The sequence below is a fragment of the Alosa alosa genome, chromosome 5 (genome assembly GCF_017589495.1).
Source record: "Alosa alosa isolate M-15738 ecotype Scorff River chromosome 5, AALO_Geno_1.1, whole genome shotgun sequence".
Lineage (NCBI taxonomy): Eukaryota > Metazoa > Chordata > Actinopteri > Clupeiformes > Clupeidae > Alosa > Alosa alosa.
In genome coordinates this window covers 20,912,702-20,984,790 of record NC_063193.1, presented here as the reverse complement: position 1 = coordinate 20,984,790, position 72,089 = coordinate 20,912,702, and the positions used below count along the sequence as shown (strand labels likewise).

General features: G+C 42.3%; 3 protein-coding genes, 1 long non-coding RNA gene and 1 pseudogene across 4 annotated transcripts in view; 4 read left to right on the top strand and 1 right to left on the bottom strand.

The window, feature by feature from the left end:
* The first annotated feature begins 15,244 nt into the window (after window positions 1-15,244).
* On the top strand, window positions 15,245-23,144 carry LOC125294441. Its single transcript, XM_048243193.1, is given in 6 exon segments — window positions 15,245-16,244; window positions 18,073-18,668; window positions 18,670-18,722; window positions 18,844-18,897; window positions 20,659-21,047; window positions 22,212-23,144. Coding segments are annotated over 6 exon segments (2,163 nt in total). The 5' UTR covers window positions 15,245-15,863; the 3' UTR covers window positions 22,902-23,144.
* Window positions 23,145-26,783: 3,639 nt separating this feature from the next.
* On the bottom strand, window positions 26,784-27,718 carry LOC125294443. The gene is made up of 4 exons (XR_007193526.1): window positions 27,613-27,718; window positions 27,438-27,513; window positions 27,288-27,338; window positions 26,784-27,210 (listed from the first exon to the last, which is right to left on the bottom strand). It is a non-coding gene; the product is annotated as an uncharacterized LOC125294443 (long non-coding RNA).
* Window positions 27,719-45,124: 17,406 nt separating this feature from the next.
* LOC125294442 lies at window positions 45,125-46,916 on the top strand (annotated as a pseudogene).
* A 2,924-nt stretch (window positions 46,917-49,840) lies between these two features.
* Window positions 49,841-52,517, top strand: LOC125294623 (hydroxycarboxylic acid receptor 2-like). The gene is made up of 2 exons (XM_048243505.1): window positions 49,841-50,224; window positions 51,358-52,517. Exons 1-2 carry the CDS (start codon window positions 49,841-49,843, stop codon window positions 52,039-52,041), a joined length of 1,068 nt encoding a protein of 355 aa, XP_048099462.1. The 3' UTR covers window positions 52,042-52,517.
* A 3,920-nt stretch (window positions 52,518-56,437) lies between these two features.
* Window positions 56,438-72,089, top strand: part of si:dkey-40c11.2 (drebrin-like protein A) — a 38,230-nt gene continuing 22,578 nt past the window's right edge. The window contains exon 1 of the mRNA XM_048244606.1: window positions 56,438-56,707. Coding sequence (XP_048100563.1) covers window positions 56,616-56,707 — 92 coding nt within the window. The 5' untranslated portion in view covers window positions 56,438-56,615. The remainder of the gene's footprint in view (window positions 56,708-72,089) is intronic.

Genomic DNA, 72,089 nt, shown 5'->3' with positions numbered 1-72,089 from the left:
CACAAAGTAAACATGCCTTCTAGTATTACTGCAAGATGTGATGTGGCAGTGTTCTGTATGCACATAATTGCCTTGCCTGTGACATTATTTTCTACCAGTAGATGGAGACACATGTCAATGTAAAGACCAACATGGGCCAGGCTATAATTGGGGGCCAAGCAGCGAAGCTGCGAAGGCATCCATTGTGTTTCTACGTTTTCTTATTATTGGGGGCCAAGCAGCGAAGCTGCGAAGGCACCCATTGTGTTTCTATGTTTTCTTCTTATTATTATTATTATTACGCTTCCGTCATTGAAGTCAATGGCAGCCCATAGAACCGTCTGGTGAAAAGTTGTGAAATTTGGCACACTGATTGGGGACAGTCTCATGATTAATTTCACCATGTTTCATACCAGCATCTTGAGCGCTCTAGCGCCACCAATAGGCCAAAGTTGGACGTGCGTTCACGCGCGTAACTTTTGACTAGATGGCCCGATTGTCAAAAATGATGTATTGTTAGAATCCTTGGACCAAGCCGAGTTCAACGCATCCTATGACGTCATTTTCCGCCATGATGGATTTTCCGCCATTTTGGATTTAATCAAAAACACTAAAAAGTTTTCACAGATCACAAATTTTGTCCAATCGACACCAAACCTGACACACATGATCTTCAGACCAAGCCTCACAAAAGATACTCATTTTCGTCTTGAAACTAAAACCGTTCACCCTCAGCAACCCATTAACAGCCAATCAAAATTTCTGGTGACCTTTGACCTCTAGGGGGCGCTGTAATTTAAAACATGCCTTTTGGCCTGTAGCTGCTGTTGTGCTTAGAATTAAAATGCACTAGTGGTGTCGGGTAATACTGTTGGAGGTCCTTAGGCCGACCAAAACAGGAAGTGAGCTCATATCTCAGCAACCCATTGATCTATTATAACCAAACTTTGTACATGGACTCAGGACCCAAACTTTGTACATGGGGACGCTCAAGAAATCTGGTGACCTTTTGACCTCTAGGGGGCGCTGTAATTTAAAAACATGCCTTTTGGCCTGTAGCTGCTGTTGTGCTTAGAATTAAAATGCACTAGTGGTGTCGGGTTCACCCGTAATACTGTTGGAGGTCCTTAGGCCGACCCAAAATCTATTAAACTTGTGATATCATCGTTATTGATTCGGCCGCCATATTGGATTAAATCAAAAACACGTACAAGTTTTCGCAGATCACAAATCCGGATCCTCACCAAAATTGGCAGAGACCATCTTTAGACCATGCCTTATCAGTGTATTTTTTTCTGGAACAATTGATAGAAGCGTTCGCCTGTAACAGCCAATCGAAATTTGCGGCGAAGCCGCCAAACAGGAAGTGAGCTCATATCTCAGCAACGCTTTCATGTATCAAAACCAAACTTAGTACATGGTCCTCAGGACCCATCAGGAGGACGCTCAATAAATTTGGTGACCTTTGACCTCTAGGGGGCTCTGGAATTGGCAAAAATGTATTTTGGCCTGTAGTTGCTGCATTATTCTGCAATGGAGGTCAATGGCAGCCCATAAAACCGTCTGGTTCATCCTGATGATGCACAAATAATTTGTTGACCTTTGACCTCTATGGGGGCATTGAAATCACAGCAAGCATGATCATATCTCAATCGATCTTTTATTTTTGATGTGAAACTGATGACAGCAAGTTCCATCCAGTTCATTCTAATGCGTGCGTGCAAGGGTGGGACGGGGTGGGATGGGCAGGGGCGGTTGCGGCGGTGGGCTGGCTGGGGGAGGGGGCGGCGACACTCAGCCCTGGTTCAGCCCCACAAAATCAGTTATGTTTTGATGTGAAACTTGACCTTGTAACTCAGCCAATCTTGGGTTGTTTGGCATAGAACTTGCTGTGACTGCTTAATGCTATATGCCTGATGCCACAGCATTGAGTTGCATGGCAAATCTGGACTGCTGAACTGCCTGCTTGGCCCCCACATTGCTGCTTGCAGCTATATTATATATAATTCTTATTTTTCTATTACCCGTTACTTGTGAGTTAGAGGTGCTATGCAGCAAAACCCTTACTGTATTGTTAAACAACAGGAAGGAAAGACATGTTGCACAAGCTCTTAGACAACTAATGCTATCCCATACATCAGAAGACTTTGACAAGATTTGGGAAAGATTCCTGAAAGATTAGAATATTTTAATTCTAATCTTTCAGGAATTGAAAGATTAGAATTAAGCTTTACTGAAAATAATACATTCTTTCAGGAATCTTTCCCAAATCTTGTCAAAGTCTTCGGATGTAAGGATTACTTAAGACACAAGACATATTGAAAGCTGTGTGCACAGATTGACAAAGCAAGGGAACAGGTTAAAGGAGCGTTTGGTACTCTTAAACCTACATGTAGTGTCTGTTTTTAGATGTTAACAAGTCAACATTTTTGAGTGGAACAAAACAATGTCAATCAGTGCAGTTTTGAGTAGACTGGAATATGCATTTACAACTAAATATCATATAGTTTAGCCTTGGGGGCAGCTTATGTATATATATTTTTGTTGTTCATTTTTTTAATAGTACTTGTCTGTTACAGACTATACAGGAAATTAGTTGCGCCTGTCTGCCTCAAGCAGCCAAAACCACAAGATGTGACCTCTTTAAGAGAGAGAGAGAGAGAGAGAGAGAGAAGAGAAAGAGAAGGCACAGATAAATGAAAAGATGAAGATAGTTTAATATAATCAGATATACAATCCTGTTTGAAAAATAAGCATATTTTAAAATGTGTGTTGTAAGTATCACTAGACATAATCATGCTTGTGTGCAGTGTATGGAAGGTGTGCAGGTATGGCAGTGTGCAGGCCTGAAGTAGATAACCGCTTCTAGGAGACATTGTGGTTAGAAAGGTGAATGGCAGGTATGGATGATACCACAGGGTCAAAACTGGTTCAAACCAGAATTTTGTGTAGGCCTATTGTTAAACCAAGGTCAGACTACAGTGTCTGTCTCAAAGAAATTTAGCCAATCAGCAATGGGCAAATAGTTACTTACCATATTTAGAAGTAGGGAATAACTATAAAAAGTAAGGTGTGAGACACATCGGGGCTCGGCTCCGTTTTTCACCTGGGTTGTTGTCTGACAACTTTTTGCTGTCATTAGGGTAGAGCTACAGTAGGGACCTTATAGCATTTTATACATTTTTTCCCTGTAATTCTTTTTAGAATATAGTAGAACTAGTAAAAGAAGGAGTTAAAAGACTTTTACCTGGTCAGCCTTGAAAGGGAGAGACCCCCCCGGGCTTGGAATTGCGGTAAGTAGACCTACCTCTCTTTAAAGGTGCTTTTCCCTTCTTTATATGTCGGAAGTGAGAGCACTGACTGCATTGAGGTAAAGACGACTGTTTAGACCTTGTGACATGTTGGCAGAAGAGTAAATATAGACATCTGTATACCTAGTTTCAAGGGTCTTAGATTAACCGTCGTGGTCACACTAAACTTGAAAATAATATAGCCTACGTTGTCTTTCCCATAGCAAATGCTGTTGTTAGTAATTCGAGTATCTTGTAAGATGCGTGAAGCCTAGTCATAAACGTTCTATGGATGAGCCTACAAGTAATTACAGTGCATGAAAATGCACTGTACTGTTCTTCCTAGGCAACTTCTTCTTCTTATTATTATTCCGCTTACCACTTTTTCCGTACGCAATTTCTCTTGAACAGTTTAACTTAGAAACTTCATTCAAACTTTGTAACGTAGGTCTTCAAACAGATCGGGTTGGTATGACTTTTCAACTTTGAAACTTTGATACTTTTTAAACTATTAAAGAAAAACTTTTTAAAAATCCCCATAGACTTAACATTGCCGATTGTGACATCTTATTTCGGCCGTTAAGCAATTAGAATCCTATGGCAGGTGTTCAGGCCACCTGCAGCCTCAGGCTTTAAGCATACAATCTGGGTCAATTGACCGATCCCAAGCCCCTCCTCCCATTGTCAGTCCCATAGTTACTGTTGCTAAGTCGGACAAGTTTGCAGGAAAGTGTGCGAGAACGCGTGTTCAACATGGGGACGCAGCACCCCCATTTAGCCGAGTGCAACAGTGTATGCTGGATTTCTGGGCGTCAAGTAATCTTGATATATTCAAAAAACAGAGGCCAGAAAGGCCTTCAGTATGCAGATGGACACATTCACAATGTCTGCTGTTATCAACGAGGTGGAACACCACAAATTGAGGACAAACAAAATCCGTGTCGTGGATCTTAATGGGATGCATGTTAACTGGGGATAAACAATTAGCACGTTATCACGAGCAGGTAGTTTACCTTATTTGCTGCAGATGTGACTGATTCAATAAACAGGTCTGTGCAAAAATATGGTGTTGACGTGTCCATAACAAAATCTAACCATATTTCGAGGATTAATAGAAGACTGGACCAAGTGCTGCAGATCCAAGTTCCCAATGCAACTTGGGAGAGTGACTAGCCAAGCAGCTCATGTTGGGGAGGTGGAGAGATAGCTTCTCTTGGTAGGCCCGATAGCCTACTTATTATTTTGAATGGCTGCTTTAGAAGGAAGAGTTCAAATAAACATGATACAAGTGTATTGAAAAGAAACCACTCCGAGTTCAAACCCATGCCTATCACGTTTGACATATCTGCAGTTTGCAGACGTGATTTGTCTTGCTCTAGACTTGCCCGCTTATGCTATAATTAATTTAAATGTGGGCAATGTAGTAGCCTAGGTCTAATACCGCATAGTTTTGAATCTGCACATGATTCGATCTTTAGAAGACATTGGCTATCTCTCGTTCAGCCATCAATAATGCATCGCAGTATAGGCTATTATTGCGTTTGTTGAAAAAAAAAAAAAAAGGATCATTAGCTTATTTCTGTGAACAGTCTTCTATCCCAAGTTAAACATGGCAAGGTAGCAAAGCTGAAAGTATTCTTGTTGTGTGTAAGGCGTACGTGATTGAAGGTGTATTCTTTTTGCGTCTTCCAATCGTATGAATATGCGAGTTCAGTTCCTGCAAGGTAAGTGTAATTTTTTGCGCAGGCTTATGTTGTCGTTTCATCAGTGGAAACCAGATTTAGTTATGTTTTTGTGTGTAGCCTAGTTATGAACACAAATAAATGGAACATTTTCGTACACACTCAGATTTCTTTACTGAAAAGTAGCAGCCTATCCTTATGCAAAGTTAGGCCTATGTGTGTTAACGCTTCACACGGTCAGGATATCGGATGTCACTTCTACAAGTATCCCAGGCTTATCTTTGAACCTTTTGAGCTCTTTAGTTATTTAGTTACTTAAGCTACTCAAGCAAAAGAAGCATTATAGCATTCGCATAACTGGCGTATTGTCATACCGAATGGCCACTAGAAAATTCAAAATTGACCGAGGTTGACCGAGGTCCTCCGAAGTCCTCATTGTGACATAGCAAAAGGGGGCGGGGCTTGGGATCGGTCAATTAAGACTACACATCCTATTCAACTGTTTCCTCTGCCCAAAACTGTGTCAAAATAAAAGTCCTCACTACAATAATCCACTGTTAAACAATGTAACCCATTAAACTACTGAACTTTTTACATTCAACTTTTAAACGGTCTACTTTTAAACTATCATTAAACTATCTATATCTATTAAACTAGCTGTCTATCAACAACTTTTAAACTATCTACATTCAACTTTTAAACTTTTAAACTATATACATTCACTAGCTGTCTATCAACAACTTTTAACTTTTAACTTTTAACTTAACAGGGGCGGTGGTAGTGTAGTGGTTAAGGAGCTGGTCTAGCGTGCAGTAGCCTCAAAGTTGTCGGTTCAATTCCCGGCTTCCACCGTTGTGCCCTTGAGCAAGGCACTTAACCCCAAGTTGCTCCGGGGACAATGTGATCCCTTGTAATATACAGTAGCTGAAATATGTAAGTCACTTTGGTCAAGAAGTGTCTGCTAAATGTAATGTAATGTAACTTGTCATCAACTATGTCAATACTTTTCATCAACTATGACTCCTACCCACTGTAGCTAGTTAGCATGGTTAGCAAAGTTAGCATGTTAGCATCGCTAACATTGTTAACATTTTTAACAAAACTGCTAACATGGTTAGCATAGTTAGCATGCTAGCATGTTAGCATGTTAGTTAGCATTTTTAGCAAAACTGCTAAAAATGATTAGCTAGGTTAGCTAAAGTAACATGGTTAACATAGTTAGCATGCTAGCATGTTAGCATGCTAGTTAGCATAGTTAGCTAATCATTTTTAGCAGTTATGCTAAGTTAGCTAAGTAACATGGTTAGCATAGTTAGCATGTTAGCTAGCATTTTTAGCAAAACTGCTAAAAATGATTAGCTCGGTTAGCTAAGTAACATGGTTAGCATAGTTAGCATGCTAACATTGTTAGCATGCTAATTAAAGATAGTTAAAGATAACTACTAACATGATAAGCTTGGTTAGCTAAGTCACATGGTTAACATAGTTAGCATGTTAAGATTGCTAAGCATAGTTAGCATGTTTAGCAAAACTGCTAGAAAATGTTAGTTAAGTTAGCTAAGTAGTATGGTTAGCATGTTAGCATTGCTAGCACTGCTATAAAACATTAGCTAAGTAGCATGGTTAGCAGAATTAAAAATCTTAGCATAACTGCTAGTAAACATTAGAGCCATTCCAACTTTCCGTTATCACCATAAAAAACTATTTGAATATCAACATTCATTAAACTGCTAGAAAACATTAGCTAAGTAGCATGGTTAGCAGGTTAGCATTGCTAGCACTGCTATAAAACATTAGCTAAGTAGCATGGTTAGCATAGTTAAAAATCTTAGCATAACTGCTAGCAAACATTAGAGCCATTCCAACTTTCAGTTATCGTCAAATATCTACCTATACACAGCCATTAAACTATTTGAATATCAACATTCATTCAACTTCCAGTCTGTCAACAACTTTTAAACTATTTACCTTCAACTTTTAAACGGTCTACTTTTAAACTATCATTAAATTTTCTATTAAACTAGCTGTCTATCAACAACTTTTAAACTATCTACTGTCTATCAACAACTTTTAAACTATCTACATTCAGCTTTTAAACAGTCTACTTTTAAACTATCAACTTTTATTAAGCTATGCAACCACCATGTCTATCCTAGCATCACCGTAGTAACCATCTCTGTATTATCTGTTTTAACTATACATGATATTTTACATCACAACTTTAGCATTTTCATACACTGGTAATTCCTTGGAATTGCATTTCTAGTTTACGTTTATTATTCTAAAACCTTTTGGTGAATAATATGCAAACGTTACAATGCTTAGCTACCTGATTTATATACAGTATAAGGTAAGGTAAGGTAAGTAAGGTAACTTTATTTTTTATTTATACCCAAGGATAGTCGATTTGGTTTGCAGTAGAGTGAGTCCGCTGCTTCCACACACACAGACAACACTTCCACACACACAGACAACACTTAGGACAATAAGTGAACATGACAGTGATAACAATGCTTCAGACTGAGAAGCATGGATACAGATATACAAAAAGATAACGGACAGAGTAAAAACCATCATGGCAGACACAGAACTAGGTCAGAACGCTTCTTTTTTTTAAAGTATATTTTTGGGCTTTTTATGCCTTTAATGTGACAGGACAGTAGAACAGGAAGCGAGTGGGAGAGAGAGTTGGGGTATGATCCGGAAAGGACCACGGGGCGGGAATCGAACCTGGGTCACCGGCGAACAGTGCAGGTGCCCCAGCCAGTTGCGCCACAGCTGGGGCCGGTCAGAACGCTTCTTATACAAGTAAGTTTGTGGACCCTTTTGGTGTTATCACACTCAAATAAAGTCAAATAAAATGAAAAAAAAAAAAATGATTTATAGTTTTAGAAAAGGAGGGGATAACTCTGGAAAAACAGCTGAGACACAAAAACTAACTCTTGCAGTTAGTTTTTGAAACTACTAACTCATGTAGTTTGTCTATCGACCTGCACAGCTGGGTTACACTTTACTTGACAGTATTGACATAAGAGTGACATGACACTGTCATGAATGTGTTATAAACAAGTCATAAACGTTTATGACGTAACACTTCTGTTATTAAGTGACATTCGGTTTTTCTCATAACAAGTTAGGGTTAGGATTAGGGTTATGGTTAGCTTTAGGGTTAGGATTAGAGTTAAGGTTAGGGTTAGAGGTCAGGATCAGGGTTAGGGTTCATGTGTCATGACAGTGTCATGTGTTCATGACAGTGTCATGTCACTCATGTCAATACAGTCAAGTAAAGTGTTACCCAAAGCTGAACCATAAGCACATAGCAATTCTAAAACACAATTTTTGACAGAACTGTTTGCTTTTTGCAAGAGATGTACAATGTTTAGCTTGTTTGGTGTAACATTTTGTGGTTATTGCATGGAATTTTAGATAGTGCCAAAGCAATCTAAAGCAAACGCCCACTGTGAATTGAGCTGTTGAATATGATAGTTAAAAACAGACTGCGACCACATCTTTTTTAATCTGGGTCTAGTCACAGCATCTCATTAACATCATAACCAATGCCCTCGTTTGGAACTGGGGCATGTCTCGCATTTTGAATGGCAATGCCTTAATTTAAAAAGGCACACAAGTGTTCAGTGTCTGTTGAAATAGCAAGCTGGGTACGATCATATAGTCTCTACTTATGTATCATATGTAACTGTAAGTGTAATTTTGATTTGTTTTATATTTTGTTCTTACAGTCTACTATAAAACATTCTATATAACGTGTTTCCTTACTCAAAAAAATTAGAAATACTGCTTTGGTCACCTTTTCCTCTGTAAAAGTCTCTATCATTTGAATTTCAGCACTCTAAATGACCTTGCCTTTATGCTTGAGTTTCAGCAGTAATGGCAATTAGTGCGCTAAGCACATATAGCACATACTGTAATAGCACATACATGCTACAGGTGCTCAGAAACAAGTCAGTGAGTCATACAGTAGATAGTGTGTTTATAGCCTACTCAAAGTGTGATCTCGGTAATGTGTGTAAGTGTTCTAGTAATGCTCCTGAGGTTGACAAAGACTGCTTTTTTTGTCAGGTTGACTTGAGGTCCGCCTGAGTGAAGTGCGTCATTTCCAGGAGGGACACTTGGGGGACTTTCCTTGTGACCATACAGATCCCCCTTCAGCTCATTCTTATTTAACCAGCAAAGCCCAAATGTTTAACTTCTATTAAAATAATCTTCTATTAAATATTCTACTTTGGTAAAAGCAATGTTATGTCACCATGTTATGTCAAACATTTCTACGCCTACTGATGAATCTTAACATCTCAACTTGTACAGTGTACAGGATACCCTAATCATTCATCATTAATTATCTTATGAATTAGAATTATGTCCCTTCTTCCTTCCATCAATCTCAATCAAGTGTATTTTATATTATTTATGTGTCATTTTATAAAAAGCCAGGTCAATAATCTTTGTACCCTGGTGGTATACAGCATCAATGGAAGTTTGAACAAAAGCTAACTTTTTTAATTTGACTAATCTTTTTCAATCCATTTACTTGTGAATAATATGTGTGTGTGTGTGAAGTTGGCACACCATAAGATGAAAATATGAATATAAGTATTTTGATTTGTTTGTGTCCATTTGTGCAGGCAAAATAAACATTTGTGCACAAACTGTCTTAAAGATATTAAACTTTAACTTGTTTAGTGACCTGGAGTCACCGATTAACACCCAAATGGCTCTAAAATAGCTGGAATCTTACAAACGATGCACAAACGATTCCAACTATTTTGGAGTCATTTTGGCGTTGATGGGGTGCTGGGCCAGGTCATGAAACAATTCAATGTTAAATATCTTTAGGATGGTTTTAGCACATGTTTATTTTATCTGCACAGAACGATTCAACCATTTTCAAGTCATTTATTATTATATGACTTTTAATGTTATTTAATGTTATTAATGGGGTACACAAAAATTTATCCAACTCTTGTTTCTCCAACTATTTTGGAGTCAGTTTTGGAATGAATCAATGAGTGAATGAATATTAATATTTTGTATCTCTTAAAAAAGCATGAATAATGTTTCTTTCACAAACTAAGATAATAATTAAGGGTTAATAATGGCTGGAGTATATCTTCAAATAAATGCATGAGACAATCCATGCAGTCTTACAGTAAACTACAGTGAAGGCAGGAGAGCCACAGAATGCAGGCTTAAAGCGACACCAGGCAACGTTTTCGTGTTAATTAATCATCTTCGTAAGTCGGTATATGGCTAAATGACTCATTACAGGGCAAATGAAGACTCTCTCGCCCGCCCCTACTGTACTTCTGTAGGAAGAATATCCAGCTTGCAAGTTCAGTGTATCCTACCCAGGACCTTCAGTCTCACAAAGTCTCAGACATCGCGAGAAGCACTTCCCAGTTGTATTTGTAGTCTTTTGTCATTTTGCCCTACACCCATTCCTCAAACACGCCCCTCCTACAGTCTCCAACTTCACAAACTAAACTGGGGAAATCTGCCTTTCCATTCTTTGCACTACATGCTTGGAATGAACTATATCATTTAGTATAATTTGTATTTTAGTATATTCTTAATCTTCTGCTGTCCTTTTTGCTTATTTGTGTTTTTTATATTATATTTACTTTTAATTACTTTTTTCTGTTGTTAGTGAATGTGTGTGTGATGTCTGTATGCTACTGAGACCTTGAATTTCCCCTTAGGGATCAATAAAGTATCTATTTATCTATCTATCTATCTATCTATCTATATCTATCTATCAACATACACTCAACATGGACTCCTTACCCTCCTTAAATGTTTTTAAAAGTATTTTAAAGCTGGCTTACACTGAACAGTTTCACTGTTTCTAGTGTTCTATTTTATTCTAATGTATATTAGCTCTCCATAGTCTTTGTTGTCTCTGACTCTGTGTCCTCTGTGTTAGTGTGCTATTGATGTCTTTGCTCTGTACCAATGTCCCATGTTGTATTTTCTTTGTCTTTTTTAATTTAAATAATTGCTGCCATCTTGACCAGGGGCCTCATGTACAAAGGCTTGTGTGGATTTCATACTAAAACATTGCGTACGTGCAAACCTGAAAGGTAGCGTACGCACAAAAAAAAATCCTGATGTATGAAACTGTGCGTACGCAGCATTCCACGCAGCTTTTCTTTGTACATCCCAAGTAATGCACGAGCATTACACTCCACCCTCCTCCCTCAATCACACACATTGTAATATGCTAACTAGAAGCCACTCGAGAACGCAGACCTCCGCGAAGACAAAATGGCCTATCTCGCACTAATAATAACAATTAAAACTTATTTGTGGATCCATCCATACTCGAACCTGCTCCAAAGTTTAATAATTTAAATAAAATTAATAACAAGTTTATTTCCAGCGAATGCGAGGTAGAAGTGCTCATATCCGACGAAATGACAAGAATCGTACGTCTTTATCATCTGTAATTAATAACAAACAAAAAAACAGGCTAGTGGCAGAACGTGGCAGTGGCTACTAGAGTCAGAGACGTGGCAAATTCATTGGTCAGTCTGCAAGTAGGGGGGTTCGCAGAACTGGGTTTGAGGCATTTGTACTATTACAACACAACTGCATTAATTTAAAAATCATTAAATCAATCGTGTCCAAGTACCACGCATTGCGCATTCAAAGTTTCAAGAGTGGGGAATGGAGTAAAATATGGAGACACAGTGTGATTTATTTTCGCGGAACGGATGTACAGGACTGAGCGGCGGTCATATTTTGTACCGCTATGCGGTACATCTAGTTTAAACCTGCATGGTAAACTTTAGGCGCCAGGGTTAAGAAAACAACACCATTGGATTTTGACATCAAAATTTCAAAAGGTTTGAAAGTGGTCAGAGATAAAGTCCTAATGTAAATATAAAAATCTATATAAACAAAAGTTTATGAAGGGGTAAATTAACCCATCTAATTTGCCACTGGATAGCAAGCACCTCAAATTAGGCACCTTTCAGTAAATACTGGATGTTGAACATATTTGAGCAGGTTTACTTTCTTTTTTGTCATATTACCCATATAACAAATTAACAGAAAAACAGTAGGCCTAAGATGTAAACCAACAATAGTAAACTATTACTAGCCCATAACCACAAACCGTTATTATCGGCCTACAATAATGTACCCTGGTCAAATCAGTTCCTATCGTGGGTGACTTTGTAGTTCTTCAGAGCCCTATTTTTACTACCCCTGCTGTCTGTACCACGTCCATTACGGACACTATCATCACGATTACCACTGCCACCTCCAGCTATGTTGAGCAAAGGGTCGAAATAAGCATGGTATGCTTAGTGGACACCGTCGTATACACGCAAAGACGCACCTCCATTCACAGACGCACCGTGACTATCACTGTCAATAGTCGATCATAATCTCCATAATTCTCCTTCAGAATCAGAATAGGTGAATAACATAACCTTCCCAAGACTTCATCACACGTGAACGTTTTTTCAACATTTGGTGTCGGCCTATTTCTGCTTCAATTTGTGCAAAATTACGGCCTGCATCGCCGCGTCATTACAAACAAATGCACGTCTTCGTGTTTCTCGCGTGTAACACAAAATTTCCTGAAAACTTTGTGCAGCGAATTTGGGCTTGAATCGAATCTGGATGTCTAGGAACTTGTGGAGGAGAGGGATTTGTCACCGTACTTGGATCTATCGTCTATTTTAACCAGTGTTGTTGTTTGTCACAATCAAAAATACCCTCAAGGGCCAAATTACATATTATTTTGACATTAGGTCGCGGGCCAGAGTTTGAGACCCCTGCTATAGACTGTCATAATAGGGCCCTCAGCCTCTAAAAAGCACAATATGAAGTGGACTGAATAAAAACATGATGTTGGGATAAACACCGACAGTAGCCGATACAGGTCATCGCCCTTCACACATTTGGCATGCCCTTGCTGTTATAGTCTACGATTATGTGGAACATGGGCTTTAACTAAAGGGAAATGCACCTCCGTTCAGTGTCACCAAAAGTGTTTTTTTTTTTTGTCCTTGTGCAAAACAGACTGTTGCCTCATTATTGAATGACAAAGAATGAGTTGCATTGTCTAGGCTACTTGTCGAGACGTTTGCTACAACAATTACCACATATTCGCAATAGCTCTAACCCTAGGTCCATACACATCTTGGTGATACTGTGCACCAACCTGATCAAATTGTAGGCTTTGTACAGTAGGCTAGGCCTATGTGCAATGTCTGTTAGTCTTACAAAGACCTTTTTTGCAAACACCACGCTCTCCCATTTGTTTTCTGTGGTTGCGTGATCCAGGAAACTTAAAGGTGCTCTAAGCGATGCCATGCGTTTTTTAGGCTAAAACATTTTATGTCACTTACTGAAAACATCACCTAACCAACTAATGTGTAAGACACTGTCGCTATACCTGTCACTAGCTTGACTCAAGGGGAGACAGTCTTCATTAACTTGCTTGGCCCTACACAACTACGCCGGCCCTGGGTGTCATAATGACACCTCCAATTTCGTGCAGTTTTGACCATGTCAGCTAGGGCTGCACGATATATCTAAAATCTATCGTTATCGCGATATCAATGCTTGCGATAGACATATCGCTAAGATTACTTAATTTTCGATATATTTTGATACATTTTCTACTTTTTTGAATGTAAACATATTTTACCAAACCGATGCTGTCATGCTGCCCGAGAAGCCCGTTGATCCCCTACCAGTTTAGGTGCGCGGTGTTTTAGGTGTTGGTGGGAGCTAAGTCGTGATGGCTGAAGATAGTGAGCAAGGTAGGTTACACTTGGGTGAAGTAGAGGGATTGGTGACTGAAAGGAAATATTTTGGTTTTATGAAGGATGACGTGTTACAAACACAGCGCCAAATGCGTCCTTCTCCACCGTGTTAAAATAAACAATTTCTTTCATTATCGTTATAGGATCAGAAGATATGTCTTTCACTGTAAGGCTTGTATTTCATGATTTGCATTTAGCAAAAGCCCCAGACACCAGCAGAGAGGTAATCAGGATTCATTATTTGTAAAAGTTGTTTAGCCTACTTCGTTGGACTGTGCGATCGCAGCCCCTTACTTTCACTTTCTGCTGCCCTCATAGTCTAGCGTGGGATGCGCAGCGTATGAGGTTACAGACTGGGCTACTTAAGATTTTAGATGAGTGACCGCCGCAATATAGCTTAAGTAGCTTTTTTTCTAGGCCCAGCGAAGGCTGGCAATGTGGAATATTCCGCTGGTTGGTGCACAAGTGTTCAGATTGGCTGTCTATCCGATTTTCCACACAACTTCGATAGCCTAGTCAGTAGGTCTCTTAGCTGTCCACTTTCATCAGGCCATGTATAGCCTAGGCTACATAATATTTTATATTTTTTATGTAGAAAATTATACATTTATTTCTGTAATTATACACAGGTTTCTCGTTTACCAAAAACTAGATGCACGTGCAGCCATGGGGCAGAAGACGCTTGGTGGCCGTCCACAACGTTATAAACTTAACCTAAATAGTCGGCTGCTGTAAGCTATAATCGGAATTTTTTGTATACCCCTGTTGTCTCAATGATATACCATTTCATTTCAGGCTATATTTCAGAGTTTGTCGTTCATTTTCTTTGTTAATATAACATTGTATTTTGTCATTTTTGGTGAAGACATGCATTCCGTTAGGGATATTGAACATATTGAACATTCTCTAACCATCGTGATTTCGAATTGGTGCAGTTTTCAGTATAACAACTCATTTTATTCTTTTCAAGGAGAGCACTGCTCTATGCTGTTCTATGGTGCTTTCTGCCTCTTAGTTTATCCCCCCCCAACCCTACAGTCTATGCTAGCAGCAAGTAGAATGGAGATTTTTTTTTTTTAATTAAATATCGTAAGTTATATCGTTATCGCAGGACTCAATAATGTTATCGCATATCGCATGTTTTCCTAATATCGTGCAGCCCTAATGTCAGCCAGAGATACCTGCGAATACAACACCTCATTTTTGCTTTTTCATTTTTAACTAGGTGGGGCTATACATCAAATGAGTGGTTATGGGATGGGTTAACATGGCCCCTTAAGACATGTCAAAAAATGTGGTCCTCCTTGGGCCCTACAGTTCACGAGATATTCACAGAAAACTATGTCCACCCTACCCTACTTTCTGGGGGTCCAGTCCGGCAGGTAAAAACTAAAAACAATGGTTCTGTGTCATCCTTGTGGGGCTACATGCCCACCAAGTTTCGTGCCCCCACGGTCTTTCAGTGTCCCGGGAATCATTGACACAAAATTACTGAAGAAAAAAAAAATCTGGAAGAAAAAAAAACTCGACTAAACCTATATGCCGCTTCGCTGTGCGGCAGTCATAATAACGGCTTCAAACTCATGATACACTGACAGAGAATGAAGTCTTTGACATCAGTGAAGTCTGTCAATGCATGCCCAGAATGATATTGCACTGTGTAAAGCTGTTGGTAAGACCATTTTAGCTGGTTTTTAACTAGGTTGGTACTGTGTAACTGCTAAATGGGTTATATTGACACCAACGGGCATAGGCTATACATGGATGATACATGAGGCAACTTTTTGAGCAATGTTGAAGGGAACCACATTCCCTTAAGTTTTTAGGTTACATGTTTCTGTTCCTGATATGTACCTCAAGATATTACAACATTGGACACAATCTGACAAGTTTTTACATCAAAGGAAGAAGGTGAGAAGAGGAAGTGACAACATTAGACACAATCTAACAAGTTTTTACATCAAATGAAGAAGGTGAGAAGAGGAAGTGACACTGTCACTTTGGTCATGTATACTCCCCTCACTCCTATTTAAAAGAGTGATGTGGAGTGCTATTAACAACCCTGACTGCTATTAATAATCCTGACTATACTTCTGTCATTTTCATTTCCAAAAATGCTCTCAGAGCCAAACCTCACAACTCCAATTCCTGATGGTGATGGTGGTGGCTGTCCACCAGTCGGTGTTCAACTGAAAGGCGTGATCTTAACATTCTTCACCACTGATTTCATACTGGGGTTGTTTGGAAACACACTCGCCCTGTGGATCTTCTGCTTTAAACTGAAGGCTTGGAACCCCAACAACTTGTTCCTCTTCAACCTGGTCATTGCAGACTTCCTGGTTCTAGTGAGTCTGCCATTGAGTATCGACACCTTTCTTAGGGGCTATTGGATATTTGGAGATGGCTTGTGCCGGATCCATTTCTTCCTGATGTTTTCCAGTCGTTCGGCCAGCATTGCATTGATGACTCTGGTGGCCATTAACCGGTACTTTAAGGTGAGGAAACTATTATTATGTCATGTCCACACTGAGCTCTCAACATGTCAAACATATTTATCACAGGATACAGGATAAAACCAAACAACTGATCAGTGTTCTAGAAATGTTGAAGCAGTGATTTTCAACCAGGAGTAACTTACTGGTACTTTGACCCAAGAAGCTAGCTATGTTCAGTGTTTCCCCTAGAATTTCCAGCAGCGGTGCTGTTGATCGTAGGAAGCCCCCCCCAAAAAAAAAAAAAATAAAAAAAAAATGGACAGATTGAGTTACAAATTGATGACAGCCATCAACACAAGCATGATTATTGCAGTACTTGAACAGGATTATTCATGTTTTTCTTTCACCTTTTTCATTTACATTATTAGTATTAGCCACTGTACAACTGTACACTGTAGGCCACTGTACAAACTATTACTATTTAGAATATACAGTGCTGTGCATAAGTCAAGACATTTATATATAATGTATTTATTTACGATACATGATGCATTAAAAAATAAATTGATTTTTTAATTAAGGCATTAAGACAAAAGGCAAAATATGTTTTTTATTCCTCCCTTTCAGCATGGGTCTTAACTTTTGCACAGCACTGTATAAACTATATAGACTTCTCTTTTATGCCATTACACTGTATTGGTGCTGTGCAAGTCGAATTGAGTGCCTGTCACTTTAATGCCGTGACGGCCCATGAGGCTGGCTTGATTCTCACGGTTTTAAGCTAACTTAGTAGCGTTGTTGTGCATGGTGCATAAGAATATGTGGATGAAATGAATTATGTTTCCCATGTCATTTGGTAAAATAAATGGTCAAAATTCGAAGAAAATCTGTCTTGGATTATAGCAGATAAGTGTCTTGTATCATATCTATAATTTTGGTGAGCTCTACAGGAATTACAAACTATCTCAGATGTAATGCTTGCGTATCCTATTACTCAAATTCAATTAAACCCACCAATAGGCTAGCTAGACCTTAGTTTCACAGCCTAGGTATGTTAGCAACACAGGGCTTGAAAGCATTGCCTGTATCACAAACAAAAACTAAACAATGCGTGGATTTATCTGGGAATAGGGTACTGAAGGTAGGGGCGAGCTATCTCGCTGGCGTATTTAATTTGGTTCCTTGGTTAACATAATGTAGGCTACGTTTTTTTGCACAAAATTGCGTCTGCTAATAAACTTAAACATAAACACAAACAAGCGTGATCTCCTGTGGAATCCCTGACTGCGCCTTCAACGTTAGCCTACTATTATTTGTTGACATGAAACCTGAACGAACGCAGCTGTTCCTGAAGTTCACTTGCATCTATTTTTTTTTTTTAATTAGGCAACTTTTTGTGCAGTGACGCTTGAATTCCAGGAGCGGCGCTGCGCCGCTGATGAATACATTGTAGGGGAAACACTGATGTTAATTATAATTGAGAGACAAAATCGTTTGCTAAATAAATCTAATGATAAATGGTTGTAATTGCTTGCTAAATAGTTGCCATAGCAATCAATTATTGATACATAAGATAGTTAATTATATTATAACTACAGTATAATAACTGTAGTAATAATGACTTTTTTGTCAATCCAGAGAGTGTGTGTGACTTTTAAAAATGGCATGATTACAAATGTTCTCTGAATGTGAATAGGTGTCACCTTATGGGATATCCCCTTGGGCATGTGTCTTCCACTGAATCCTGCAATATAGAGCTTAAGGGCCCAGACAATCAGTAGATCATGCTAATTTATTTTTTACTAATTCTAAAACATAATCTGATTGAAGAAGAAGACAGGACTGTGACTTTATCAAACGTTTTCTCATCACAGTCCTCTTCCTCCAGGTGGTCCATCCTCACCACTACTTTAACCGCATGACCAAGCAGCAGGCTGCATTTGTTTTGCTGTTTGTCTGGCTCCTGGTGATCAGCACTAAGGTTCCCATGCTGACATTCAACCATATCAAGAACATCCGCAACAACACCCAGTGCTTATTCTTCCTTTCATACAAGGAGGACGGTTCCACAATCCTGGTGGGTACATACCATATCCTGGCAGTCCTCGAGTTCATCCTCCCACTGGCCATGCTGCTCTTCTGTTCCATCCAGATCTCCAGCTCCTTGAAGAAGCGACAGATGGGAAAACTGGCCAAGGTGCGCAAGGCGATGAGAGTGTGTGTCGTTATTGTCATGGTGTTCATGGTTTGCTTCCTGCCCACCACAGTGACGACCATCGGGGTGTTGGGCATCCACTTGTATCGCCCATGGGACTGTAACGCCTTCTACACCTTCACCCAGATCAACATTGTGTCCTTTGGGTTGAACTTCCTGAACTCTGCCCTGGACCCCATCATCTACGTCTTCTCCAGCACCATGTTTAGGAGGGCGCTGTTGGGTGCTCTGCCCCGTGCCCTGCGCTGCGGACAGGACACAGAGGAGAGCAACTCAGTCCACCATCCAGCAAGAGCTGAAGTCCATGAGAGCTGACAGCTGGAGTGAGTAGATTCACTGAAAGTCCAAATAAAGTCAACTCTGTTGAAGTCTTTATTCTAAGTAGGCTATTATTTTTTTCTTCAGTTTACTGACATTCTCCCTCTTCTCATTATACCCCTGCAGGGCCATACAGCCCGTGGGCTGGACCCAGTGTTCCAGTTGTGAGCATGTTGACTGGTGAGATTTGCTCATCGCTGATATTATCATTCTGTAAATGTGAGTCAGAGGAAACTTGAAACTTCAGAAAAATGGATCACAGAACTCGTGTCATTGTAGCAAAAAAATCCAGCATCAGACAAAAAAAGAAATATACAGCATATGTACGTAAAAACAATGATCCTGATTCATAACTCCTTGATATCTGGCACAGTGAATCCATTACAGATTTCAATAGGTGATCTAACCTTTATTTTCAGTCTAGCCTATTAATTGTGACATTACCTACTTTATTAGTTGTTAATATGGTTATACTGTTATTTTAGTGTTTTATAAATTGTTTGTATTTTCATTATATCTGTGAAGCAACCTTGGTTGCCATTCAAGGGCATTTTAAATCGGATGAATCATCATCATTTTATTGCCATTATCATTCTGTGATTGTGAGTCAGAGGAAACTTGAAAATGGATCACTGAACTCTTGTCACTGTAGCAAAAAAGTCCAACATCAGATAAGAAAAGACAATTTGGTCATGGTAATCCTGTGATTTCGAAACTTCCTCAATCATTTGTACATTTGTCCCCACAAAAGAACCACATTTCGAAATGCCTGTGCCATTCACAGTTTGTCCTGCTGTTTGTTGTCCTGTTTGTCCTGTCAAACTATTTTTACTATTGGTCAAAATGTAAACAACATGTAACAGTTTTGAAGTAGAATTTTCTGTATTTGTAATAGCAATGTGACAAAAAGTTTTAGACGTCATCTGTTATTCTTTTATATTGATTATACTGTGTTCATATTAAGTTGTTGAAAAATGGTTTATGATGACTAAAGAATTCAGCATCATACAGCAACATTTATTTCATTAAGTCTAGCTAAGTTTACTAATATCCTAATATTATTGTAAACACGTATTTATTAATAACAAATTATTGGTATTTCATCATTTAACTTTAGCTGCCTGATGGCAACTAATAAATACTAAAGGATAAGGTTTGAAGTTACCAGAAAGGGTTGACGTGGTTAGTAATCAAGGGTCTATGATGTTGTTAGCATGACCAAAGTTAGCAGCTAATATTACTGAAATGTAAAATCTTAGCTAAAACATCCTACTGAAACACCACCTGTCTATACGTTGTATATCACATTGCATTTTTCTGCTTTTTTTGCACTTCTGATTAGACGCAAACTGCATTTTGTTGTCTTTGTACTTGTACTCTGCACAATGACAATAAAGTTGAATCTAATCTAATCTAGCTAAATAAATATTTAGAGAAGGTTTAATTAAGGTTCATGATTTATTTAACAGTGTTGTCTGTATGTTTCATTTAATAAGTGAATGCTATTTACATGATTAATTTTTGCATTAATTTCATCACATGCATTTATATAATTTTAATACAATTTCTTGTTAGACATAAGAAATAAATATCCAGGTTCAAATTATTCAGGATTCTCCCCTTATTTGCTTGTTTTTAGTTTACATGTTTCTGTTCCTGATATGCGCCTCAGGATATTAAAACATTAGACACAGTCTGACACGTTTTGTACTACAATACTGCATTTGACCTTCGACTGATTTGTTTGCAAACACTGTGTTTTTGACATGATTGCTTGCCACAGAAAAAAGGAAGAAGGTGAGAAGAGAGGAAGTTGCAAATGTCCTAAATGTCTCTTACTGTGGTCATACCCCCTCATTCCTATTTATGTGGAGTGCTAACAATCCTGACTAATAATCCTGACTATACTTCTGTCATTTTCATTTCCAAAAATGCTCTCAGAGCCAAACCTCACAACTCCAATTCCTGGTGGTGGTGGTGGTGGTGGTGGTGGCAGTGGCTGTCCACCAGTCGGTATTCAACTGGAAGGCGTGATCTTACCGCCAGTCCTCACCATTGATGTCATACTGGGGTTGCTGGGAAACATACTCGCTCTGTGGATCTTCTGGTTTAAACTGAAGGCTTGGAACCCCAACAACTTGTTCCTCTTCAACCTGGTTATTGCGGATTTCCTGGCTCTGGTGAGTCTGCCACTGAGGATTGATGCCTTGCTCAGGGGCCACTGGGTGTTTGGAGATATCTTGTGCCGGATGAACCTCTTCCTGATGTTTTCCAATCGCTCAGCAAGCATCGCACTTATGACTGTGGTGGCCATTTACCGCTACTTTAAGGTGAGGAAAATAAAACTGACCATGTTATGTAAACATTTCCACGCCTACTGATGAATCTTAATCCTCTTAGATGCTGGGTAACGTCACTTCTGTTTACGTTCAAACAAAACAGAAAGCTAGCTCGCTACTTTCTCCCCCTCCCTCTTGGCAATTGAGACTCTCCTAAACGCGCATCTCAAACAGTTTGTTATGTTTTTATGGGCAAGGTTTGCCCAAGTTGTTTTGTGGCTGGTTTTGGAGCCTGGGTTGTCCACAGAGATCTCATTTTTTTAAAGTGTATTCAGGACACAGGCAACTAGCAGATGGTGAGGTGATGTTTGCTGTAAGTGACAAAGCTTAGAGCACCATAACATCTCAAATTGTACAGTGTACAGGATACCCTAATCATTCATCATTAATTCTCTTTGTTCCATGAGAATATAGAATTATGTCCCTTCTTCCTTCCATCAATCTCAATCAAGTGTATTTTATATTATTTATGTGTCATTTTATAAAAAGCCAGGTCAATAATCTTTGTACCCTGGTGGTATACAGCATCAATGGAAGTTTGAACAAAAGTTAACTTTTTTAATTTGATTAATAATTTTCAATTAATACGTTTTTTGATTTGTTTGTGCCCATTTGTGCAGGCAAAATAAACATTTGTGCACAAACTGTTTTAAACTGTATTAAACTTTAAACTTGTTTAGTGACCTGGGGTCACTCAGCACCCCATTAACACCCAAATGACTCCAAAATAGTTGGAATCGATGCAAAAACGATTCCAACTATTTTGGAGTCATTTGGCCGTTGATGGGGTGCTGGGCAAGGTCATGAAACAATTTAATGTTGAATTCTTTAAGATGGTTTGAGCGCATATGTTTACCTGCACAACGTGAACAAACGATTCAACCATTTTCGAGTCATTTGGATGTTAATGATGCGCTGAGTGACATCACTTGCCAAGCAAATAACACTTAACATAACAGACAATGGTGCACAAATGGATCTGAATGATTATGAATATTTTGTATTTCTTAAAAAACACAAATAATGTTTCTTTCACAAACTAAGATCAGATTTAAGGGTTAATAATGGCTGGAGTATATCTTCAAATAAATGCATGAGACAATCCATTGTCAGGTTTAAACTACAGTAAAACAAAAACATGTTCTTATGTTTCAGGTGTGCCACTCTCACCACCGCTTCAACCGCATGACCAAGCGGCAGGCTGCCTTCGTGTCGGTGTTCGTCTGGCTGTTGGTGATCAGCCCTCGGGTTCCCATGCTGGCTTACAGCCACATCAAGGGCAGCGGTGACAAGACCCAGTGTTTCTTCTTCACTTCTTACAAAGAGGCGTCCCGTGGCATCCTCATCTTGGTCGGCATGCACCGCATCCTGACAGTGCTGGAGTTCATCCTCCCATTGGCCATGCTGATGTTCTGTTCCATCCGAATCTCCAGATTCCTAAAGAAGCGAACAATGGGAAAACCTGGCAAGGTGCGCAAGGCGATGAGAGTGTGCGTCGTTATCGTCACGGTGTTCATGGTTTGCTTCCTGCCCACCACGGTGACGACTATCGGGGTGTGGGTCATCCGCTCGTATCGCCCATGGGACTGTAACGCCTTCTACACCTTCACCCAGATCACCATTGTGTCCTTTGGGTTGAACTTCCTGAACTCTGCCCTGGACCCCATCATCTACGTCTTCTCCAGCACCATGTTTAGAAGGGCGCTGTTGGGTGCTCTGCCCCGTGCCCTGCGCTGTGGACAGGACACAGAGGAGAGCACAGTGTCCTCAGCAAGAACTCAATCCACCACCCAGCAAGAGCTGAAGTCCATGAGAGCGGTCAGTGGGAGTGAGGCCATATCATAAGTCTCACCCTCAGGCTTCCAGTTCTTGGGACTAAGAAAAATATGAATGGGTGTCAAAGTGACAGAGATAAATAATTGTTTGGTCTCGTTTGAATTGCGGCATAAATTTCACTAGCCTGGTTAACACCAGGACATTGAAATTGAGAGTGGGTTTGGAAAGGCTTCATTGACTTATGACTTCCAGGGGCATAAGCAGTAGTGAAATTAAACTTAAATTGGTGCATTAAACTCTTACCTAATCTTTTCAGAAGTGCAGCAATCAAATATTTCTTGTAAACAAAGGTTTTACAGTTTTCTTCCAATTGCTAAAACACAATGTTGCAAAATTTTGTGGTTTTATCAAAATACTTAACACAATTCACAAAACCACACACCCAAACCTCATATACCCTGCTAAATTAATCTTTTCATAGTGCTTACTTCCTGATTGAAGTGGTAACAATTAACCATTGAGGTGTTTGGCCAGTTGGCACATATGTTGGTCAATTAGCTCATGTAGTGTCATTTTGAACGGCAGTGTTTTGAAATGGCAAACATGTGACTTTGTCATTGTTGTGTCTTTTGCATTGTTGTATCTTTTGCAGAGAACCGTGTTCACTGCATTTGAAAAGTGCCATTTTGAATTGCAAAATGTGGGTAAAGCAAAAAATGTGTGTAGAGTTTTGAAGACGAGGTTTTGCTCTCTGTGTGTCAGTTTAAATAATTGTGCTTTGCATGTCATTTCAGTGTGTTAGCAATTGGAAAAAAATCGGTAAATGGTTTTCAAATGTATTTTCAATTAAAATATAAAACCCCTAATTTTAAGTGTATGAAAATGAACTACAACTGTACAACTACAGTAGCAGCACAATGTATCAAAATAAAATACTGTAATTTTGAAAATACAAAAAAAATAGACTTCTCTTTGAAGGGAGCATGAAATCACTTTGTAAACCTTCCATATCTAATCTATTCCTTCATCACTGCACTTACTCCGTAGATAAAGTGGGCAGTGTTTGAGTGCAACAGCTTTTCACCGCCAATGAGAAATACCCTAAATCTGCAAACAGTCAACAGATTATGCTGACCTGCCTGTAACATCTCATAGCCTACCTACTGTATCAGAGATGTATTCAAGAAGTCACAACTGAACCTGTCAAGTGGTACAAACTAACCACCAAATCTGAGAGCCACAGAATGCGGGCTTAAAGGGACACCAGGCAACGTTTTCGTGTTAACTCATCTTCGTAAGTCGGTATATGGCTAAATGACTCATTACAGGGCGAATGAAGACTCTCGTCCACCCCTACTGCCTGTAGGAAGAATATCCCGCTTGCAAGTTCGGTGTATCCTACCCAGGACCTTCAGTCTCAGAAAGTCTGACATCGGTAGAAGCACTTCCCAGTTGTATTTGTCCTTTTGCCCTTCTACATACACCTGTTCCTCAAACACACCCCTCCTACAGTCTCCAACTTCACAAACTAAACTGGGGAAATCTGCCTTTTCATTCTTTGCACTACATGCTTGGAATGAACTATATAATTTAGTATAATTTGTATTTTAGTATTCTTTATCTTCTGCTGTCCTTATTGCTTAGTTGTGTTTTTATATTATATATACTTTTAATTATTTTTTTTCTGCTGTTAGTGAATGTGTGTGTGATGTCTGTATGCTACTGAGACCTTGAATTTCCCCTTAGGGATCAATAAAGTATCTATCATACACTCAACGTGGACTCCTTACCCTCCTTAAATGTTTTTAAAAGTATTTTAAAGCTGGCTTACACTGAACAGTGTCACTGTTTCTAGTGTTCTCTCTTATTCTAATGTATATTAGCTCTCCATAGTCTTTGTTGTCTCTGACTCTGTCCTCTGTGTTAGTGTGCTATTGATGTCTTTGCTCTGTACCAATGTCCCATGTTGCATTTTCTTTGTCTTTTTTAATTTAAATAATTGCTGCCATCTTGACCAGGGGCCTCATGTACAAAGGCTTGCGTGGATTTCATACTAAAACATTGCTTACTTGCAAACCTGAAAAGTACAAAACCTGAAATACAAAAAAATCCTTATGTATAAAACTGTGCATACGCAGCATTCCACGCAGCTTTTCTTTGTACATCCCAAGTAATGCACGAGCATTACACTACACTCCACATGCACGAGCATTACACTCCACCCTCCTCCCTCAATCACACACATTGTAATATGCTAACTAGAAGGCCGCTCGAGAACGCAGACCTCCGCGAAGACAAAATGGCCTCTCGCACTAATAATAACAATTAAAACTCATTTGTGGATCCATCCATACTGGACCTGCTCCAAAGTTTAATAATTTAAATCAAATTAATAACAAGTTTTTTTCCAGCGAATGCGAGGTAGAAGTGCTCATATCTGACGAAATGACAAGAATCGTATGTCTTTATCATCTGTAATTAATAACAAACAAAAAAAACAGGCTAGTGGCAGAGCGTGGCAGTGGCTACTAGAGTCAGAGACGTGGCAGATTCATTGGTCAGTCTGCAAGTAGGTGACAGGGTTCGCAGAACTGGGTTTGAGACATTTGTACTATTATAACACAACTGCATTAATTTAAAAATCATTAAATCAATCGTGTCCAAGTACCACGCATCGCGCACTCAAAGTGGAATAAACAAAGTTGATCCAGCCACATCGCCACAACATTAGGCCTACAATTTCTGGATCATATCCCTATATTTGCACACAAGTGCGACAACAATAATGTGAATGCTTAGGCTACTCGAGGAAAGTCAAGTAGGCCATCCTATGCAGTCAATCACACTAAGGTAAATAGCTTATATTCGCGCTTATTAGTCAGGCTATAGCTGGATGATCCGGCAAATGTTAAGGCATATGCAAATGCGTGAAGCCGACCCCATTTATCACAGGTTTTGTGGAAAGCTCTTCAGTCAGTCATCAACACTCGTGTAACCAAATATCGCGCTGTGGATTTTCCGTTTAACCAACAAAACTAGATGCGCGCGCAGCCGTGAGGCAGAATATGCTTGGTGGCCGTCCACAACGTTATAAACTTAACCTAAATAGTCGAATGCTGTAAGTGTGGCAGAGCTGAGGAGTTATTGATTCTAGACGACTACGCCATCTAGGGGATTGCGCCCCAAGAAGTTTAGTTTTAAAGGGTGGTTACTCTCAACCAATGACACAGGGTCGCATACATCAAGAGACTGAAGACGTGATTTACAAAAAAATACAAAGTCTTTTTATTAAGAGATTGACAAAGTACTAACAGAGTGATCACTCCTTAAAACACAAGCAAATACGAGCAGTTATAATATGTTATAAGATGTGTGGACCATGGGGGCGCAGGGCCCGGAGAGACTACTCAGCTGGATAGTGTGGGAAGAAACAGGGCTGTAGCTTACCACGGCAGGGGTAGACTGAAGAGGAGGGGGACGGGTCCAAAACCACACGTGAACACAGCAAGATCAAAATACAAAAGAAAAGAAAGCAAAACCCTGGAGGAAAGGGCTCCACCACCGACCCACTGCTCGAGGTCAAACAGCTCCTGTCTTCCACACACACCAAGGGAGAGAGAAAGAGAAGGGCAACAATGTTTAGTGAGGGCAGGGAGGTCAAAATGGCTAGTTGGACATAGCATACAATAATGTGTAGGACACTTAGCTTTTATGCACACAGAGCCCTGGGCCTTCCACTTAGTACTAGGCGGGAGGTCCCTGCATACTGCCCCAATGGTCCACTGCAAGACACAACCACAAGATTCCAAGGCCCACGCACACACACACACATGCACCCTAAACCGCAGACGAACACACACAAGCATGCACCTCAACCACAGACACACACACTCACAAGCACATGCACCCCAACCACAAACACACGCGCACACACACAAGCACATGCACCCCAACCACAAACACACGCACGCACACACGCACACACACACACACACACACACACACACACGCACATACAGTCAACTCTCCTATTTAGGAGTGTGAAATGACAAAAAGAAAATAAAACAAAAAACACACAGCATGAAGACAATGGACACAAAAGTAGCCTAAACCATATAGCAACAGGCGGTGGTGATAGAGGCGAGTACAGTCTAGCCCAGTGTCATTTGGACACGTTAGAACATGCAGTAATAACACAGAGTACACAGTACTGTACGGCAAGCGGCTTCCCAGGTGGCACGGCCAGGGGGGAAGCTACCTGACTGGACAGCATAGGTTAGCCTACGGTAGAATTTACGTGGAAACAAAGCAGCAGCGGCGAGGCCTATGTGCAGCCACAATCTGGAGCACCGCACAGGCTTCAGCTAAACTTCACTGTCTGAAATCACAGAGGAGAATTAATACAAGCCAAATACCTCTAAATGCAGAAACTGAAATTAAGAGTAGGCTACATACCTGGAAGCACAGCTAATCCAAGAACATGACAGGAAGGGCTACCGAACAGTGCTAAAACCAGACAACAGGCAAACAAAGCAGATTAAACCCCCCGGAGATAATCAACGAGGTATAAAAAGCGTCCGACATAAATTAGGAAAATCGGAATACCTTAATAGCACGATTCCAGTGAATAAACGCTCCAGGCTGGACGTGCAAACAGTCCACTGCCAAGCGAAGATGCGCTCTAAAGCAAGGAAGCATAAACTAATGATGCGGTCGCACAAAAGCATGAACAGGGGTCACGACCGCATCAAACCCTGTGTGAATTTCAGAGAAAGCTTACTTTGTAGTAGAACGATGCAAGAGACCCAAGCAGTAAACCTAGCTCCAGCAAGGCCAAACCAAACTGCCCGCAAGCCACCCAAACACGGAAGCAAGCTCCTCCAGCGACAATGGGAGAACGGAAGACGCACTGTCAGCTGATACCTAGCCGTATAAATATACTCAATGTAGGGGCCGCCCCCTTCATTAACGTACCCACCTCCAATCTGGCAGCTGCCAGAGGGAAACAGGGAAAGCACAAGCTACTCTGCTACATAAGCTACAATCGGATTTTATTGTATACCCCTGTTGTCTCAATGATAATAACATATAATTTCAGACTATATTTCAAAGTTTGCCGTTCATTTGCATTATTAATATAACATCGTATTTTGTCATTTTTGGCGAAGACATGCATTCCGTTAGGGATATTGTACATTAGTGCTGTCAGTTAAACGCGTTATTAACGGCGTTAACGTAAACCAATTTTACCGGCGTCAATTTTTTTAACTCGAGATTAACGTTCTTTTTGGTGTAACAAACTTTGTAGTTTTTTCACATGCTGTTGCAACAACTAGTAACGTTAGAACAACTACAAAACCACACCGGATCTAGCTAGACCGGAAACAATATGCACTGACGAATTGAATGGAACGTTGTATGTGCTGCACGTACACGCCCCCTTTTAGGTGAAAGATGACTGATATAAAGGAAATCTATGCTGCTGCATCAAAGTGGGGAGCGAAAAGGGCTTATAGTTAATTTACTACATCTTGAAACAAACATGAATAAAAGGCACAAAATAAGGTTGGTGTAAGAGTTATCTGTGTGTTTATGGGATTAATGTGACCATGTTCCTATGTTTTGCTCTTTCCAGTTTTCTAACAGGAGTGTTATGAATGTATTGATAGGCACAGTCAAACTGCCCGTGGCTGACTATAATTAAGTTCAGCAAGCTTAACTTTATATGTCATAACATCAACTAAACATAAGTCACACATTCATTCTATCACTTGTAATATGAACGTAGCCCGTTTCCTACAACTAGGTGAGATAATTGGCTATGTTATACTGAAGTTCCACAGTTAGCTAGCTAGCAAGCTAAACCGTTTTGCATGGGATATTATTGTAAGTGTAGCTACATGCTAAATTTGTACAATACATGGGGACGAATTAGGTTGGTAATGTACATCATTTCGACATGAGTAAGTACCATAAACATAATTCTTCATAACTGCCGTGTTAGTAAAATGATTGAATGTCCTGTGAATTAATAACTATTGTAACAATCTTGCAAAGTTGTCTTAGAAAGGTCTTTATTGGTTACGCACCAAAACACACAAACACATAATGTTGGGCCAGACCTGGCCCTTATGCTCCAGCACTAAACATCTATGTGAGGCTGTATCTACAACACACACTAGTTAGACCTGGTTATGAACACTGTAATCAACTATAAACATAAACACGACCAGTCAGGGCCTTTAACATTGGTAACTTGCATGGTTAACATTAACATTCAACATAACACATCACCGAACAGCATCATGGGAGCACAGTCATCAACAGCTAGGCTCAGATCATTACACCAGTGTTTCTCAAACTTTTTCAGACCAAGGACCACTTAACCAGTAAAAAAAACCTCACGGACCACCTAGCTAATAGACACAATAGGCCTACCACTGAACCACCTTGCTTATTGTCTTTTCACTTTTGCTTATTGTGTCAGAGGATTCATATGATTTAAATTGGCATATCTTTTACATAGGCAGTGTTGCAGAACTGTTTAGATTTACATGGGTTCAATATTGCTAACAACTCATCTATACTATTTTTACCACGCCTGCTCGCCGGACCTTGGGATATCTTTGGACGTGGTCCCCGGACCACACTTTGAGAAACACTGTTGACTTAGTCCATGTCCCCTTGGTCTTACCCTCACGAGTCCAGGCCTGGCTGGGACGCTGACAGCTGGCGTTGACCGTCCTTGGCGATTGACTTCGGTGAAGGCTGCACGGTGACCGTGTTAGAGCCACAGCCCATTGTCACCAAGTTCCACAGAGTCAGGGTGTCAAAGTCTCCATGACCTCAGCTGAGGCCAGGGTCAATACGGGCCAGTCGATCACGGTGGAGAGCCACAACTCTCCGACGCTTAATCAGTCTCACACGACAGACCACATCAGACAGCTTTCTAAGACATTGCACGGTCCGACCCACTGGCTAGTGAGTTTCGGGAAATGCCTTTTCTTTCTATCCGGCAGTACACCCAAACTTTATCGCTGGTTGAACTCCTGGCCGCTGACAATAGCCGTGATCGTAAGCTCGCTTTTGACGTATTCCAGCTTCACTCATAGCCTGCCTGGCCAACCTGTGGTACTCCTTTCAGTTCTCGCGTAGCTGCTTATAGTATTCCAGCCCTGGCTTACCTCCCCTCCACTTCGAGGCGAACTGAACACCAAGTCCACTGGCGTATGTAGCTCTCGCCCGAACATCAGAGCTGCCGGTGTGCATTTTGTTGACTTGCACTGCTGTGCGATATGTCCAGAGCACCAGGGGCAAGTGTAAGTCCCAGTCCTTTTTGTCGGTCGGCCAATATGGCCAGCTGCACTGCTAGAGTCCGATTAAAACCGTTCCACCAGCCCGCCTGCTTTATGGATGCAGAGGTGTCGTTCTCGTTTTCCCGATGCCCATGCGCTGGCAAACCTCAGCAAACACCTCTGCCTGAAATTCCTCGGTCGCCTGGGAGTTTCCTTCCGGTGCCCCGGAACCGCAGAACATCTCAGTGGACCAGTCTGTCCGCTAATCGTTTGGTGCTTTGATCTGCACTGCGATACGCCTGCGCCACTTAGTGAAATAGTCCATGGCCACGAGCACGTAGCGATTTCCCCCTGCTCTGTGACTGGCAGTGGGCCCATGACATCGACGGCTACCGGCTCCATGGGAGTCTCCCGACTGGTGTATTGCTGCAGCGGGAGCGTGCGAGTGGGCGTAGCCCTTCGCTGTGCAGGCGTCACAGCAGTGAACATGCAGTTCAACGCCCAGCCTGCATCCCGGCCAATAGAAGTGGCCTCTTAGCCAGACGAAGAGTCTTTGCAGTGCGAAATGAGCCGCCCCCACTGCCCCATGCACATGTTCCAGCACACAGGCTCGTAATCCAGCAGGAACCAGCAACTGGAAATGTCCAGATTGCCTATCGGGAGCTCGCCAGTGTCTATACAACAGTCCTTGACGTGCTACTATTCCCCGCCACTGTGAATAAATCGCTTTGATCTCTGGATCGAGTGCTGATTCGTCAGTCCATGGCGGTCGCTGACCGGCTTCGATCCATGACCACAATCGGCCGAGCGTGGCGTCTTCCGATTGTGCCTTCCGGATCTCCTCCTCGACATCACGTCCACCGGCGACTGTAAGCGTCCGTGGCCCCAGCTGCCGCCTGCAGTGCTGCGTTGTGGCGTTGGCTGGTGGTGCGTTGTGTCCGGTCTCTCGATCACTGTAGCTGGTAGCTCTCGCTGGCGTGAAGCTGGCGAGCGGTGGCTCTCTTGATGGCGCGGCGCTGGCGAGCGTTGAGTCTCTCGCTGGCGTGCTGCTGACGAGCGTTGGCTCCCTCAATGGCGTGCTGTTGGTTGGCCCTGACCTTCTGTTGGCGCGACGCTGGCTAGCATTGAAAACAGCGACTCTCTCTCTCTGCCGGGCGGTGATGCAGCCTGTAGTCGACGAGCGGGTCTCCGCCGAGCCGCGGCCAGGCTCCTCTCCTCCCTCCGGTGGCAGCGTTGGCACTGGTCTGCTGCACACGCGTTGCCGTGAAGGCGACCCGCCCGGTGTCGAATCTCCATGTCGTAGTCCTGAGCGCCTCAAACCAGCCGAGCCAGCTGGGTCCTCTGGTTCTTTGAAGTTCAGCAGCCAGGTGAGCGACGCATGGTCCGCTCTCAGCAGGAACCGCTTGCCGTGAGGTAGGTTCGAAATGGCGACTGCCACCACCACAGCCAACAGTTCTCTGCGTGTCACGCAGTAATTCTTCTCCACTCGGTCCAGTGAGCGGCTGAAGCATGTGACCACTTGCTCGCCCTGCCCGCCCGTTTCAGGAGAGGGATATCGGCGCCGACGCCCACGTCGCTGGCGTCGGTGTCCAGGATAAACGGCAGTCGAGGGTCAGGAAGGCGCGAGCACCGGGGAAGCTCCAGGAAGTTCGCCGGTGCTCAGGGCACCATCGCGTGGAACAGGCCGTCGCCTCACCGTCTCCACCTTAGCTGGGTCGGTGGCCACCCGGCAGCCCCACGACATGGCCCAGGAACCCGGTTTGCCTCCGAACAGGTGGCACCTTTTTCGGGTGCAGTTTGAGCCCAGCACCTCGTATGGCGCGAACACCTTCTCCAGATGTCCCATGGCACCGGTGAAGTCTGTTGCATGACACAGGATGTCGTCCAGGTAAACCACGCACGCATGTTCATGGAATGCCCGCCAGACACGCCCATCAGTTGCTCAAAGTTCGCTGGCCTGCTTCGTATAGGCCGAACGGAAGTACCCGAACTGCCACAGCCCCTCTCCCGATGGTAAACGCTGTCTTCGGCCGAAGCCCGGGCTAACTCAATCTGCCAGTAGCCACTGCGTAAGTCCAGCGAGCTAAACCAGCAGGAGCCAGCAATGCTGTCCAGCACATCGTCACGCGGGGAGCGGGTAGGAGTCTTTCCGGTTACCTGGTTGAGGCTGCCTTTAGTCAACACAGAACCACCGACGAAATGGCCTTATTCGATCCAGTACAGCAGGCGCAGCCTAGGGACTGATTGCTTGGCTCTATCACCCCGTCCGCCCATTTCCTTTGATCTTTTCTTCAGCTGGTTGTCGCTTGGCTTAACGGTGTTTATGAGGCTGAAGTTTAATGGGTCGGGGCATTTCCGGGTGTCGATGATCGTGTTGGACCAGGCTCGCTCGGGTGCAGTCCCCATCTCTTACTTAAGATGTCGGTGTATGCTGCTAGTAGTCTCCACACCTGGCTACCCAGTTTCCACCAGCCCCTCACAGCTACAAAGTGCACAGTTCATTTACGGCTTGGTTTGTCTCTACAGAGGGGTCTCTGAGCTTTGAGTGGTGTTTGCTCAACCCCAGCTCTTTGGCTTCTCCCTGGTGGGCGGAGCTGAGCAGTGGCGGGCCTCAGCGAGCTGGACCTGGATGAGACCTGTTGTTTTTTCGCTGGGTTTGAGTTTCTGCTGGGGCTTGTGTGGGGAGGGGGCGGAGACTCAGCAAGCGGACACTGGATGAGACCTGTGTTTTTTTGCAGGGTTTGAGTTTCATGGGCTTGTGTGGGAGGGAGAGTCTTGGATGGCGAGCACTCTTTGGCGAAGTTTGCTTCCCAGGGCTTGTGTGGAGCGAGTTGAGAGTTCTTGTCAGCCAGCTCCTCCCACTTCATGCTCTGTTTTCCCCGCCGTGTCCAACACTACGCTGCTCGTCCCTAAGTGTAGGTGGTGAACTGGAAATGTCCACCACAGCCCCCCATTTCTCTAGCACGCCCAGGCCGAGAATGCAAATCATCCTGAATGCTAGCCAACCAAAAGCGGGCTCGCCGTCTCACCGTTGATGCACACGCACACCACTTTTGTCCATACAGTTCCGCTCGCTCCGGTAACTGTTGTGATGCGCGGTTTTTGTCTCTTCCCCAGCCTCTGGGTCTGGCTACCAGGTGCGGGTAAGAGACGGGGCGCACCAGCGTAGATGGTGGAGCCAGGTCGATCAAGGCACCACACTGAGTCCCGCTCTGGCGTACAGTCCACATAGAGTCCTCTTGTTTGGTCGAGGCGGCCCAGTCGTTATGCAGTCCATAGCCAGGGAGGTAGTGAAACTTGAAGGTGGCATCCCCTCCTCCGTGCCACCCCCTCTAGTTTGACTGAGGCGTGCATGGGTGCTGGGGCGGGACAGTACCTCCAGCAATGTGACCTGTTCTGCCCACACCAGTAGCATCCGTCTCGCTGGCCAGCCTCTTCCACTCACTGCGTGGGCGGCGTTGTGGTGGCTGTGCTGTGGTCTGTCGCGTCGTCTCCAACTCCTCCCTGTCTTCCTCCATGGAGATGTCTGGCGTGTGAATGTTTTCCACTGACCGTTGTGTGGAAGATGTTTTCCAGCTCCTCCAGAGCCTCGCCAAACGCTTCCAGTGCCATCTCCATGAAGCTGGGGCGCCAGGCGACAGCAGCAGGTCTCTCAGCTTGCCCAGCCCGGTGGATGCCTCGCAAGACAAACGCTTTCCAGTGCCATCTCTTCATGTACCTGCAGTCGCTGGTAGCCCCCAGTACCAAGGAATACAGTTGCAGGCCAAGCACCTGTCGCCCTTGCCCAGTCTCTGCAGCCGGCTTGCCTGAAGGTATGGCGCCAGTTGTCTCACCAAAGCATCGCTTTGGTGAAGATCCCTCTGGCCTGTCATTGGGGACCAGTTGCAGAGCTGCCTGACAGTCCAGGGATGCTGCCATTAGTCCTGGTTCGCCTCCTCCTGTGGCGGGGCGGTTTCTTCGTTACGGTCATGCTGCAGGCTGGCTCCGCCTGCCCAGTGCAGGGCCCAGCAGGTGAGACTGTCGTCGAGAGTCGCCTTGGCAGGGAAACTCATCATCGCTGGGGTATCGGTCGCAGCTTTCTCCTCCCCGGGCCCAGTAGGGTCCAGCATCCCACTTCTGACACCAATGTAACAATCTTGCAAAGTTGTCTTAGAAAGGTCTTTATTGGTTACGCACCAAAACACACAAACACACTAAACATCTATGTGAGGCTGTATCTACAACACACACTAGTTAGACCCGGTTATGAACACTGTAATCAACTATAAACTATAAACATGACAGTCAGGACGCACAACATTGGTAACTTGCATGGTTAACATTAACATTCAACATAACACATCACCGAACAGCATCATGGGAGCACAGTTATCAACAGCTAGGCTCAGATCATTACACTATGTAACGTCAACGTGTGATTACTAGCTGTCTTTCCCATGATATAATGTTAACATGTTTTCCACTGAAATGGGGCGTGATGCAGATTAAATGTATCTTTATGATGATGCGCCGTTAGTAGGCTAAAAGCATGCTGCATACACTTGGTGCCACCAAAGATTTTTTCACCGTCACTTGTTCTGTTATCAACATTCCTCTTTGGCTGCTACTATTTGTTTATGTGCACTCTGCTTTTCGACATTCATTTACATTAGATTCCATTCTTTTTCAATACAAACTCCATTTTCAGCATCACACCCTTGCCGCCTTGTAAATCACGATTCAGTTATATTTGGTCGACGCTGCTCCATAAAATACATTGTTCATCCAGTGTTTGCCTGTTAAAAACTTAGGCGTTGAAAAGTTCCTTATTTTCAACTGAACTCAAAGATAATGAATATAGTATGAATATAATATTTTCTGTTTATTATGCCCTTTATAATGTGTGTAGGCCTACATTTTGTGCATGCACTTCTGTGGTAGCATTTATTTCATTTTATATCAGCTATTTCTGAAAAATATAGCCTATTGTGTTGCCTCAGGTCTGCTGCACATCTTTTGAAATTTGATTTGAAATAATCAAATAGACCTACGTCTTAAAGTTCAGTTAATAAAGTAACTTGCTTTGCTTTCATTTGAATCCCAATCAAGATGCACAATAATTACTTTATTGTTAATATGGACTCCTGGAAAGTTCAGAAATGCAAAATAATAGAATTTTAATCATATGATAAAATATGTGATTAATCGTGATTAACTATAGGAATTCAGCGATTAATCGTGATTAAAAATTTAAATCGTTTGACAGCACTATTGTACATATTTAACATTCTCTAACCATCGTGATTTCGAATTAGTGCAGTTTTCAGCACAAAAACTCATTTGATTCTTTTGCTCTTTTGCATTGCTTTATGCTGTTCTATGGTGCTTTCTGCCTCTTGGTTGCGCACGCATGTTTTCGTGACATTGCTAGAAATCCATGTATAGGTCTTACATTCCCTTTTAAAGAGGCCCTATGCAACAATTTTAGCAAAAATGACCTTAATTATGCAGGTTGAGAGTCGTTGTGTTGGTTCTACAACACTTTTTGGGTCGCTTGGTGGGTGCTTCGCCTCCCCTAGTGCTTCTCCGCTGAAAAAACCGAATATGCAACTTTCTGGTCGCGGTCCCAACACATCCGGATGTAACTCTCGGTGAAAATACTCAGAAAATGTAGTCAGATTGTAGTTTCTAAGAAGACTGCAAACGGATTAACCGACTTTGGTTTTTTGCTGTTGAAATTGTAAGTAGCCTACCCTTGGGTGAACTTCGTTTTTGTAATGTGATTTGATAGTCTCTTGAACAATGTGTTTGCTCGACGGTTTTATTGTGAGCCCTATGTGTTTAGCTTGGTTTATTGATGGCTAGCTCGCTAGCTAGTGGGGGTTTAGCGTAGCAGTCACTTGCTACCGAAGCTGCAGGGGGAGCTATGTCGTGAAAAATGTGAGCCCAAATCAGGCGACCCTGGCGCATGGCGTAAAACTCGTTTTCCAACCAAAGGTGCAAAGTTTATTTTCTTATTTTGCCTGTCTATTTTTTTAAACAATGCGACCAGGGGTGTGGTAATATACAGTTTGTACAGTATGTGCAATGTCTGTTAGTCTTACAAAGACCTTTTTTGCAAACACCACGCTCTCCCATTTGTTTTCGGTGGGTGCGTGATCCAGGAAACTTAAAGGTGCTCTAAGCGATGCCACGCGTTTTTTAGGCTAAAACATTTTATGTCACTTACTGCAAACATCACCTAACCAACCGCTAGCTGTCTGTGTCCTGAATACACTGTAAAAAACACCAGCCCAGAAAGACAGCCCAGGCTCCAAAAACTGCAACAAAAATAACCTGGGCAAACCTAGCCCATAAAAACATAACAAACTATTTCAGCAAATCACAGACGAGATGCGTGTTTAGGAGAGTTTCAATTGCACGGGAGCAGCACGGGAGGGAGGGGGAGGAAGTAGCGAGCTAGCTCTCTGTTTTGTTTGAAAGTCAACAGAAGTGACGTTATCCAGCATCGCTTAGAGCACCTTTAAAGAAAAACAAAGATTGGTCGCACTCCAAATTTTTTTTTTTCTGATTTATTTTCACTAGCAACAGGGGGTAAGTAAACAAATGTTTCAGCCTTATGACAGTGACACTGACGAAGGCCATAAGGCCAAAATGTTTGTTTACTTAGCCCTGTTGCTAGTGAAAATAAATCAGCGAGACAAAAAAAAATTGGAGTCTTACAAAGATGAACAGACACTCCAGGCCATTTAGACACCATGCAAATGGTGGGCCTTTTTGGAAGAAAGTTCAGGGCTTTTTTTTAGTCTCAGTCCGTCTCTGCCGACTGCTGTTCCCGCTGTTCATTCTTGTGAAGTTTCTTCCGTTTTTCATGCCCTGAATGGTAAATTGGTTTCATGTTCATCTTGTTAATGTATAAGACACTGTCGCTCTACAGTCTTCATTAGAGACAGTCTTCATTAGACAGTCTTCATTAACTTGCGTGGCCCTACGCAACTTAGTATAAGTATATATACTTTTTTGATCCCGTGAGGGAAATTTGGTCTCTGCATTTAACCCAATCGGTGAATTAGTGAAACACAAACAGCACACAGTGAACACACAGTGAGGTGAAGCACACACTAATCCCGGCGCAGTGAGCTGCCTGCTACAACGGCGGCGCTCAGGGAGCAGTGAGGGGTTAGGTGCCTTGCTCAAGGGCACTTCAGCCGCGGTCACTGGTCAGGGTTCGAACCAGCAACCCTCCGGTTACAAGTCCAGAGTGCTAACCAGTGGGCCATGGCTGCCCCCATAAACTTGGGCCCTACACAACTACGCCGGCCCTGGGTGTCATAATGACACCTCCAATTTCGTGCAGCTTTGACCATGTCAGCCAGAGATACCTGCGATTACACCACCTCATTTTTGCTTTTTCATTTTTAACTAGATGGGGCTATACTGTACATCAAATGAGTGGTTATGGGATGGGTTGACATGGCCCCATAAGACATGTCAAAAAATGTGGTCCTCCTTGGGTCCTACAGTTCACGAGATATTCACAGAAAACTATGTCCACCCTACCCTACTTTCTGGGGGTCCAGTCCGGCAGGTAAAAACTAAAAACAATGGTTCTGTGTCATCCTTGTGGGGCTACATGCCCACCAAGTTTCATGCCCCCACGGTCTTTCAGTGTCCCGGGAATCATTGTCAAAATCTGGAAGAAAGAAAAACTCTTGACTAAACCTATATGCCGCTTCGCTGTGCGGCAGTCATAATAACGGCTTCAAACTCATGATACACTGACAGAGAATGAAGTCTTTGACATCAGTGAAGTCTGTCAATGCATGCCCAGAATGATATTGCACTGTGTAAAGCTGTTGGTAAGACCCTTTTAGCTGGTTTTTAACTAGCTTGGTACTGTGTAACTGCTAAATGGGTTATATTGACACCAACGGGCATAGGCTATACATGGATGATACATGAGGCAACTTTTTGAGCAATGTTGAAGGGAACCACATAATGGCTTCCATGTATTCTGCTGATTCAAGAAACTGATAGTTCAAGTTCTCAAGAAACTGATGGTTAAAATTCTGACGTGAAACTTGAGGTGGGTATTGTGTATGTGAATTAATGGACACTGCCCAGACAGTTTTTAGGTTACATGTTTCTGTTCTTGATATGTACCTCAAGATATTACAACATTGGACACAATCTGACAAGTTTTTACATCAAAGGAAGAAGGTGAGAAGAAGAAGTGACAACATTAGACACAATCTGACAAGTTTTCACAACAAAGGAAGAAGGTGAGAAGAGGAAGTGACACTGTCACTGTGGTCATGTATACTCCCCTCACTCCAGGGCTCGAATTATCTTTTTGTCTTGAAGGGGGTCTCTCTATCTCATAAATAAAAAGTTGGCACACCCCGCGTATAGCCTAACAAGGCGATACAATGAAATAGCCTAGGCGCAAGTGGCGCTTTTGTGCAGTAGGCCTACAGTATATGCGCATGGTAGGCCTAGGCTTTACCTTGACACACGCACACAACAGACATAGATTTTTCATAGAAATTGATTACTTTTAATTAATTTCAACATATTATTGATTATAATAGTCCATTTCTCATTTCAATTTCACAATACAAAGAAATAGACTAAACGATTTAGTCTGTGCCATTCTCAATTTCACAACGTAACTCATTTAAACCAGACCATCGTCTCAGATAGGCTATCCTCAGTGTCAAACACAATAATGCATGTAGTGTAACTGGCAGAAATGAATAAAGCCAGCCAAACTATGTTCTAGTAGGCTAATGTGTTGAACCGTGGAAAATTAATAGACAAACAATTTTGGAGTTTGCACTGAGATATTGTCGGGTAGCCATTGAATATTCCGACATCAGAGATTGCTAACAGGTGTTTCAAAATAGCTGGGAACTTTCCGGAGCTCTGAATGGCAGAGGATAGCTAGATCATCAGACAACACAATCATTGTAGGCTGCATTATGGGCCATAATTTATGGCTTTGTCAATCAACATAGAATAGGTGAAGCATGGGCGTAGATTTAGGGTGGGACGCCAAGGACTAGTCCTAATCAATATTTTATGATGACAAAATTGTCCCCACCAATATTTTAGCGAACTTATTTGTGGTGCTGATCATTCCGACAGCCAGCACAACAGTACAAGAAACGTCGTCATATGATTCATGATTTGCTGAAAAACAGGGGGGAGGGTGAAGGGTTATCTGACATGCACGCTACAGTAGCTGTACACGCACGGAGAGTGACAGGCAATTAGATTTACACACCAAATGTGATGATATGTACAAGTGTAGCCCAATAATTTAAATATCAATATGATGTAATCAAATTACTAAATATGTTTAGCTATTAGTAATCACGCAGATCATAAAATACCATAAATAATTATCAATATAAATGTATAGTTTATATGAATTCCAAAATATGAAAAAGAAACCTATGACAACCATCACTTTCTATGTGTGTGTCTGGAGGGTCAATCAAATTCTATGATTGCCACTGATGTGAATGATCTCACAAATCACACACAAACCAAATCAAATTTTAAAAATGCATTTGAGTATCAAAATCGAGATTCTTCACTTGCTATTGGTATTGAAAAAATAATGTTGGTATTGTGACAACAGGAGTTGTGGATGTGTCCCCACCAAAGCTGAGACCAAACCTACGCCCTTGAGGTGAAGCGCAAGTTCAACAGCAAACAGGACTTTTCAGCACGTATCAAACCACGTAGGCTAGCCCAATGAACACCTATGCAAATAGACAAAACACTCACATCAAAGCAGGGTGACTTCTTCAGATTTTATGAAGTGCTGTCAAATCGATACGGTTTGCTCATATTAACGTTTTTCATGTGACGTATTCTAGGTTCTATAGCTTTGTTTACATCCAGCTGGTAGGCAAAGGACAAGTTGAACCCATTGAACATCGTTGTCTGCAGCTGCCTCTCAGTAGGCTACATCTCTGTATTTCAGCAATGTCAACATTTCAGGCATCAATAAAGGTGATGATGAAACGTTATCCCATTGTTCAATATTTGATAGCCCGTCACAGGAACGTTGTTTCGCTAAAATCGCCCTGATTTGGTGCATTGATCTGTATCGAGAACCTGCATGTAGCCTAATGGTAGCCTAACTTTTTTTTTCTGTTCAAAACTCGGTTTACACGAAGACGATAGCCTTTCTTAGAAGCTGCGAAATTTGACCAGAAAGGAACATGTCTTCCTTCTGAAAGCTGACACAAAATCAAACAATATTTGATCATTTAACTTCAACTGAACAGCGACAGGTTTTGGTAGCAGTAGACTCAACAGACTTTAAAACCGGAAGCCTAGAAGCTACTGTTATAGCCGGGCGTCAGTCAGCATCATAACATTAATGGCGTTAGTCATGAATCCTGTAACATATTATATCATATAACAGCGATGGCTTATTCCAAGACGATCTGCATGGATATATAACCACCCAGAAAAAACTCAGAATGTGAGTGATAAAGTTCATTAATTGTGAAACTTTTATTAGTTATCCATTGCAGCATCGCCTATATTAGGCTGTTATGCTAGCTCAGCCTTTTAATATGTTGTTATTTTGGTCATGTGGACTTGATTAAACGGGTAAAGATAATTCATAAACTGCTTATTTCTTACATGACTGAAGCAGTAGCCTAGGGTTCAACAGTGGTGTTTGAGGTTGCTGTGTTGTTGTTGTGTGTGATCGCTAAACCATTAGGATCAAATCAGTTTATTTTGACATACGGAGTTAGCCTAAGTGACCTGTAGCTTTAACTATAGCACAAAAGCCTATTCTGTTTTCATTTATTAGCATTTGTTGTGATTATATAATCAAATGACACACATGATAACTTGAAATAGAAGGACAGGAGATAGGTGATTGATGTCCACAAGCACGGAATTTCACGAGACAAATTAGGAACAAACTGTTCGGTAAAATAATCTTGCCATGTTTAAAATGCTGCACTTTTTTCCTTCATAGCCTGTCTCTGGCAATTCATTTTGGATGACTGTAGATAGTTGTATTTAGCCACGTCTTCGTAGACAGTAGGCTACACCGATTAGGCTATCTTGAGAATAAAAAAGACTTCACAGCTGCTAACGATCATCCTCCACAACCATTTAGGATAGGTAGGCTAAACGGTCGTTTGTCGCCTTTTTGCTTCTTATTGTAAAACCAACTGTTAGGCCCTACACAAGTGGTCGGCATCCCGTCAATATTTGATATTAAAATTTCAATTTTGAAGCTATTTGTAACTATGTGTAGCCTATGCAACCCGGACTGTTGTAGGCTTGCCTTACCACTCTCTGCAGTGCCTTGCCTACCATTCTTGCCTACCACTCTAGTTGTAAACAAACGGTCACATGACATTATGGCGTAGGTGCAAAACCTGGGATTTGATTTGAGTTAAAAATGCCAGACACTTTCAGATTTGAGAGACCCCCCCAGGTTTTGACTTTGTTGCTTTCATGGGAGCCAGTCCCTCACTCTGGGAGCTCGGCCCTCTGGCTCCTACTGCACTCCCTGCCTCCCCTCCTGGCCCTATTTGCGTTTAGGAGAGTTTGGAGAGAGTTTGGCCATAAGGCCAAAATGTTTGTTTACTTAGCCCTGTTGCTAGTGAAAATAAATCAGCGAGAAAAAAAAATTGGAGTCTTACAAAGATGAACAGACACTCCAGGCCATTTAGACACCATGCAAATGCCTTTTTGGAAGAAAGTTCAGGGCCTTTTTTTAGTCCCAGTCCGTCTCTGCCGACTGCTGTTCCCGCTGTTCATTCTTGTGAAGCCCTGAATGCAGGGTTCCTTGGGTCTTAAAAGTGTTAAAAACCTAAAATTCAGAACTTTAAATTTAAAAGGCCTTAAAAGCGTCTTAAAAGCGGCCAGATTTTCATTCGAGGTCTTAAAATTCATTTAGTCAGGTCTAAAAATATTTTACCATCGTTCATTTCCAGAAACGCTGGCCGCAGAAAGTTATTACAAAGTAGCAAAAAAGTATTGAGTCGTAGCTTGCAAAGCAGAGCTCTAGCGTCTTTGCTACCATTGTAACAAAACCAGCAGAATGTTCAGAACATTGGTTCAGTGTGTTGTAGTTCTTTCTGGGGATATTGGTGTTGATGCGTAGCCCTCGCGGTGATAAATCTACAAATCCGTGATAAATGCAATACCTGCCCGCAAAAATACGTCTGCGTCTCCTCAGAATTTGTTAAAGTTTGGCTACATGTGGAAAATGGGAAAGTGTAGGCCTACTTTCAAACTTACAGACATGGCTAGATCCAGTGATGCCAGTAACGCTGTTACTCTATTTTGATTATTATTATTTTTTTTTCGGTAACGAGTCTAACATGCTACTATTTCTAGCAATCAGATTCAAGTTACTTATCCAAGTCACTGTGCGTTAGGCCTACTATTTTTGTCATTTAATCTTAGTAAAAGATATATTCTTTGCTTTTTTTTTTTTTGTCTCGGGATTAACACTCACGCTTTTCAGCATGATGACTCACGTGTAATACCACGCAGCAACACAAACATAAACAACAATAGAGGGAGGAGAGAGATCGCATTTTTAGCTATACAGTCATTATTTTGAGTTTGTGTCCCGCTAAACATGATAACATTAAGGTACGTTGTACACTCTGTGCTGGTGACAAAGTGCTGTCTAGCTAGACATCCCAAGTCTCCCGAAGTTCTGGGAGTCTCCCGATAGCGGCTTCCTGACGCCCGCAAATTAGATAAAATCTCCGGAATCTAGAATGAACAAGAGCCAAAGCCAGGACCGGAATTCAAATCACGTGTGCATCTGAGTTTAGCGCGCACATGACGGAGAGGGAGAGAGAAAGGGGTGGTGCGTGTGTGCCTGAAGCGCATCCAAGACAGAGAGCAGAGTCAGTGGCCCCCAAAAAGAACATCTAAGACCCATTTCACATCAGACTACACGAAAGTGTACCCTTGTCTCATAAGAGTAAAACATAATTGTATCATTGCCCATGCCAATTGTAGCATTGCCCATGGCTGCAAAAGACTTGTTGAGGTGAGTTTAACAAGTGTCATTTAATTTGCTATTATTCAGGCCTATACTAGATGACTAGTTGCCAAGGCTACATGAAAAGCCTTTTCTTTGCAAACACCGACTCTCCCGTTTGTTCTCTTTTTGAAAATGAAAAGCCCAAACTACCAAAATCTACATATTTTATCATCAAAATTTCTATCAATAGGCCTTCCTTATTTGGTGTAGTGACTAGACATTATTGCACAAACATCTGAATTTCAGTATCTAATTAGGCTAAAGGGCTACCTCCCTAAAATTACCTTTTTTCAGGTTGGGATGTCTGCTATACATTGTTGACATTACTGTTAAAATGCATTTCCAATAAAGTGAGTATTGGCAAAACCAGTTATCATTTTTATGTTGAGGCGGTGGGGGTGTTGTCAGCAGCTGCTGAAAGTAACTAATAAAGTAACTTGTAATCTAACTTAGTTACTTTACTGATTACTTGATTTTAAAAGTAACTAAGTTACTTTTTAAAGGAGTAATCGGATTACTTTTCCAAGGTAACTGTGGTAACACTGGCTAGATCACAGTGATGTCTGCTGTTGGTTACAAGTGGTACCCAGCTCCAGGTACGAGGCTCGCTGCAAACTTTGCAAAAAAAAACTATTCAATTAGGGGACTCTGGGTGTGAAGGCGCTGGAGTCACAAGCCAGAGCATGCAGAGAAACATAAGCTAGCCGCAAAATGCAAACTGTTTATCAGCACAAGCCGCTAACATCATTTTAAAGCTCCGGTTTCGCTCTTTCAAGTGACATCTGTGCGACTTGTGCGAGATAAGTACTCCGTGAGCAATTCAACAGAGAATAATGGAAGTGAATTTGGACGCATATTAATACTATATATTTTTAGGAGGGCTTTTGATCATCTTTGGGTGGTTTCAGCTCCCCCAAAATACTGTAAGCCTAACAACGTCTTTGACAAGGCTCATACACATACCCCACCCACACACATTCTAATGCAAACACACACGGTGCAGTGCAGTGTCCAACCAAAACATACTTTCACACCCAGTTTCAACTCCAGTCTCATTTCTGACTTTGTTGATGAAATCTATTCTATTTGAGGGCTAGTTTGTTTTAGATTATTTTCATTTTGGGCTTAAGGTTTAGGGCATTTGGTACGTGAGGATATTTTTCCTTCAGTATACTACAAGTGAGCAATGTAAAAATCAGTTGGGTTGTAGACGTTGGGTGTGGAAGGTTACTAGTTTGATTGCTTTATCTGTAAATTAAATTAATGCTTTTTCAACGACTTTTCAATGATTTTTTCAGAATTTCTTTGATTTGAATATTTTTTGGTAATGCGTCGTGTAGGTCTTAAATTTCAATCTTTATGGTCTTAAAATGTCTTAAAAAGGTCTTAAATTTGACTTACTGAAACCTGCAAGAACCTTGTGAATGGTAAATTGGTTTCATGTTCATCTTGTTAATGTATAAGACACTGTCGCTATACCTGTCACTAGCTTGACTCAAGGGGAGACAGTCTTCATTAACTTGCGTGGACCTACGCAACTTAGTATAAGTATATATACTTTTTTGATCCCGTGAGGGAAATTTGGTCTCTGCATTTAACTCAATCTAGCTTTAACTAGCTTGGTACAGTGTAACTGCTAAATGGGTTATATTGACACCAACGGGAATAGGCTATACATGGATGATACATGAGGCAACTTTTTGAGCAATGTTGAAGGGAATCACATAATGGCTTCCATGTATTCTGCTGATTCAAGAAACTGATTCAATTCAAGTTCTCAAGAAACTGATGGTTAAAATTCTGAAGAAACTTGAGGTGGGTATTGTGTATGTGAATGATTGGACACTGCCCAGCCTGCCAGTTAACTGCCTGCCTTAAGTTTTTAGGTTACATGTTTCTGTTCCTGATATGTACCTATATTACAACATTGGACACAATCTGACACGTTTTTACATCAAAGGAAGAAGGTGAGAAGAGGAAGTGACACTGTCACTGTGTTCATGTATACTCCCCTCACTCCTATTTAAAAGAGTGATGTGGAGTGCTATTAACAACCCTGACTGCTATTAATAATCCTGACTATACTTCTGTCATTTTCATTTCCAAAAATGCTCTCAGAGCCAAACCTCACAACTCCAATTCCTGGTGGTGGTGGTGGTGGCTGTCCACCAGTCGGTGTTCAACTGAAAGGCGTGATCTTAACATTCTTCACCATTGATTTCATACTGGGGTTGTTTGGAAACACACTCGCCCTGTTGATCTTCTGCTTTAAACTGAAGGCTTGGAACCCCAACAACTTGTTCCTCTTCAACCTGGTCATTGCAGACTTCCTGGTTCTAGTGAGTCTGCCATTGAGTATCGACACCTTTCTTAGGGGCTATTGGATATTTGGAGATGGTTTGTGCCGGATCCATTTCTTCCTGATGTTTTCCAGTCGTTCGGCCAGCATTGCATTGATGACTCTGGTGGCCATTAACCGGTACTTTAAGGTGAGGAAACTATTATGTCATGTCCACACTGAGCTCTCAACATGTCAAACATATTTATCACAGGATACAGGATAGTACCAAACAACTGATTAGTGTTCTAGAAATGTTGAAGCAGTGATTTTCAACCAGGAGTAACTTACCGGTACTTTGACCCAAGAAGCTAGCTATGTTAATTATAATTGAGAGACAAAATAGTTTGCTAAATAAATCTAATGATAAATGGTTGTAATTGTTTGCTAATTAGTTGCCATAGCAATCAATTATTGATACATAAGATAGTTCATTCTATTATAACTACAGTATAATAACTGTAGTAATAATGACTTTTTTGTCAATCCAGAGAGTGTGTGTGTGACTTCTCTGAATGTGAATAGGTGTCACCTTATGGGATATCCCCTTGGGCATGTGTCTTCCACTGAATCCTGCAATATAGAGCTTAAGGGCCCAGACCACAATCAGTAGATCATGCTAATTTATTTTTTACTAATTCTGAAACATAATCTGATTGAAGAAGAAGAAAGGACTGTGACATTATCAAACGTTTTCTCATCACAGTCCTCTTGCTCCAGGTGGTCCATCCTCACCACTACTTTAACCGCATTACCAAGCAGCAGGCTGCATTTGTTTTGCTGTTTGTCTGGCTCCTGGTGATCAGCACTTGGGTTCCCATGCTGGCATTCAACCATATCAAGAACATCCACAACAACACCCAGTGCTTATTCTTCGTTTCATACAAGGAGGACGGTTCCACCATCCTGGTGGGTACATACCGTATCCTGGCAGTCCTGGAGTTCATCCTTCCACTGGCCATGCTGCTCTTCTGTTCCATCCAGATCTCCAGCTCCTTGAAGAAGCGACAGATGGGAAAACTGGCCAAGGTGCGCAAGGCGATGAGAGTGTGTGTCGTTATTGTCACGGTGTTCATGGTTTGTTTCCTGCCCACCACAGTGACGACCATCGGGGTGTTGGTCATCCGCTCGTATCGCCCATGGGACTGTAACGCCTTCTATACCTTCACCCAGATCACCATTGTGTCCTTTGGGTTGAACTTCCTGAACTCTGCCCTGGACCCCATCATCTACGTCTTCTCCAGCACCATGTTTAGGAGGGCGCTGTTGGGTGCTCTGCCCCGTGCCCTGCGCTGCAGACAGGACACAGAGGAGAGCAACTCAATCCACCATCCAGCAAGAGCTGAAGTCCATGAGAGCTGACAGCTGGAGTGAGGCCATATCATAAACTGCTCCTGTATAGAGTGCCTAAGTCCTGCCCTCCGGCTTCCGGTCCTAAGAAAAATATGAAGGGGTGTCAAATTGACAGAGATAAATTGCGCAATGAATTTCACTAGCCTGGTTAACACCAGGCCACTTTTCGAATCTCAATTGAAATTGAGAATGGATCTGGAAAGGCTCCATTCGCCTTATTCACCCGGCGGCCAGAACGGAAATGCGGAAAAACGAAAACACAGAATGGCTTCTATGTTTACCCTACCCGGAGAGCAACAGCGAACCCATGTTTCTACTCCGCTCCGTCTAGCACATGGATTTTTTTATTTTTACTGTTTATTAGTTTGTTCATGTCTGTATGTGTTAGGTTTGGGTACACTGGCGAGTCACGCCGCTCACTGAGACAATTTGGTCATGGTAATCCTGTGATTTCAAAACTTCCACAATCATTTGTACAGTTGGCCCCACAAAAAAAACCCATTTCGAAATGCCTGGGCTAGGTTTGGGTACGCTGGAGAGTCACGCTGCTCACTGAGACAATTTGGTCATGGTAATCCTGTGATTTCAAAACTTCCACAATCATTTGTACAGTTGGCCCCACAAAAGAACCCCATTTTGAAATGCCTGTGCCATTCACAGTTTGTACTGCTGTTTGTTGTCCTGTTTGTCCTGTCAAACTATTTTCACTATTGGTCAAAATGTAAATAAAATGTAACAGTTAGTAGAACTTTCTGTATTTGTAATAGCATTGTGACAAAAAAGTTTTAGACTTCATCTGTTACATTGATTAAACCAGTCTATGGATTAAACTGTGTTCATATTAAGTCGTTGAAAATGGTTTATAACGACTGAAGAAATCAGCGAATTTATTTCTTGAAGTCTAGCTAGTTTACTAATAGCCTAATGTTATTGCAAATATGTATTTAGTGTAAACAGTTATTATTGGTATTTCATCATTTTACATTAACTGCCTAATGGCAACTATGTTACAAATAGTAAAGCATAATGGTACCCTGTAGCATGACCAAAGTTAGCAGGTAATATAACTGTAATGTAAATTACTTGCATGGCATCTTGCCTGTCTCACTTCCTCCAGTGCACTTGGGGTCAGCTACAGGGTCTTTAGCTGGTAGCACCTTTCACTGATGTTTCGCCCCCTAGCCAGTACATCTCTGGTTGTATAGGGATGTCTCCCTGCTGCTGACCCTATTGGGGTGTCTGGCCCATGTGTTGTCTTTCCTCCATAGCCACAGCCAGTAGCTAGCTCTCTGTCTCCTCTGCTAGCTCCTTGCTGGCCCTCTGCAGACTTGTGCCTGACGTTCCAGCAGCTCTGAGAAGCTGGATAGCCGACCTGCTCATAAAACCCCCTGCAACCAACTTCCACTGGGTAAATGGACGCTGCCCAGCCCGCTTGTAACTGCCTGCCTTAAGTTTTTAGGTTACATGCTTCTGTTCCTCAAGATATTAAAACATGTGCCTCAAGATATTAAAACTTTAGACACATTCTGATATGTTTTCTATTACAATTCATCATTTGACCTTCGACTGATTGGTTTACAAAATATTTTGAAGATTTTCACCATCAGACACATAGAATTTCAGAATCTAAAGTCAGACAAGTCAGTGTTTAATGCATACAGTTTTGGTTCTATAGATTGTAAGGTTTTGTTTTTAACCTTCATAATAAACAAAGATATTTAGAAGTATAAAAATTACACATGAAATAAAAACAATGTAAAGTCCATCTGACGGAGTTGACAAGGCACAATAAAATGTAAACAAACAGGAACATTTTACATTCAAAATGACTATTGAACCCTCACAAATACCAAAAATAGGTTACAGGTGACTCACATGTTCCTCTTCAATGAAATACATCACCTTGGCAGATATACAGTGCCTATAAAAAGTATTCACTGCCCTTGGATATTTCCTTAGTTACTGGTTTTATAAATGGAATCTTGATCAATTTCATTTGTAAATTTTTACAATAATTTACAAAAAACCCTTTTTAATGTCAAAGTGAAATCACATTTATACAAATTCTGATGGTACTGACATCTGATAGTGTTGACAAAATACTATATTTTCTTCTTATATCACATGTATTTCTTACAGGAGCATCTGTTTTTTTAGCATATGTTGCCTGTGATTTCTATAATCTTAATCAATTAAGCCTTTATTACAGAACATCTTGGAACACAAATGGTACATTTTGGTCATGTTGGTGTTGACACACTATGGTTGTGACATGATGCCAGGTGTTAATAGATGGATATTAAATACACAAAATATGAAAAACTTACCAGAGCTAGAAAGGTATCATGGCATGAGGAAGCACTAAGAAGTGCTAAAGGGGTCCTCTGAGTTTTAGCTACCCACAATTATTCCTGATCTTTATTATTACAAAAAAAGTCTGAGGGTGTTGACCAAAACTCGGACACAAGTTCAATTTTTAACTTTTGATACTGATGAAATGATTTACTTAACTAAATACATTATAATAATCGTTATGACATACATTTTACAATATATTTTACATTACTTTGACATCTTTTAAAGGTATGTTAAAGTGAAGAGACCTGCTTCCCGACATGGGGTTTTCTATGCACTGATTACATACTATACCATTTAAAATAAAAATGTTTTATGAGGCAACATGAAATTATGCTTTGTTGTACTACCCTGGTCCTGATTAGGATTATGAGTAATTTTTTCAAATTAATATTATGCATAATTTTACCCCAAAACCTTGTTTTATCTGACATGTTTTGTCCCAGATCTCAAGAATCACTGTTTTACATGATTGCTTGCCACAGAAAAGGGGAAGAGAGAAGTGGGAAATGTCCTGAATTTCAAAATGTCTCTTACTGTGGTCATATATACCTCCTCATTCCTAAGAGTTATGTGGAGTGCTAACAATCCTGACTGCTATTAACAATCCTGACTACTGTAATTTTTATTTCCAAAAATGCTCTTAGAGCCAAATCTCACAACTCCATTTCCTGGTGGTGGTGGTGGCAGCTGTCCACCAGTCGGTATTCAACTGGAAGGCGTGATCCTACCGCCAGTCTTCACCATTGATGTCATACTGGGACTGCTGGGAAACATATTCGCCCTGTGGATCTTCTGGTTTAAACTGAAGGCTTGGAACACCAACAACTTGTTCCTCTTCAACCTGGTCATTGCGGACTTCCTGGTTCTAGTGAGTCTGCCGCTGAGGATTGACACCCTTCTTAGGGGCTATTGGATGTTTGGAGATGGCTTGTGCCGGATCCATCTCTTCCTCATGTTTTGCAATCGTTCGGCCAGCATTGCACTGATGACCTTGGTGGCCATTAACCGCTACTTTAAGGTGAGGAAACTATCATTATATCATGTTCTCTCAACATATTTGTCACAGGATATAGGATAATACCAAACAACTAATTAGTGTTCTAGAAATATTGAAGCAGTGATTCTCAACCAGGAGTAACCTACTTTGACCCAAGAAGCTAGCTAAGTTAATTATAATTGAAAGACGAAATAGTTTGCTAAATCTAATGATAAATAGTTGTAATTGTTTGAATAGTTGCAATAAGCAAGTGTGTGTGTGTGACTTTTAAAAATGCCATGATTACAAATGTTTTCTGAATGAGAATACAAGGTCTCACCTTATGGGATATCCTCTTGGGCATCTGTCTTCCACTGAATTTACAGTATAGAGCTTAAAGTGATGGTTCGGAGTAATTTCACCCTAGGGTCCTTTGCACCATGACCCCGAGCCAAACACCCTCCCAGAACCTTTTTTCCCTTGGTCGGGTAGCGCTGTCAGAAACTAATGACGTTTTGCAGTCGTAATGGAACCAACTTTTATCTCGTAAATTACCCCACTAATAATGCCCTGAATGGTACGAAACTTCTACAGTAGTACAACTATGACCTTTAGTCCAATAACGAGGCATTAGAAAGTTTGTAAGTGCACCAGGAGTTTATATAAATAACACTTGCCTGATTATCTGCTACTATACCGCTGCGTCGACGTTTCTTCCGTGATTTGGGAAAAGCCCGTAAAAGTCCTGGCAGGAAGCATGCATAAGGATGTAGATCCAGGAATGCACTAATATTTTGTTCGTAGTCCAGTTTGCAACAATTATTAGTTAACACTAAGTTGTAAACACTTCGGAAAAAAAATATAAAAAAACTGGATATACCAAAAAACGTTGATGTAATCGCTTCCTGCCAGGACTTTTACGGGCTTTTCCCAAATCACGGAAGAAACGTCGACGCAGCGGTATAGTAGCAGATAATCAGGGTGTTTGGCTCGGGGTCATTGTGCAAAGGACCCTAGGATGAAATTACTCCGAACCATCGCTTTAAGGGCCCAGACCACAATCAGTAGATCATGCTAATTTATTTTTTACTAATTCTGAAACATAATCTGATTGAAGAAGAAGACAGGACTGTGACTTTATCAAACATTTTCTCATCACAGTCCTCTTCCTCCAGGTGGTCCATCCTCACCACTACTTTAACCGCATTACCAAGCAGCAGGCTGCATTTGTTTTGCTGTTTGTCTGGCTCCTGGTGATCAGCACTTGGGTTCCCATACTGGCATTCAACCATATCAAGAACATCCGCAACAACACCCAGTGCTTCTTCTTCGCTTCATACAAGGAGGACGGTTCCACCATCATGGTGGGTACATACCGTATCCTGACAGTCCTGGAGTTCATCCTCCCACTGGCCATGCTGCTCTTCTGTTCCATCCAGATCTCCAGCTCCTTGAAGAAGCGACAGATGGGAAAACTGGCCAAGGTGCGCAAGGCGATGAGAGTGTGTGTCGTTATTGTCACAGTGTACATGGTTTGCTTCCTGCCCACCACAGTGACGACCATCGGGTTGTGGGTCATCCGCTCGTATCGCCCATGGGACTGTAACGCCTTCTACACCTTCACCCAGCTCACCATTGCGTCTTTTGGGTTAAACTTCCTGAACTCTGCCCTGGACCCCATCATCTACGTCTTCTCCAGCACCATGTTTAGGAGGGCGCTGTTGGGTGCTCTGCCCCGTGCCCTGCGCTGCAGACAGGACACAGAGGAGAGCACAGTGTCCTCAGCAAGAACTCAATCCACCACCCAGCAAGAGCTGAAGTCCATGAGTGCTGACAGCGGGAGTGAGGCCATATCATAAACTATAGAGTGTCTAAGTCCCGCCCTCCAGCTTATGGTCCTTGAGACTTACTTAAGAAAAAAATATGAAAGGGTGTCAATGGACAGAGATTTAAAAAACTGTTGGTCTCATTTGAATTGCGCCATGATTGTTATGAGGAAGGAGAAGGAGTTTTGAACTAGACCATTGTTTGCATTAGCAACGAAATTGCTGATAGCTTGTAGTAGCGGGCATGGCGACACATAAAAATAGTACCAGGCCTGTAAAAAGAAGTGGTAACGTGGAGAGGGTCCCTATAAACAAATTGAAGTATTGTAAACTTTGAAACTTTGAATACAAACATGATGCATGTTTGTATTGTAAACATACAGTACATCACGTTCAGTCATATCTGCCCAGTGCTAGAAGAAGTTAAACATGCCAGATGACAAGCTTAGGTAATGCACTGACTTCATAAACAGTCCTTATTATAACCTCTCTGTACACTTTCAAAGTAATCCCATTAAACTGTAATAAACTCTCGCAAGATCCTGGAGGGACTGCCTGTACATATACTTACTGACCACTGTTACTGATACAAAACATTCCTTTAAGTTCACGGTGTCTGATTACCGTATTTCTCATACAGATGAAGCTTCATGATGTTAGTATCACCAGTACCTGGTGGAATTATTCTAGAAAAATGCTGTGAATCATTTCAGAGATTGTCTTCACAAAATACATGTACATCATGAAGTATTTGAAATCTTTGGAAACAACGATAGACCGTTCTGATTGTAGTGTCCATGGTCAAACAAGGAAAAATTAGCTAAAATGGAGATAGAGTGAGTCAAACAGAAAAGCTCCATACCAGCAGTAAGTAGCTTTTTTGACCGAAATGTGAGGCTACAGTCCAAATGAATTGAAGTCCGTCGAAGGCTTTTATTTAAATTTATTTAAATATTTTATTTATTTTATTTTATTTTAATCATTATAAAGTAGTATAAGTATATATACTCTTTTAATCCCGTGAGGGAAATTTGGTCTCTGCATTTATCCCAATCTGTGAATTAGTGAAACACACTCAGCACACAGTGAACACACAGTGAGGTGAAGCACACACTAATCCCAGCGCAGTGAGCTGCCTGCAACAACAGTGGTGCTCGGGGAGCAGTGAGCGGTTAGGTGCCTTGCTCAAGGGCACTTCAGCTGTGCCTACTGGTCGGGGTTCGAACCAGCAACCCTCCAGTCACAAGTCCGAAGCGCTAACCAGTAGGCCACGGCTGCCCCCATATTATCATTATTCTCCAGTTTAATGATTAATTGTTTGACCCACAGGGATCTCCAGGCATTGTCCCTCTGCTCATTAGATCCCTGTGGGTCAAACATGGGCAGCATACAGCCTGTGGGCTGCACCTGGTGTTTCAGTTTTGGTGGTGAGCATGTTGACTGGTGAGATTTGATGTCGCTGATTTTTTTTATTTTTTTTTATAGTAGGGCTTTGCCTACTAATTGTGCATTCATGGGGTCTGGGAAGGCTACATAAATAAGACAAATGACAAGATGCAGGGTAAAAGTTGGTGCTACATTTTAGGTTGATTGCTATATGAAGGTAAATTTATTACAATCTATGGCATAAAGCTGGTAAAAACTTTCAGGCTTTCGAATGAGTTTGCAATAGGCTAGATATAGGCCTACTATACTAATATAGCATAGCACAATGCATTTTGTCTTTTTAAATATATTGTCAAATGTGTGACCCACAGCTTGCTTTATGGAAGTTAGTATGGACCTCAAGAAAAATATTGTTGTACCCTGCTGTAGGTGGTGATGATCACCATCTAGTGGACAGATCAGTAACTACAGTACAACTAATTTGTCATTTTTTTGTTGTACCAGTTTGATATATTGTGTTGACAGTGACATTATGAGTATGTGGGTGCATTAAGCATATTAAAAGAGAGTGGGAGAAGATGTAACAGAAACAAAAAACATATAAAAGTAAAAGAATAATGTCTAGGTCACCTTTGACCCACAGAGTAACCCCAACCCATGCCAACCCTTAATGACAGCTCTGAATGCATGGACTTTGGGGGTGGATTACTGCACTGCTATTCCCCAGCCTCCTAAATCAGTGTACACAAACAAAGACATAGACATGTACATGACATAGAGTTTCAAATGACAGTGGTATGCTTCTCGAGGGTCTAGAAGCTAAGGTCAAGTGTTTGAGAACACCATGTTGGTATTTGAGTGCAGGCCTGACCTGAGAGAGAAACAAGCTCATCAGATAAGGAAAATCAGCTGATTGATGCACAGGGGAATTTGTGTACCATGCATATTTGACCCGTACCAACATTGAAAACATATCAGTTTGTTTAGCAATGTCATAAAGAAACCCACAGAATCCAGAACCCACAGAAAATTACCAAAGTCAGATAAATTAGGCACAAAAACAGATTCAATGTCATCTTGCAAAATTGTCTAACACTTTAAGTCCAAATAGTAATCTCATTCAGCAGAGAGATAGCAAGAGAGCACCTCTAGAACCATTCCAGTTCCGGAGGTTCAGGGATGCTCTAGATAGATAGATAGATAGATAGATAGATTTATTCATCCCCAGAGGGAAATTATGGTGTTACAGCAGCAATTAATAATATAAACATATATTACACATATACATACAAGTTAAAAAATAAATATTATTGGATATAGTCTCTGTTAAAGTGGTTGTAAACGGCATTGACTCATATAAGATTTTTCTCTCACGGCACAAAGGGGAGTTGTTGTAAATAGTTATGGCAGTGGGCAGGAATTATTTTCTATAACGGTCCTTGTTACAGCGAAGTTGGAGCAACCTCCAGCTGAAAACACTCTGTTGTTTGACCAGTAGTTTGTTTAGTGGATGTGAGGTGTTGTCCATAATGTTAAGGAGTTTTTGCAACATCCTTCTCTAGGGCCTAACCTCACTAGGTTTTTCACTGGTTTTGTGGCTGGGTGAACTCTCACCTCAGAAAGTTGAAAAATACTCAGGCCCTGTTGCACAGTGACAACTGAGACTTATGAGAAATGACACATCACTGCCCGAGGGATTTACGTGAGTGAGTGGGTGCACACAAGCACACACACACACACACACACACACACACACACACACACACACACACACACACACTCTAGTCATGGAATGGTCCCAAAACTAAACTCAACAGCTCTCAACATGTGTACTTGATAGAATAGATATAGTGATGTGACCAGTCAGTGGCATGATGTAGCCTCTGGGGTTCACACAAAGACCGACACACAAGGGTGCGAAAGTCATTGTCAAGATATCCAATATAACCATATGAATTATGTACATAATATAATGTTGTATCAGTATTTGAAATTAAGCTGGTGGTATTTTTCAGTGCTCAAGGTCAGAGTGCAAGGTGGAAAGACACGTTCAACTTTTTGGTAGCAGAAAAATGCAGTGGCAAGCCGGAAAATCCTTAAATAAACATAATTTCAAAAGGACTAAGAATAAGGGCAGACACTGTTCAGAGATTGTAAGACTGTCTCTTCATGAGAAAAAAAGAGTATATAAAAGCAATACAACGCAGATATTTAACCTCAAAATAATGGCTTCAAATACATGCTGATGCCGAGTTATAATATTGACAATAACTGGATATTGAATAGCGTCAGAAGTGGTTAAATATTGATGCCAAAGGGCATTGATATCAATTCTTCTATGGAGTTCCCCATAGAACATGATCACAAAGCACCCCCTCCACCCTATAGTGTCAGGCTCTGATGACCATCTCTGGATATGGGAACAGAACTCCTCTCTTGCTCTTATAGAAAAGAGTCTGTTACCCCAAAACCAGTTCCCATGAAATTGCCCATGTTGATTCCATCAGGGTCTCCCTGGGCCAACTCCACTGTAAATGAATTCTCTGGGACTGCCATGAGAGTAGTCTGCTCACAGACCCACTCCACAATAGGTGATTGACAACTCAGTGGTGTGTCAATGGGTGACTTCAACTTCTCTTCAGCTAAAAATGTAGGCCCTATCGGTAGTTTTTAATATCCCTTAAACAAACCCAACTTTCCCGGGTTCAATCATCAAAAGAAGAGTACTGCAGGTTATGGTGAATAATGATTACGCCAGTTTTTAAACAGTTGATAGGAATATGTACCTCACAAGGAATGAACAAAATGTATTAGGCTACATCGTTCTATATCTTTCTTATCGTTGTTTTTATTCTCAATTTATGTATTAACGAAATGCATAACTGTCGAAACATAGTATAGGTGTATACTGTGAGTTCTAGTGTAAGTGCGATTTGGATTTTCGTAACTGCGACTTTTTCCCTCGACGGGAGGTGGGGCTTTTGGCGAAAGATTGCATTTCCCAAGTTTTCCCCTCTCACCGTTAAATTCTGGTGCAGAAGAAAACGCTATGTGGTGTCTGCCCACCAGAACGAGAGCCGTCCCTAGCAGTAGTTACTAAGAGTAAGCTACTCTGTTTGCAGACCACAGCTATTATTTTCTCGGATTGGGTATCTCGGTTTTAGGTTTGCCTCCTGACTTGAAACTTTTGAGGTAGCCTGGCATTGTTGAGGGAGGATTTGATGACAATGAGAGGAGTAAACTTGGATACCTACAACCTCTCCTTGCTGACTGCAAAGGAGGACATTCTGAATCCCAGAGCCTCCACCAACTGGTAAAGTATTTAATTAATTGAAAACATTGTGAAACCAATGTAAACATGAAAAGAACTACAGACAATGCCAGGCTGAAGACGCATATCACGGAGTGTTCGTCTTGAGTTCTTTGCTGTCTTATTAACATTGATTTAAACATTACTGGCATGATTCCGTTGAGTTATGTAAATCGTTGGCCGTCTTGCAAGTAACTCAGGGGATAAAGAAATTCACTACACTGAGATGGAAAGTCGAATAGTGCGTATCGTTGCTTTACATACTAATGCATAGGCTATAATAATGGTCTTAGGACACCTGAACTGTTTCAGGTAGGCTACCTGCCAAATAAATACTTCACAGGTATTTCTGCTGTGCAAAGTCAGTCGGTAGTTTGAACTGTAAATGGCCAATTCCTTAACTGAATTATTTCGAATTTTAAGGTGAGCCATGGTCTTAGTTCTAGTTTTACTGGCACACTATACCACTGAAACATTAATGACCATACAGTTTCTTTTGCTTCACAGCTTTACTAAACAGGAACTTCTTGCTTCATCAGTCAGGGTTGTCCTGAATGCTCAAGAAAGAAAATGGGTAGTGGTTTGTGCTCACAGAGTTGTGATGATATGTGAAGAGCCTTGCTGAAAATTGCATGAACATGACGGATTGAAGTCTCTCATCCTCATGAATGGCTAATGCTCTGTCCACTTCTAGCATTACAGGGTGTGGTGGGGTGTGGAAGTCAGGTTTCCACAGAGATGACTTCTCAGTGCTAACTACACATTGGGCAAGCCATCACATCACAGCCTTCTACGCTGTCTGTTTTACACACACACACACACACAAACAAACAGTCCTCTTGGCCATTGCTCAACAATGTGTATTGTCCTGTATGTGTGTGTGTGTGTGTATGTGTGTTGGGGCCGGGCTTCTCAGTAGCCATGGTGACGTCGCACTCCCCTGCAGCTCGCCTCTCCCTCTGTTGCATCTCAAGTGGCAGTTTCCATAATGTCCACAGACAGGTCGGGGATCCACCACCGCTCACCGCCACGGCAGTGCGCTGTGCACAACCAGCTCCGAGGCTGCGGTCTGTTTCGTGTTGCGCATAAACACCATGGAAACACTTTTACAGCTGCCATTCATGCAACATGAGAGGAGTGAAAGGGCTACGAGAGAGAACGGTTGGGGGGGGGGCTACACGTCATCATGAAGATGAGGAGTAAAGTTGAGCTTTGGAAAATAGTAGTGGTTGTGCAAGTGATGTAGGTATATGAAGGCCTGTGCAGGAAAACATGTTTCATTTTGGCCCTCTCACAGAATATATGTCTGTGAGAGTAAAAATATGTATGTGAAAGGAGAATGAATATATATGACAGGGCCAGAGTGAGTTATGGCTGGTATGGCCCCTCTTATAGGTATACTTAAGCATTATAAAGGTGTTTAATGTGATGATAGTTCCTTCAAGGAATTTAAAACCCCTCTCAGTCTGAGTAGGGCTGTTGCCACGACACCAAGTTGAGAAGTCACAATGACATCATAAAGTTTTCCAGACAGCCCCACCACGTTGTGTGTGTGAGTGTGTATGTGTGCGTCTGTGTCTGTGTGCATGTGCATGGATGAGAGAAACTGTTTGAATGTGTGTGTGTGACCCCACTGGCCTTGAGGCCCCTACGTCTATTATCTAAGGACCTTGCAGCGAGGGGGGGCAACTCAATGGGAAATGGCCCTGATGTTGACAGACCTCAGATGAGACCAGACTATTTCATCTCTCTTTCTCTCTCTCTCTCTCTCTCTCTCTCTCTCTCTCTCTCTCTCTCTCTCTCTTTCTCTTACTCTGCCCCCAGCACACACTCATTCTCACACACAATCTTTCTCAGTTCAGTCACAGATTTTCCTCTTGTAAAAAATTGAGCATGGCTAAATTTAGCACCTGGAGAAGCTGCATTAGACTCTGTCCTTTGAGCCGAGCTATAGTCAATAAAATCAATCCGGATACTTTGAGTTAGCCACACATTTACAGCAGTATTTCAGAAAAAAAGACTGGTTCTGTGTTACACAGGTCTTTTTTTCCCCTTGCGCGATATGCTCCAGAGCACTTGGATCAGAGGGGCTTGTTCAAACAGTGGAAACTGCAAACACACCCGTTTTCCCCAGAGACACTCGCATTTCTCTTATTTACTGTCATTGGGTGTGGAGCTGACATTATGCTGGGCCTGACTCAGCTGGCAATCCACAAATGCCGATTGGAACAGATTATTGTGCTCTGTGACAGACTGAGGAGCTGCGCAAGAGACAAAGGAACTGTCGACACTTGCCCCGACAGACATGCAACCTAGGTGGTTTTGTACTGGTTAGCATGCAAGTGGTTGGTTAGATCAGGCTTGTTTTAAATCAAGTGCCATCATTGGTTCCCACGGCATAATTGGAAGCACTAGGGGCAACTCCCCATGACCTGACAGCAAAGGAATTCACTGAGAGATTTTCCCTCTTATCTTAGTTATGGAATCACATAATGAATGTGATGGTGTTTAGGGCCAAAGACGTGTGTTTACAAAAGCACACACAGCGAATGGAAAAGTAGGGGCTTGTGCACTGGTGTGGAGGTTTTGAGGCCAATCTTGGCTGAAGCTGCGTCTCTTGAACCAATCTTTATATATCCAATGCCTTTTAATTCATGATTTTCCCATTGCCCATCAATGAAATCCACTGCCTTGGGTGAATAGTTAAGCCCTAGTTCAACGTAAACACATTGAATCAAATCACTCAGCAGACTTTACACAAAAATGAAATCCTGATGAGGGAATGGGCAGCTGGAAGTCTTTCCACTGTCTTTATGCAGCTTGAGCACTGTCCTAGTTTAACAGGGGGATGATTGCATTCCCCTTTTCACAATGTGTTTTCTCATACCAACCTAACTTTGTATGGCCTGTGGTCATCCATCTTCTCTGTGTATGCCATTGGGAATGTAGCAAATAGATGACAGGTGTTCTTAGTTACTAGCTTGGTTAGTTTGGAATGGTATTGTGTAGGTGATGTCTATATGGGGGACATTGTTACCTCTAGTTTAGTGAAGAAATTGTTTGCTTTTATTATGTGTCCTGGTGCTCATGCATTGATAGTTAAGTAAGAAAGTAAGTATATATACTCTTTTGATCCCATGGGTGAACACACAGTAAGGGTGAAGCACAGACTAATCCCGGCGCAGTTAGCTACCTGCTACAACAGCGGCGTGCGGGAGCAGTGAGGGGTTAGGTGCCTTGCTCAAGGGCACCTCAGCCAATTCCTATGGTCGGGGTTTGAACCGGCAACCCTCCGGTTACAAGTCTGAAGCGCTAACCAGTAGGCTGTAACCACGGCTGCCCCAGTTACTAGAACTTAACTACAATATTCAGTTATTCAAAGTGTCGTGGACCTTTATAGTGATGTAGACTGCAAGTCAAGGATAAGAGATCACAAAAATGACAAGTAGAATTGCTTTCCTGAAATATGTCTTCACCAGAACAGGGAATTGTAGGATAAATAGACATGGTGAGATATGTGTAAACCTGTTTTATGGTGTGTTTTGAACTGCTTGCCCCTGAAATAGGTAGCTAAATCCTCAGGTTATGTGGTCAGTGGATGCAGGTGGCAAATCAGGTCAATCTGGCGCACGATAGCTGCTGACTCACTGTTTAAAGACTGAACATGACTCATGTTTACACAGGTGGGAAATATGGACTGCCATGGTTCCACCATTCTCCTAATTTGTTGAAGTGCTTTGCATATTCACAGTTAAGATGATGTAATCCAGAACATTTACGAGATAATCGTGTGATAGAGACCAAGATAACACTATTGCACTATTTATTGTGCAACATTTATTTTTCCATTAAGTGGTTCTTTGCTGTAGGCACACAGCATAATTGCCTCTTGTTATAATGGCTTTGTTTTCTTTATAGATATGTGATATTGTGATTCATTGGGGTGAATGTTTCACAAGTCCAAAGTCTGTGCAGAAATCTGTCATACTCTTTAAAAGCACTGGGAGCTTCTCGTGCCCTAAAGAATGTTCTAGAAAAAAAAGACCTGAAAGTCTTCTTATGTTCCCTGAATGATATGGGGAGTCAAACGATAATACCCATGACCAGGAACGTGGCATTTGTCGCTCCGCTGCCTCACATCTAAAGAGGCAACCTTGACTGCCACCGCCGATCAAGGGGTGATGCCGCTGCTTTGAGTGAACTTGTCTTTAAGTGCCACGGGACGAGAGGTGTCCCACCTGCGTCCCTGACACCAGGCGGCTTGGGTTTCAGCACAGGGCCAGGTGTTTGATGTGCGCTCGTTTGCTCGCCAAGAGAGCCTCTGGCTCACTCACTCGCTCACTCGCTCATTCACGCATGGTTAAGGGGAGCTACGAGAGGCTCGACTTTCGCCAATTACCCTGACATCGAGACTCCCTCTCAGGGAACGGCTGTGATGAGTGTTGTGCTGCTGCTCGCCCACAGATGGTATGTTTCCTTATGGGAGATGGCATGCATTCGCTAATGAGCTAATTTGCTGTTCCTTGGAGAGAGCCCACCTCCGATGATGCAGTGTTTTACCAGTACAGATGGCTGCTGATTGTTGCCTGAGGTGCGATGTAGCTGAAGAGGCATTGTCTGTGTAATGTCTAGAACTGTTTGACAGAGATGTGATGTTTTACAGGCCTCAAAGATCTTTTTCCATGACCCATAAGTGGGAAAATGTGGTTTTCTGTTGTTCCTACCTGTGCAGTTTGAGTGGCACGGGATGCGTGGGAGTTTTGAGAGTGTTGTGCCCGTAATTACACCTTTTGTAAACATCTGAAAGGTCCTGATCTCATAACAAGCACCCTTGGCCTGCCTAAATGATGTTTATAGTGTGAACAGTGTTTCAGCACAGATTACATATAGTTATGTCTACTCTCTGGCCTTCACTCTGATATCTTAAATATGTGTGAGATAGAGTGAGATAGGACAGAGAGAAAGAGTGAGAGAGAGAGAGAGAGAGGGAGGGATGAGGAGGAGTGTTGTTTACCCATACATCATTTTTGGTGCCTCACACACAAACCCCACACATGTGTGGGCATTGCTGTTCTCTAAGGCCGTGTCAACAGACAGACTGACGTGTTTATCCAGACTCCTTGACCTGACTCAGCAGCTTGTCTATACACTGACTCAGCACTGTAGCCTGACCATTCCAGGCCCTCTGTCTTTTATCATTCCTCTTCTCTCTGTCTCTCTCTCTCTCTCTCTCTCTCTCTCTCTCTATCTAGTCAAAACCCAAACTGTCATCACCCCTCCCCCATCACACACACACATACCCATACACACACACGCATGCAGTGAAGCTTTGCAACCTCTGGATGAAATCACTTTTGAGAGTAAATGCCACAGAGACACTTCAACACAACAGACGCACTATATCTCCAGTCTTGAGTGATCCATTTGTGTAGCTCTGCTTGGCATCCATCCACTCCCAGATGAAAGCTTAGCATCCGCTCGATGGAAAGCTCAAATATTTATGCAAGTTGAAGTGGGCTGCGCCGGACAGAGGCTGAAGGAGGAAACAACGCAGCATGCTGTGTAAGGGGCCACAGCCACTGTTTCCAAACAAACAGCCTGTGTCCCTGCAAGTCAGGGGCCAGTAGAAACTATGCTTTCTTAAACAGGCTCAAGTCTCAGGAAAGATAACCAGGGAGATTAGTCGGCCATGAACAGAGATAATGTATTATGCACTGTTTTTTTAACAAGGCTAAATCCTCCTCATGGCCTGTTTCTCTGCCAATCAAGCCTTGAGGACTGTAGTGCAAGGCTATGTATCGCTGGGCTAAAATAGCTTATTGTGTTTGTTTCTCTTGAATGGGCACATTGTTGGTATGCTGTCTGACTTTTTAATGGTAAATAATTGACAGGATGAATTAATTCAGTTGCATGGGTTAGAGGGCAAGTTAGAAATTACCACTTTGATCAAGTGCATACCTGAATTTGACATGTTGTGTTGGCAACCGAAACTGATCTTGTCCCTGCAAGTTAAATAGTGTCTTAATTAATCCCCAATGACAGACCGACACACACACACACTAACAGTCAAACAGATACATGGACACACACACACACACACACACACACACACAAAACAGACACATTCAGGTGTCAAGACCCAAGACCAAATGAAAGGTATTATCCCTTTTGACAACTGCCAGGATGTCTTAACAAGAGAGGAACCTCCTGTGGTTGTGTGTGTGTGTGTGTGTGTGTGTGTGTGTGTGTGTGTGTGTGTGTGTGTGTGTGTTGTGTGTGTGTGTTTGCTGTTTATGTGCGCATTCCTCCGGAAACTGGTAGCCCTTCCCAATGCGTTTGAACTCTGGCTTTACAATGCTGCCAGACGATATCCGTCAGCCTCCCCATTGTGAGGAAGGCGGAAGGGTCGTTTCCTTTGGCGGAAAGGGTCTGATCAGAACGCCTGACATCTCAACGGTCATTCACCTAGGGGGAAGGGTTGAGAAACAGAAACATGAGCCTAGGCTCAGAGAAAACATTTGATTTGAATGACTATGAGGTGATTAGTTTTGGTTCCATAGAAATCGAGTGACCACAGACCTCCAAACTTGTGACCTCTCTGGACACCAGTCTAGCACCAATGCTAAGCACTGATTCCCCTCAGTCGTCATTTGGACATCGAACTGATAAAATCGTGAAATGTTAACATGTTCAAAGTTTAAGGAAACAGTATACTGCAAGTGATAGTCTAGCTCAGGCTTTTGCATGTTGTGAACTGACCTGTGGGAAACTGATGTAAGATTCGATGATGCAATGTATTTCAACATACAGTGTGAATAAGTTCACCTTGAGTTGATCTATGAAGAACTGCACCCCTCTTTTCAGGTGGAGTAGACAGAGTGTTTTTCACTGTATGACGTCAAGGGAGTCAAGCGGTCCAAACATCTCTCCTAAATCGTTTAATTGGTGTTTGTCCTTCTCGGCTGCATCTGTTTCGTGCTTCAGCGCTTGTCGTCCAACACCCTCTGTTAAATGATGCACCGTGACATCAAAGAATTCCTGCTGGAAAGCGGCCTGCATGTCGTCATCTGTGCAGCACTCAGCCAGGGGAACTACAGCAGTTACTAAAGACACATGTCTCTAACACTCTCTCTCTCTCTCTTTCTCTCTCTTTCTTTCTCTCTCTCTCTCTCTCTCTCTCTCTCACTGTGCTTCACTGGTGTTATGTGTCCCCTTGTCAGGGTGCATGTTTGAATGTTTAGATTTGCATGGGCATTAAACGCAACAGCAGCTGAATGCTGAGCACCACTCTCGCGCTCCCGCACATCTGCAACATGTCTCTGCATGTCACAGAAAATTAAAGGATGTGGGAAAGATGTTAAATTGTTGGTGCAAACAGACATTTTAGTTAACAGGCTTGTGAAGGATTTCTAATGAATATAATTAGTCTGACAATATGGCGGTTGTTATCACAAACAAATAGTATGTTTCAAGTTCATGAAAAATCACTTATTAATGCCACATTGTTCTTAGTAGTGATCATTGTTAATGATCTGAAGCGTGTACGTTTATGTTATTTATAGATGTGTGCAGATATCTTCTATACTAGTAGACAGTCAAGCAAGGGCTGTTGGGACACATGGTTCACGGGTGCATTGGTTCACAATAACGCAATGCAATGTTCTGACCGCACTTGGAGAAAGGGAACCTTTTCCCCATGAGTCAAGTCTCCCTGGATATCCATTAGATATGCTCTCATGACTTCCTGTGTACTTTGTATGTGGCTATGTGATACTTAAGACAAGGTTTCTGTTTAAGGCAGAAAGCATTGTCTTACCACCCAGGTTAATGCCCATTGTTTCTGTGGGTGAATAATCACCTTCCCTGTTCATAGGTGGGGCCATTTCAGGTTTCAGAGAGCTTTCACTGAGCCACTTGCAGACACACTCACTCACAGCCCCAGTCTTTGGTCCTGCACGTAACCCTCCTAAACTATTTCTGTTCTATCGAATGGAGCCAAATGTATTAGCTTTTGTATTGTGTTCAGAAAGCAGAGCTCATTGGAATGAGGCAGTGGGTTGGCTGGACTGGACTGGACGGAGCAGACATTTCCTTCTGCCCTGGTATTGTACTCTGATGCTGTTTTTGAGTGTTAATCCCCATCTGGTCCGTGGTGAATCAGCATTTCCGGGAAGTGTGTGTGTGCGTGTGCATGCGTGTGTGTGTGTGTGTGTGTTGTGTTTGCTGGCACAGACTGGGGTCGTTTTGTACAGCATTCCTACACTTCTTCTCCCCACGTACAACCCAGCAAACCCTGTTAAGTGGATCAAAAGAAATGCTTAAAGCTCTTTCACTCTCCCCTTCTCTTGCCTACACACTAGCTCTGCTACTCTGGGTCGCTGTGCAAAGGAAGTGATCTCATCTTTAGAGAATGGCTCATTTGAGGTATTCCCTATGCATCCATGGCCATCCCCTCCCCTCTCCTCTCTTCTCCTCTCCTCTGCTCTTCTTTCTTCTCCTCTCCTCTGCTCTCCTCTCCTCCCTTCCCCCCTCTCCCCCTTCCCCTCTCCTTTCCTCTCCTCTCCTCTGCTCTGTTCTCCTCTCCTCCCCTCCTCTCATCTCCACCCCTCCTCTCGTTCTCTCTTCTCCTCTTCTCCCCTCCTATCCTCCTCTCTCTTCTCCTCTCCTCCCTTCCCCCCTCTCCCCCTTCCCCTCTCCTTTCCTCTCCTCTCCTCTGCTCTGTTCTCCTCTCCTCCCCTCCTCATCTCCACCCCTCCTCTCGTTCTCTCTTCTCCTCTCTTGTCCTCTCCTCTCCTTCTCTCTTCTCCTCTTCTCCCCTCCTATCCTCCTCTCTCTTCTCCTCTTCTCTCCTCTGCTCCTCTGCTTTCCTCTCTCCAGCCTGTCGCCCGCTCCTGTTGTTTTCCCTCCATCCTCTTGTCTGGATCTGTTTAGAGAGTTATGCCCCTCTCCCTATTTTGGCAGAGACATTTATGGATTTATTTATTTATTTATTTATTTATTTGTTGGACTGCAGTGAGTTTCTGCTGAAAGCAGTAAGTTCCATTCCTTCCTTCCACGGTCCAGCCTCCTCTTCTCCTGCTTCTGCCAAGTTCTAGTTCTACAACTTCCTGTCAGCTTTTAGTGTCCATTTCATGTTTCTACCTCTGCCTTTCAAATGATACTTGCTATTTTCATGTTCTTTCTTTCTTTCTTTCTTTCTTTCTTTCTTTCTTTCTTTTTTTCTTGTAGTTCCTAGTACTAATGGCACTCTGTAGTCCTGACATTTCAGTCGTCTCCCTGGATATTTCATTGTTCTCTCCCCTCCTCCTCCTCAGTCAGCAGCACAATGCTTTTTTAAAAATACTCTCATTCTCATCAATTCCTGTGTTTCTCTGCACTCCTCTCTTTTGTACACAGTCTGCACTACACAGTCTCCTTTCTCTCTCTTTCTCTCTCTCTCTCTCTCTCTCTCTCTCTCTGGTTCACTCCAGAAATAGCTGCCATTTGGCCATGATAGCCACCCAAGGGAGAGCTTTGCCCCCTGCCATACATACACACACACACACATACACACAGACACACACACACACACACACACACACATTCAAACCACGCTCTCACATCTCACATCAAATGTCCTGAGAGACCAAAGGCCACTGATTGCTCTGAATGAAGACACATAGTACAAACCCAACCGGGCGACAAATGGAAAAGATAACTGCGTAAGACCCGTGCTTAATGACGTGCTCTGCGAAGTTGCGGTGAGCAGCAGCTCTGACTTGGTGCCGGTAAGGTGGCCGCCGTCAGGGTGTCGCGCACAGAACCTCCCCCGGTCTGAGGTCTGGGTTCTGGGTTCTGGGGCTTTATGCGTCTGGCCCGCCGTGGAGCCAGGCCACCAGGGCCTGGTTCGTGAGTCAGAACCCCGGTCGCTGTGGGTCTGCCAGCGCTGTTTACGCGCAGATGAATCAGAGTTTGGCGCGTGGCTGCAGTCAGTGGGACACAGAGCCTGTGCCAGATGGCAATGAGTTTACGAGCTCTTACCGGCCTCTTTCTCCCTCTCTCTCTCTCTCTCCCTCTCTCCCTCTCTCTCTCTCTCTTTCTATCTCTCCCTCTTTCTCTCTCTCTCTCTCTCTCTCTCTCTCTTTTCTCTCTCTCCCTCTTCTCTCTCTCTCTCTCTCTCTCTCTCTCTCTCTTTCTCTCTCTCTCTTTCTCCCTCTCTCTCTCTCTTTCTCTCTCTCTCTCTCTCTCTCTCTCTCTCTCTCTCTTTCTCTCTGTCGCATGAGCATGTCAGGTGAGTGGAACCCGAGCGTTTGAGTGAGTGTGACTGTTGGCAGCTGTGCCAGTAACAGTGTTTTCTATCTTTTTTGCTATTTTTCTATCTCCTTATTATTATTATTATTTTTTTTTTTTTTTCTTCTTTATAGTGTTAGGGTTGGTTCTGTTTGGGTTAGTATAAGTAACACTGGCGTGGGGTTTTGTTGTTACTTGTTTTACCTGGGCGTCTGCTTCCAGTGTTTGGTTGCAGCAGCCCCCAGGTATGGAGGATTTTGAAAAACTTCACGCGGCGTCATGCTGTTAAAATAGCATCAGAATGCCAGTGTAGAGGCTTGTAGTTTAGCAGCAGGAGGGTTGTAAGGGCATGACAATATTCTGTCAGCGGCCACCCGCGAACAATCGATTGTGCTGTTTTGGAGCGCAGTTGAGTTGGCTAATGAGCTGGTTGAAAGGGTTTAGTGGTTGGTTAATGCATTTTACTGTCGTCCTTCCTCTCTCCTCCATCAAAGAAAGTGACTTTGTCAAATGTTCCCCATTTATTAAAGATGAGGTTTTGGCTGAAATTTTATCCGCGGTATGGTAAATTGGTTTCCGCGCGGTGGATTCCAATTGGAAGCAAATCCCCACTTCTGAAACCACGTGGTGTCGTTCAGGCGATCCATTTATGATTCTAAAAGATAACAAAGATGATTTGGACCTAACTCTAAGCGTGAAGGTGGATAACTTCAGTTATGTTATCTATGCTTCAACAAAAGTGTCATGAAGTGCTTTGGTTGTGGGCAATCAGGGCACCTTGTTAGATGCATGTCCTAAGGCAAAGGGAATTGATGATGTGCAAATAAATCCGAAAAAACCAGTAGGCCTATGCCTAATGAAATTGTGGTAGATGAGCAGTCTGCGAAATGGAGTGCGTCTACTGCTGCGGTTTGCAGCACCAGCTATCCAGTGGGCCTTCGTCTGCCTCAGCCGAGTCAGTAGGGGCAGATCATGCTTCCCTTTTGCGGGGAAGGGGTAGCGAGGGCAACCGATTGATAAAACCAGTAGGCGAGAACAAAGTTCTCCACAGATGGCGCGGTGAGCGCGCAGAATCTGAGAGTCAGTCCACACAGAACTCGCAGAGCAGTGCTTCTGCTGTCAATTATGACCAAGTTCTTACGTCTCTAGATGAATCCCTCATGGAGGCGGAGAAAATGTTTTTAAAATGCCCCAAAAAGAAGAGATCTAAAAGGGACTAAAGGCGATAATTTAACAGATCTTAGCGGCTGAATAGCGAATGAAAGTACATTTCTCTGACTGTAGCGTTACCTGTAGCTTACGTCATGGTGGGTTTTGCTGGCAAAGATTATAGTGTGGAAGACATAAAATCCTTCTTGACAAAAACAAAACATATGAGAAAATGTTGGGATTGGCGACTACTTCCCTGATGTGGAGCAGTTCACCACGAAAACTAAATCTTTTTTGGGTGAGGCTGCTTCACAAATCCCAAGTACTTCCGTCTCAAAAGATATTGACCAGATTAGCGTTTTGTTAAATGGCGATGTCTGATGTTGGTCTATTTTTTCACATGTATTATGATGATGGCGTGTACAACTCTTTTTTATTTTTTCTTTTATCATAGGTGAAATCAGAATTGCTTCTTTAAATTTAAATGGGGCCAGGGAAAAAGAAGCAAAGAGAGCCTTGTTGTTTGAAGCGATTAAGAAGAATAGATTTGATGTGCTTCTTGCAAAGAAACTCACTCAGATACCTCAATTGCTGCTGACTGGGCAGGAGTGAGTTTGATGGCCTGTCTATTTTAAGTCCCACAACACTTCCAATAGTGGTGGTGTTGCCATTCTGTTTTTCTGGGACCTTTACTCCCATTTCCCTACCAGACTGAGGGAATTAGTCAAGGGTAGACTCCTAGATCAGAGCCCAATTTGAAAACAATTTCTTTGTTTTTTTTGTGTTTATGCACCCACTACACCAATTGATAGAATGCTTTTCTTGAATATGCTAAATGATGCTCTATGCAATTGTGAGATCTGAGGATTTTTACTCCTGGGAGGTGATTTTAATTGTACTGAAAATGCAATGGATAGGAATCATGTAGAGCCACACATGCCCTCCGCATGAAGACTCATAGAACTGATAGATGCAAATAGGCTGTTGATGTCTGGAGGGTTCACAGTACTCAGAAACAATACACATGGGTTCCTCCTACAATAACCTTTTGTCATTGGCTAGACTGGACAGGTTTATGGTTTAAGCATCAGCTGAGCTTGTTTAGGAAATGTCACGATCATCAGTTGGTTTCAGACCACAGTTTGGTTTGTTCTCTTTCTTTGGAGTTCTGTAAAAGTCTAAAAAGTAGCAGTAGCATTTAATAATAACTTGTCATCGGGATGGCCATTTAGAGAGGTATTTAGACTGTTTTGGCAGGATTTTAGAACACAAAGGCCCATCTTTAGCTTCGTTACACAGCAGTGGTGGGACTTTGGTAAAGTCACAAATAAGCACAACTGTGTCAGGATTATACTTTCAGTGTCACAAGGGACATAACCTCGCTCAATGGTGAAACTTGAAAAGGAAATAATTGACCTCCAGCATTTAGCTGAACAAACTGGCAACCAGACTTACTAACAGCAAATGTTAAGCTTAAGCAGAAATCATTGGCTGACCTGCTAGGCATAAAAGGCACAGGAGCTCTGGTCAGGTCCCGCTTTCAGAGTGTGGAATTGATGGACGCCTCCTTCTAAATTCTTTTAATTTGGAAAAAAAGAATGGACAGAGGGAGGTTCATTCACTCACTGCTTTCTGAGGATGGAGTTCTGTTGTCCAATCTGGCTGAAATATCACTAGAGAGCAGTCAGTTTTACTTAAGACCTATATAAGAGTGAGAGTCGATATTCAGGTGGATGACCAGTCCTTCTTTGAGAACCTTACCCCAGGTGGCCAAGAGGCTAATGCAGTCCTTGAAGGGTTTTGACCCTAGAGGAGCTGCAGGCAGAGAGTCTCCAGAGTATGGAGTGTGGAAAGGCACCGGGTTGGATGGTCTACCGGGTGGACTTTAGTCCTTTTGGTCAGGAAGTGGGTGAGGGGATGTGCTGACTGTTCCCTCAGCGCACAGTCTTGCCAGGAGGCGGTTGCCACTGAGCTGCCGGAGGCAATACTCACCTTTGCTCCCCAAAAAAGGGATTTGAATGACATAAATCATGGAGACCTGTGTCAATCCTTTGTACTGAATATAAATTGCCTCTCTAAAAGCGCTGGCTAATAGATTGAGGAAGTTGTGAGCAGGTTGTCCATCCTGACCAGACCTACTGTGTGCCAGGTGGTGGTGGCTGATTCAAACAACATTTCATTGATCAGGGATATATTTGATGTAGTAAGCTTGTCAACCCTGAATTCAAGCGCATCCATTGACCAAGAAAAAGCTTTTGATCGTAGAGCACAATTATTTGTGGAGTGCTCTGGCAGCCTTTGGTTTTTGCCCTGAGCTATTGATAAGGATTAGAGTTCTGTATTGTGACATTGAGAGTATTTAGAAGGTTAATGGTGACTTGTGTGCTCCTTTTAAGTCCACAGGGGGTCAGGACAAGGTTGTGCCTTATCTGAGATGTTGTACACCCTGGCAATTGAACCCTATTGGTGAAGTTGAGGAAAGAGCTGGTGGGGTGGAGAGAATTCCAGCGCAGGAAAGCAGCTTTTAAACTGTCAGCTTATGCAGACGAGCAAGTTGCAGTACTTGTGAATGGTCAAAGAGACATAAACACTAAGTGTTAAAGATTTTGATGATTTTAATGTTGTTTCTCAGCAAGAGTAAACTGTCCAAAAGTTTAGCTATGCTGGTCGACATGGTTAAATGAGCCAAGTCTTCCAGCTGGCTTACATTGGGCCAGGAGTGGTTTTAAATATCTTGGTGTTTTTAGGATGAAATGTTTATTCAAAAGAACTTTGATGGGTTGTTGAAAGGTAAAGGGTCAGCTTCTGATAAATGGAAATTCCTTTTAAATAAGATATCCTACAAGGGCGGTCCTTATTATCAATAATTTGGTGGCATCCACCCTTGGCATCAGTTATCTTGTGTGGACCCCTCCAGCATTGTGTTGCTGTCAAGAATCCAGTCAATCCTAGTGGATTTCTTCTGGGATAAACTTCACCTGGGTTCCACAGAGCATCTTATACCTACCTAAAGAGTGAAGGTGGACATGGACTTGTGCACCTACAAAGTAGGACAGCTGCCTTTCGTTGTAGTCTGGGTCCAGCTCTCATGGGGCCTCTGGATTCAGGCTGAAATATGTGTATGCGGTGCCATTTTACAGACTTTTGATGGACTGGGGTTGGACAGAACTTTGTTTTGATGGATCCAAAAAGATTGAACATCAAATAAACTCCCCTGTGTTTTATCAGAATTTTATTTAAAGTTTGTCCCTTTTAACAGTGCAACGCATAGAAGCACAGAGCTTTTGTATTGGCTTTTAAAGGAGCCCTAATCTATGGTTCTGTTTTAGGATATGTCTCTTTGAAAAGTCTCTTCCCACAATCACACATAGCTTTAGGTCTGGAGTCATTACTATGGAGGCTTCATCGTAGTGGTATCCAGATCTTGTTAACACTGAACAAGCTGCTCAGTCAACTGGGGATGATCTATTCAATAGTAGCTCAGTTACTTGAGAAATGGCGGGCCTCCCTAACAAGAGCAGAACAATTGCAGTTGTTGGCAGACATCAACTTCAGAGGGCTGTGCAGTCTGTGACTGTAATGATCCTTTTTCCCACCTTTCATTGTCACCAAATTTGACAGGTTGTACTGGTTCTTACTTGCATTTTGATCAATTGTCTCTCTTTTTGGGTCAGAAGCCAGCTACCGGCAAGGTTTATATAAACTGTGTGTGGTCTTTTAACAAAGTCTTTGGACAAGAGGGTGGAAACACCTTGGTGTACTGTTTTACAAAATGGGGATGATGTCCCGGACCCTCATGGGAGAGCAAGGCACTATACAAGTCACCCTTAGCCAAAAATGTGGAGATTTACACCGAGGATTCTGCATGGAGCAATTGCAGTCAATGCCTTTGTTTCAGTAAGAACTCTGTTGTGGGTCAAGAGTGCCCATTTTGTTTTGTAGGAGAGAGACTGTGTTTCATGCTTAC

Bases quoted from the DNA above. Each gene is read 5' to 3' on its own strand.
- LOC125294623 (XM_048243505.1), top strand. From the start codon at position 49,841: ATGCTCTTAGAGCCAAATCTCACAACTCCATTTCCTGGTGGTGGTGGT. The intron at 50,225-51,357 runs GTGAGGAAACTA...CTCTTCCTCCAG, and splicing joins CCATTAACCGCTACTTTAAG to GTGGTCCATCCTCACCACTA.